General features: G+C 41.3%; 1 long non-coding RNA gene across 1 annotated transcript; it reads right to left on the bottom strand.

Annotated features, from left to right (window-relative positions):
• Positions 1–33,414: 33,414 nt before the first annotated feature.
• LOC148846207 (uncharacterized) lies at positions 33,415–46,151 on the bottom strand. The gene is made up of 3 exons (XR_016102183.1): positions 45,534–46,151; positions 41,938–42,087; positions 33,415–34,027 (listed from the first exon to the last, which is right to left on the bottom strand). It is a non-coding gene; the product is annotated as an uncharacterized LOC148846207 (long non-coding RNA).
• Between the last annotated feature and the right edge of the window lie 25,938 nt (positions 46,152–72,089).

Genomic DNA, 72,089 nt, shown 5'->3' with positions numbered 1-72,089 from the left:
CTCATGCATAGGATGAACATGCACTTGAGAGAGGCTGTTCATGACCTTGGGGTTTCACCAAACCAAGGCTCAATCATGATTCATTTGAATGATCCAAATTGATAGATTGCTGAATTCTGAGATTGACATTTACTGCTTACTCTTCTAACCTGAATTGAAGGCAATTGGACCAATGATTTAGATAGATTTTAATTTAGAATTTCTTAGCTTTCATTAGAGTTTTGATTTATTTGTTGATCAGATAAGAAGTGCTCAATTTAGTATTGGTAATTGTTTCCTAAATCCTCGTGGGAACGATACTTCACTCTCTACTTTATTACTTGAACGGCTAGTGCACTTGCTAGTGTCACAATGAGCAACACATCAGATGTAATCGGATTCTAAGAACTGGGCGTTTCGACTGCAGAACACTTTCTGCTCACTCGGGTCATAGAATAGATAACCCACCGAATCCTTTGCGTAGCCTATAAACAGGCAACGACTGGTTTTAGATTCTAACTTGTCCGCACATGTTCTTTTAACGTGTGCAGGACAACCCCAAATCTTCAAGTGTCTTACAATAGGCTTCCTTCCGGTCCAAAGTTCATATGGAGTTTTCGGAACTGATTTGGTTGGAACCCGATTCAGCACGTAGATAGCAGTCTCTAATGCGTATCCCCAAAAGGATGTGGGTAATTGTGAGCGTACAAAAAGTGACCGGACCATGTCCAACAAGGTCCTATTCCTCCTCTCTGAAACACCGTTGAGTTGAGGTGTAGCAGGAGAAGCTAATTGTGACACTATCCCATTGGCCTTTAAGTAGTCCCTGAATTCGTCAGAGAGATACTCGCCACCTCGATCTGATCAAAGGGCCTTAATTTCTCTCCCTAACTATTTCTCGACTTCCTGTCTGAACTCTTTGAACTTTTCAAATGATTCAGACTTATGTCCCATTAGGTACACGTAACCATATCGTGAAAAATCATCTGTAAAGGTGTTGAATTTCACGTGTTGATTCCGTGTCCTAACACTCAGGGGACCACATACATCAGTATGTATTAGGTCAAGTGTGCCTTCAGATCTTTCAGGCTTACCGTCAAATGGTCACTTAGACATCTTACCTGGAAGGCAAGGTTCACAAGTGGGAAGATTTTCTACAGTTAGAAAATCCAAAGGACCATCCTTTACCAGCCTTGTGATTCGGTCAATACCGATATGGCCAAGTCGGTAATGCCAGAGGCACGTGGGACTTACTGTATCACGATTCCTTTTCTTGGGATTTTTGACTGACGTAGTTTCGGTTAAGTTAGTTTCCAGAGAAGGATGTAGAACATAGAGACCGTTCTCTAGTTCCCCGCATGCGATGAATTTATTATTCCGTTTAACAGTAATCATATTACTAAAATAAACAGTATATCCATCAGCACACAGTTTTGGAACAGAAATTAAATTTCTTCTCAAGTTCTGTACATAAAGACAATCTTTAAGTACAAGCATTCCTTCTTTAAAAACTAATTCTACGGTTCCTATTGCCGCTGCTGCAACACTTGCAGTTGTTCCCAAGAATAATGTCACTTCACCTTCACTCAACCTTCTGCTAACTTTGAACCCCTGCAGTGAGTTACACGCATGAGTTGAAGCCCCGGAGTCAACACACCAGGACACAGAAGTAACTAACATGTTAGTTTCTATGACACAAGTTTCGATGTTACCTCTCTTAGATTCCAGGTAGGCAGGACAACTCCTCTTCCAGTGGCCGGTCTGCTTGCAGAAGTGACAGACATCAGATGCCTTGTTCTTCTTCTGCTTCTAAGGTTTGGTAGTTTTCTTCTAGGGCTTCTTTGCCTTTCTCTTTTTCTTGCCCGATTTGTTAGTTTCAGCAAGCATAACCACAGGCTCATCCTTCTTAAGTAGATCCCCGGCTCTCTGCAACATATTGCTGAGTTCCTGAACGCTGACATTCAGCTTATTCATATTGTAGTTCATTGTGAACGCATTGAAGGAAGAGGGCAAAGAATTGAGGATGGCATCCATTAACGAACGCATTCAAGTTCGTTAATGTAACCCATCATCCGAAGACAATGGTCATGAACTTTCTGCCCTTTGGTCATCTGCGCGATCATGAACAATTTCAGGACCTTCTATCTAGTAGAACGGTTCTACTCTTCATACATTGTTCTTAGACTGTCCAATATGTCCTTGGCTAGTTCGATCTGATCGAACTGCCTCTGTATTGAGTTGTCTAATGAGGCAACGACAAAGCAGCGGGCTAGGGAGTTCCTATCCTCCCACTCTTGGTAGTCCCTTCTACGGGCCTCAGAAGCCCTATCACCCGGACGTTCCGGGGCAGGATTTTTCACTACCTTTTCTAACTTTTCGGAAGTTAGGACCAGCATAAGATTTCTGTACTAGTCGGCATAGTTTGGGCCCTTAAGCTTGTTATCGTCTAGAAGTTTTGCAAATTGACCATTTGCCATTTTCTGATAAAATAGCAAAATCATTAGTCCACAACCTTAGTTTGATTCATGTTACCTACATAGATATGGCTTTTAATCTATGTTCCATTCCCATTTGTTCATCTCTGAGATTTCCCACCTTTCTCAGTGACGGAGACGACGAAATGTCTCTGGAAATGTGGGAAATCACATGGAGTGCGTGAATCCAACTGTTTCAGCTGCATAACCTCACCACCTTTCTGTGACGGATCATATCCACTCATCAAATGAGTTTCCCTTTGGCCTCTGTCAGACAAGGTTCAGAGCTGTTTTCAGGTAAACCTTTCTGTCCAGTGAGTGCTTACCCATCATATTCAGGTTACGCCAAGGTACCGTGAGAGAGTTCCCATTTTCTGGTGAAGCCCCTCCCACATCGGTCTATGACGCCCCTATCATCTTATGAAACACTCTAATAGATCCAACAGCAAATGGATAGCCCAATTTTATGGTGCGTTTCCTCATTACTGAAGGACCCATCATTGTGCTAATGACGGAAGGCCTTTAGAGAGTCCATCATATGGGTCTCCCTATCACATGCATTCATATTTGCTGGAGGGAACAAAATTACGCCCTAGTTTTAATTTAGTTCAAACCAGAGTGGCTCTCACTAACTTTCATAAAGTCAGATTTCTGGTGGGCCTTAATCGGCTAGGGGTTCCGTACGCATCCCTTTTCAGGGTTATGGGGCCCACCAAGCAAAGAGGGGTCATCCAATGACATTGAAGGACACTATGGCAATGATGTGCATTCAGCCATGGTGTGCGCAAGAGCCACTAACGAGTCTTTATGGGCCAAGTACTTATGGCCCATGGTCGCAGCACATCAAACATCCAAACATCACATGTAAAGGAGGAATTCGTCCAATCAATTAACTGCTGTAAAGCCCATTGAATAGCCCATTGAAAATCTAAGTCAGTAACAATTGATGACTACTAGGTGTATGGGCTGAATCGCAGATAGCAGTTCGGCCCATACAGCTTATCTCATAGTAATGGGCCTTTTGCAGTTTTAACCCTTTAAAATTGGGCTTTACAGGTGGGCCGAATTAATCCCTGTAATTGAACATCAGATTTGGAACAGCAAGTGTGAGAAATACAGACTGAAAAGCTGTCCCTATCGAACCCCAGATTCGGTCCAAACAGTTTTGGTCCAATCTAGTCCGAGAGGATCCAAAACTGATTTTCAATTCAAGAATTAATTCATGAAATATTTGAAATTAATAATCTTGATTTCAAACAATCACAAATCAAACTATGGACTATTCGCACCACCTGCAAAACAGAGGTTAATCACAAGGGTTGCAGTTTCACAAACTGCAAATCGCAGAAAGCGATTTCTCCAACTGCAAATCTCCAGCACCGCCTTCTTCTTCCTTCTTCTTTAAACAAGAAAAAAAACAGAAATCCTATTTCTATTAATTACATTCTTGATCAAATCCTATACATTCAGTCTAAAAATAAAAAAAAATATTTACAAACCGAATATAATTAAATAGAATGAAAAAAGGGTGCGCAGACTATCTGCGCCAAATCTGCACTGTGATCTCCAGGTTCGAACAGTCCATTAAATCAAAATAAATAAAGAACAATTCTAAATAAATTTTAGACTTAATAAAATTAATTTCAGATCACTCGCCCTTAACAAGAAACAGTTTCTTGAAAAAGAAAACAATCTGCGCAAAACTTGAAAGAACACCTTCTATCCATCTGCGCAGGGTCAGATCTGATTTTCTTTTGGTTCAAGGTTCGAACCTGTGGCTCTGATACCACTGAAAGAATGGCAGGATCCATCTAATGGACGCCATAAAGGTTGCGGAATGGGTGGGCGAATTTCAAAAATTTCCTACCTTCTCGCAACTCGGAATCATATTCCCTAAATTTAGAATACAATATTCAAGGATCCTGTTTAAACCATAATCAAACCAGATCTGTACCAAAAGATAAATGGGAGGAATATACCTGATCCGGACAAGCAGTATCTCCCAATGTTGGTGTTCACGCCCAAAGAATGCTCCAAGATCCGTTCCTGCTGAAGATGACATAGTTGTGGATGGAACAGAACCAGCAGGGTGCGTCCTACACACTGGATCCTTCACAAGAATCCTCTGCAAGTACTAAACACTGAATCTTTTTCAGTCTTTCTTGCAAGACTGATGTCAAGAACAGATTTCTTGACTTTCTTTTCTGCAAAGATCTAATCTTGCAATGGCAGATGGCGGCGGCAGGAGGAGATCTCCAAAAATGAAAAAGGCTGAACTGCTTTTTCTCTTTTTCTGGATAGTATGAGATCTGATCTCAATTCGCATGAGATATCCTATCTTGTGATTTTTTCTTGGTTTGAAATCTCCTCCTTTCTTCTTGATTAAGAAACCTCCTTATTAGGAGTTATCCCAATCCAAATCAGTATTTGGATAGGGGATAATCTTAATCCTTTCTGCAGATAGAGTTAGCTTACTCCTGATCTTATCAGGAGGTTACCAGATTCAAATCTAATTAGAATTTGGTCTCTGAGAGTGGATAAGGCTAAAGGCCCAATCCTTTTACTAACTTTAATCTCAAATTCGCCCTTGGATGGGTGATCATATCAGCCCACCTTGAAATGGGCTTTTGGCCCATTAAGTGTTCAGTGTCTAATTACTTTCCAATCTGCTGCCCAGTTGGGCTTCTTTGTATGGCGTGGGACCCAAGCATTGATCTACCCAGGTTTTGATCCCCGCTAAGGATCTTACTGAATGGCATATCAAAGGCAGCCTGATCCAACACCTAGTGAAATGTCATAATCGAATCTAGGGGTCAGGTGTAACTTTCCAGTTTTTCCCATCTATCTCCAAGGTCCCGGGCAATACTGGAAATCTAGTCTGGTTCAAGGATTCATGTAATCCCATACTGCATGTGCCTCGGGTCTTACCCTGGTGGCTGAGACAGGCCATCCCAACACTTGGTGGCACATCAGCATCAGCCTTGGCAGGATAAATCTCCCCAGACTTATCCAACGGCTGTGAACATTTAAAACTAACATGAGTCTCTATAAATGTCCAGTTTTAGGGTTTTACACAGAATTAAACCAAACAATATGAATCAAACATGCACTTTATTTATTTCCACTAAATAACAAAAGTACATAAAATCAGATTGAAGCTAAGGGCATACAAAACTGTCTAACAGTTTGGAAGGCTAAATGAATAAATAACCTTAAATGTGCCTTAAGCCCATTTCGAATTGGGCTAATTTGATTAGTCACTTAAGGGGCGAATTCTGAGATGGATCAGCTAATAGGATTGGGCCTAGACCCTATCCACTTCGAGAGTCCAAGATCTAAATGAGATTTAGATTTGGAAACCTCCTAATTCAATTAGGAGATGGCTGATCTAATCTACTGATAAGATATGGGTTATCCCTTATCATTTGAAGGGATTTCTAATCCAAATATGACTTGGGTTAGCAACTCCTAATGGGATTAGGAGTTGATCCCTTTAAGTCTTTAAAAGGAAGAGGGGGCGGCAGCCTTTAGACATGCAATGCAATCCAGAGATCCTTGTCTTCAGAGCTGAGATTACTAGAAGAGAGAATTCTGCACCTTGCAAATACTCTCATGTCGCTGCCTTCCTGCAGCCGCCGTCTACAGCAGTTCGATCTCCAGTTCTTGGGAAAAATCAAGATTTGATCTTGATACCAATCTTTTGGAGAAAAGATTGGTGGGAGTTCTATTAACAAGCCGTCCAATTGATTCTTGCGAAGGGTCAAGTTGTTTTGGAAGAACATTGTTGATTCTGCTCCACCCTACACTGTGCCATCTTCAGTGGGAGCAAATTTTGGATCCTTCCTTGGGCATGAACACCTCCATTGGGAGATACTATTTCTCTGTATCAGGTATTATCCCTCCCTACTCCTTTTGGTTCAGATCTGATTCAGTTTATGGTTCAAGAATGATACTTGATAATATGATTTTCTAAATGGGGAATTTGATTCCCAGTTGAAGGGAGAGAAAAATTTTTAAAATTTGCCCCCTTATTCCGCAATCTTTGGGCATCCATGTGATGGATATCCTATCCCTTCAAGACAGTCTTTGTATGCCCTTAGCTTCAATCAGAATGATGTACTTTTGACATTTATTATAAATGAATAAAGTGCATATTTGATTCATGTTCTTGTGGTTTGTTTCTGTGTTATACCCTTAAAATGGACACATAATGAGACTCATGTTAGTTTAGAATGTTCACAGCCGGTGGGTTGGTCTGGGGAGACCAATCCTGATAAGGCTGACACTGATGTGCCACCAAGTCGGTTGGAGTGGCCTGTTTCAGCTGCTAGGGTGAGACCAAAGGCACATGCAGTGTAGGATTAATTGAATCTTTGAACCGGACCAGATTTCTAGTATTGCCCTGGACCTTGGAGATTGATGGGAAAAACTGGAAAGTTACACCTGACCCCAAGACTCGATTATGTTACTGCGCTAGGTGTCGGATTGGGCTATCTTTGATATGCCAATCAGTGAGATCCTTAGCGGGGGTCAAAACCTGGGTATGTTGGGATAGTCTGAGAATTCATCTGAGTGGGTGATCATAGTGATAGGATCAGCCCCTTTGTCGGACAAAGGTAATGATTGGGGATGCACTCTCTCTAATGGAAACCAAGATTGCCGGCAGCCGATTTCAATCATTGAGATTTGTACTGCAAAATATATTTTATATGAGATATAAAAGTATATATATTATGGTTTCTAAAATGTTTGCAAAAGGTTTCAATTCCCGGGATCCACATAAGCAGAGGGTGCAACATTGTTCCTTGCAGCCGAGGGAGAGGTCCTCTCTTGTCGGGTAGTGTTTGATTATTATGGGTTGAGAGGTTAAGTGTAAGGCCTCTGAGGGTAATACCTGATGGGCTAATCTTGCATCTGCCCACAGTCCCTGGGTTTTTATAAGGTGGCTTGGTCCAAGGACCACTTAATGTAAGTGTTGGGCCCAATAGAAGCCCATGTGATGGGTTTCAGGGTGTGCACTGTCCACAACGGTGTATTCAGCCAGGCCTTGTAATAAAGGCTGGGCCGAACCCATGTGGCCGATGTGTAAATCAATGCTTGGGTCCCATGCCATATAAAGAAGCCCTACTGGGCAGTAGTTTGAGCACATAGAGGGGGCGGATCTGGGATTAAATCAGCTTATAGGATAGAGTCCTACCCTATCCACTAAGAGAGACCGGATCTGAATTCAGATCTGGAAACCTCTTGATAAGATCAGGAGAAGGCTGATCTAATCTACAGATAAGATAATTGTCTTATCCTTATCACTTAAGAGATTCCAAATTCAGATAATGATCTGAATTAGGAAACTCCTGATAGGATCAGGAGCTGATCTCTTTAAGCCTGTAACAGGAGGGGGCGAACCATCCAGATCATCCAAGCATCCAGAGATCAAATCTCAGATAACCAAGAGAGAAGACATCTACGCCATCTTCTGCTGTTGCATTCTCCTCCAGTTGCCGCCTCACTGATCATTCGATCTCCTTGGTGGGAGAAGATCAAGAAGTGTTCTTGATATCAGTCTTTGGAGAAAGGCTAATAGGAAGTTATGCTCACTGCCTCCTTTGGATTCTTCCTGAAGAGTTTGGTTCGTGGAACGGACCCTACTGATTCTGCTTCTCCATCCACTATGTCATCTTTAGTGGGAGCAGTCTTTGGTGATCTTCTTTGGGTGTGAACACCTCCATTGAGAGATACTATTTCTTTGTATCAGGTATATCCCTCTTCTACTGTTTTGTTTCAAATCTGGTTCGATTTATGGTTCAAGATTGATCATTGAAAAATATGATTTTTCTAAAATAGGGAATACGATTCCCAGTTGAAGGGAGAGAAATTTTTGAAATTCGCCCACCCTATTCCGCAAGTTTTGGGCATCCATCTGATGGATCTCTCACTTCCTTCAATCTACATGCAGCAACCAGAAGGTTTTATAGCTGCAGGTTAGGAACACATGGTATGCAAACTAAACAGATCCATATATGGGCTTAAGCAAGCTTCTAGGAGTTGGAACATCCGATTAGACTCTACTATAAAAAAGTTTGACTTCGAGTAAAAGCCGGATGAGCCCTGTGTTTACAGGAAGTCCAGTGGGGATAAGGTTACGTTTCTGGTTTTGTATGTAGACGACATTCTGCTCATTGGGAATGATGTAGGAATATTGACTACGGTAAAAGTATGGCTGCACAACAATTCTCCATGAAAGATCTTGGAGAAGCCTCCTGTATATTGGGTCTTCGACTCTATAGAGATAGATCGAAGCGGATAATAGGATTATCCCAATCTGCATACATTGACAAAATTGTCAAGCGATACAGCATGGAGAACTCCAAGAAAGGAAATGTTCCTTTTAGGCATGGAGTCACTCTCTCCAAGAAGATGTCTCCCAAGACCTCTGAAGAGATTGAGGGCATGAAGGACATTCCCTATGCCTCAGCCATACGGAGCATCATGTGTGCCATGCTGTGTACTCGTCCTAACATTGCTCAAGTAGTGAGTGTGGTAAGCAGATTTTAGGCCAACCCAGGGCAGGAGCACTAGACTGCTGTGAAATGCATACTCATGTACCTTCAAAGGACAAAAGAGTTTTATTTGGTATTCGATGGTAGATCGCTATAGATCCTATTAGACAGTTTTGTATGCCCTTTGCTTCAATCAAAATTGATGTACTTTATGAGTTTATTGTAAATGAATAAAAGTGCATATATGATTCATGTTCCCTTGGTATGTTTCTGTGTAATACCCTTAAACTGGACACTTATTGAGACTCATGTTAGTTTAGAATGTTCACAGCCAGTGGGTCGGTCTAGGAGACCTATCCTGACAAGGCTGACATTGTGGTGCCACCAAGTCGGTTGGGGTGGCTTGTCTCAGCTACCGGGGTGAGACCCTATGCACATACAGTGTGGGATTAATTGAATCTTTGAACTGGACCAGATTTCCAGTATTGCCCTGGACTTTGGAGATTGATGGGCAAAACTGGAAAGTTACACCCGACCCGTAGACTCGATTATGATACTGCACTAGGTGTCAGATCGGGCTGTCTTTGATGTACCAATCAATGAGATCCTTAGCGGGGGTCAAAACCTGGGTATGTTGGGACAATCCGAGAATTCATCTAAGTGGGTGATCATAGTGGCAGGATCAGCCCCTTTGTCGGACAAAGGTAATGATCGGGGATGCATTCTCACTGTTGGAAACCAAGACTGCCGGCAGCCAATTTCAACCGTTGAGATTTGTTTTGCAAAGTATATTTTATATGAGATATAAAAGTATATATATTATGGTTTCTAAAATGTTTGCAAAAAGGTTTTAATTCCCAGGATCCATATAAGTAGAGAGTGCAACACTGTTCCTTGCAGCCGAAGGAGAGGTCCTCTCTTGTTGGGCTGTGTATGATCATTAAGGGCTGAGAGGTTAAGTGTAAGACCATTGAGGATAATACCTGATGGAATAATCTTGCATCTGCCCACAGTCCCTGGGTGTTACAAGGTGGCTTGGCCCAGGGACCACTTAGGGTAAGTGTTGGGCCCATAGAGCCCATTCGATGGGTTTCAGGGGGTGCACTGTCTTTAACAGTGTATTCGACCAGGCCTTGTAACAAAGGTTGGGCCGAACCCATGTGGCTGATGTGTAGATCAATGCTTGGGTCCCACGACATACAAGGAAGCCCAACTGGGCAGTAGTTAGGAAGGTTAAGTGAGCACATAAGCTTAATGGGCATAAAGCCCATTTCGAACTGGGCTATTTATTTAGTTAATTAAAGGGGTGAATTCTGAGATGGATTAGCAGATAGGATAGGGTCTTAATCCTATCCACTTAGAGAGTCCAGATCTTAATGTGATTCAGATCTAGAAACCTCCTAATGGGATTAGGAGAAAGCTAATCTAATCTGCAGATAAGATAAGGGTTTATCCTTATCACTAGAAGAGAAGGCTGATCCAAATATGATTTGGATAAGCAGCTCCTAATGGGATTGGGAGCTGATCTTTTAAGTTAACAAAAAGAAGGAGGAGGCGGCAGCCTTTAGGAGATATAAATCAGATCCTCTTTAGTGTTGAAATCAAGAAGAGAGAATTCTGCACCCTGCGAATACTCTCTTGCCGCCCTGTTTGCCAATTCGATCTCCAGTTGTGGGAGAAGTCAAGATTGGATCTTGACATCAGTTCTTTGAGAAAGGATTGAAAAGGAAGCTGTGCTCACGTACCATTCTACTGATTCTTGCGAATGACAGAGTTCTTGGGGAAGAACACTGTTGATTCTGCTCCATCCTGCACTGCACCATCTTCAGTGGGAGCAGTCTTTGGATCCTTCATTGGGCGTGAACACCTTCGTTGGGAGATATTACTTCTCCGTATCAGGTATAATTCTCTCCTATTCCTTTTGGTTCAGATCTGGTTCAGTTTAAGGTTCAAGAATGATCCTTGAAAATATGATTTTCTAAATAGGGAATGTGATTCCCAATTGAAGGGAGAGAAAAATTTTTGAAATTCACCCCCTTATTCCGCAATCTTTGGGCATCCATGGGATGGATCTCTCATCCTTTCAGATCCAGGGGTATACTGATGTTGATTTCCAGTCAGATCTAGATGATAGAAAGTCTACATCTGGGTATGTTTTCACGATAGGATCGTGTGCTGTTTGCTGGGAAAGCAACAAATAGGGGTCCATGGTAGACTCCACAACCAAAGCCGAATACATTGCTACAAGTGAAGCTACCAAGGAAGCCGTGTGGATGAAGAAATTCTTTCACGAATTGAGAGTAGTTCCATCCAGCACAACTCCCATCCCATTGTTGTATGACAACAATGGAGCGATTGCTCAGGCTAAGGAGCCACGAGCCCACTCGAAGTCGAAGCACATCGAGAGGAAGTACCATGTACTATGGGAGACTGTTGGTAGAGGGGACGTCCTGATTCAGAAGGTAACGTTAGTAGAGAATGTAGAAGACCTATTGACTAAGTCATTGACAAAGAAAGTGTTTGAGAAATACGTGAAAAGTATGGGACTCCGGCTTACACCAGATTGGACCTGAGTGTAAGTAGGAGTTATTAAACATTTGTATGCCCTTAGCTCCAATCAGTTTGATGTACTTATGACATTTATTGTAAATGAATAAAGTGCATATTTGATTCATGTTCTTATGGTGTATTTCTGTGTAATACCCTTAAACTGGACACTTAATGAGACTCGTGTTAGTTTAGAATGTTCACAGTCGTTGGGTAAGTCTTGGGAGATTTATCCTGCCAAGGCTGACATTGGTGTGTTGCCAAATGTTGGGGTGGCCTGTCTCTGCTGCCTTGTGAGACCCAAGGCATATGCAGTGTAGGATTAATTGAATCTTTGAACTAGACCAAATTTCTAGTATTGCCCTGGACTGTAGAGATAGATTGGCAAAACTGGAAAGTTACACTTGACCCCTAGACTCGATTATGATTTTGCACTAGGTGTCGGATTAGGCTGTTTTTGATATACCAATCAGTGAGATCCTTAGCGGGGGTCAAAACCTAGGTATGTTGGGACAATCTGATAATTCATTTGAGTGGGAAATCATAGTGACAATATCAGCCCCTCAGTCGGACAAAGGTAATGATCGGGGATGCACTCTCTTTGATGGAAACCAAGACTGTCGGCAATCGATTTCAATCGCTGAGATTTGTTTTGCATAATATATTTTATATGAGATATAAAAGTATATATATATATATATATATATATATATATATGTGTACGGTTTTAAATTGTTTGCAAAGGTTTTAATTCTCGGGATCCATGTGAGCAGAGAGTGCAACACTGTTCCTTGCAGCCAAGGGAGAGGTTTTGTCTTGTCGGGTAGTGTATGATCATTATGGGTTGAGAGGTTAAGTATAAGACCATTGAGGGTAATGTCTGATGGGATAATCTTGCATCTGCACACAGTCCTGAAAGAATGGTAGGATCCATCTAATGGATGCCAAAAAGGTTGCGGAATGGGTGGGCGAATTTCAAAAATTTCCTACTTTCTCCCAACTGGGAATCATATTCCCTAAGTTTAGAATACAATATTCAAGGATCCTACTTGAACCATAATCAAACCAGATCTGTACCAAAAGATAAATGGGAGGAATATACCTGATCCGGAGAAGCAGTATCTCCCAAAGTTTGTGTTCACGCCCAAAGAATGCTCCAAGATCCGTTCCTGCTGAAGATGACACAGCTGTGGATGGAAAAGAACCAGCAGGGTGCGTCCTACACACTGGATCCTTCACAAGAATCCTCTGGAAACACTAAACACTGAATCCTTTTAGTCTTTGTTGCAAGACTAATGTCAAGAATAGATTTCTTGACGTTCTTTTCTGCAAAGATCTAATCTTGCAAAAAACAGATGGCGGCGGCAGGAGGAGAACTCTAAAGGCGAAAAGGCTGAACTGCTTTTTTCTTTTCTGGAGTATGAATGAGATCCTATCTCTATTCGCAGGAGATATCCTATATCTCTTCAAGGTGGTTCGAAATCTGATATTTCTCTTTCTTGGTTAGGGTTTCTCCTCCTTTCTTCTTGATTAAGAATCCTCCTAATTAGGAGTTATCCCAATCCAAATCAGTATTTGGATAGGGGATAATCTTAACCCTATCTGCAGATAAAGTTAGCTTACTCCTGATCTTATCAGGAGGTTACCAGATTCAAATCTAATTTGAATTTGGTCTCCAAGAGTGGATAAGGCTAAAGGCCCAATCCTTTTACTAACATTAATCTCAGATTCGCCCCAAGGATGGGTGATCATATCAGCCCACCTCGAAATGGGTTTCTGGCCCATTAAGTGTTCAGTGTCTAATTACTTTCCAATCTGCTGCCCAGTTTGGCTTCTTTGTATGGCGTGGGACCCAAGCATTGATCTACACACCAGTCACATGGGTTCAGCCCAGCCTTTAATACAAGGCGCGGACGAATTCACTGAAAAACTCAATGAACCCCTTGAGTCCATCATATGGACCCTATGGGCCCAACACTTACATTAAGTGGTCCCTGGGCCAAGCCATCTTATAAAAACCCAGGGACTGTGGGCAGGTGCAAGATTAGCCCATCAGGTATTATCCTCAATGGTCTTACACTTAACCTCTCTGCCCTTAATGATCAAGCACTGCCCGACAAGAGAGGACCTCTCCCTCGGCTGCAAGGAACAGTGCCGCACTCTCCTCCCACATGGATCCCGGGAATTAAAACCATTTGCAAACAATTCAAAACCGTACATATATATATATAAATATATTAATTTTGCAAAACAAAATTCCAACGATTGAAATCAACTGCCGGCAGTTTGGTTTCCATCAGAGAGAGTGCATTCCTGATCATTACCCTTTGTCCGACAAAGTGGCTGATTCTGTCACTATGATCACCCACTCAGATGAATTCTCAAACTGGCCCAACATACCCAGGTTTTGATCCCCGCTAAGGATCTCACTGATTGGCATATCAAAGGTAGCCTGATCCAACACCTAGTGAAATGTCATAATTGAGTCAACGGGTCAGGTGTAACTTTTCAGTTTTGCCCATCTATCTCCAAGGTCCAGGGCAATACTGGAATTCTGGTCTGGTTCAAGGATTCAAGTAATCCCATACTGCATGTGCCTCGGGTCTTACCCTGGTGGCTGAGACAGGCCATCCCAACACTTGGTGGCACACCAGTATCAGCCTTGGCAGGATAAATCTCCCCAGACTTATCCAACGGCTGTGAACATTTAAAACTAACACGAGTCTCTATAAATGTCCAGTTTTAGGGTTTTACACAGAATTAAACCAAACAACATGAATCAAACATGCACTTTATTTATTTCCACTAAATAACAAAAGCACATCAAATCAGATTGAAGCTAAGGGCATACAAAAACTGTCTAACAGCTCCCACTTGCACTTAGGTCCAATCTGGTACAAGCCGGAGTCCCATACTTTCCACGTATTTCTCAAACACCTTCTGTGTCAGTGGCTTAGTCAATGGGTTTACCATATTCTCCGCTGATGCGACCTCTTGCTATCATCCTCCCGTAGGTCCAGTGTTATCATACAACAATGGAATGGGTGATGTGCTGAATTCCAAATTCATGAATGAACACCTTCATTCATAAGGCAGCATCACTTACGGCAATGCGCTCGGCTTGGGTTGTTGACTATTAATTTGCAACTTAAGACCCCTATTCGCTGACACTCAGGAAACAACACACGATACTATCGTGAAAATATACCCAGATGTAGATTTTCTATCATCTGGATCCGACTGGAAATCGGCATCGATATACCCTAGAACTTGCAGTGAACTACCATCGAATACCAGACAAAACTCTTTTGTCCTTCGAAGGTATTTGAGTATATTCTTCACAACAGTCCAATGCTCCTGCACTGGGTTTGCCTGGAATCTGCTTACCACACTCACCGCCTAAGCAATGTCAGGGCGAGTGCACAGCATGGCATACATGATGCTCCCTACGGCTGAGGCATAGGGAACGTCTCTCATGCTCTCAATCTCCTCAGAAGTCTTGGGAGACATCTTCTTGGAGAGAGTGACTCCGTGCCTGAAAGGAACGTTTCCTTTCTTGGAGTTCTCCATGCTGTACCTCTTGACAATTTTGTCAATATAAGTAGCCTGGGATAATCCAATTATCCGCTTCGATCTATCTCTATAGAGTCGAAGACCCAGTATGTATGAAGCTTCTCCAAGATCTTTCATGGAGAACTGCTGTGATAGCCATACCTTGACCGAAGTCAACATTCCTACATCATTCCCAATGAGTAGGATATCGTGCACGTACAACACCAAAAAGGTGATCTTATCCCTACTGGACTTCCTGTAAACACAGGGCTCATCCGGATTCTGCTCAAAGTCAAACGTTTTGACTGCAGAATCAAAACGGATGTTCCAACTCCTAGAAGCCTGCTTAAGTCCATAAATGGATTTATTAAGTTTACACACCATGTGTTCCTGACCAGCAGCAATGAAGCCTTGCGGCTGCTGCATGTAGATATCTTCACTAAGATCTCCATTCAGGAACGCGGTTTTGACATCCATTTGCCAAATCTCAGAGTCATGGTACGTTGCTACATCTAGCAGGATCCTAATGGATTTAAGCATGGCCATGGGAGAAAAGGTTTCCTCATAGTCAATGCCTTCTTTCTGAGTATACCCTTTCGCCACCAAGCGAGCTTTAAAGGTCTCAATCCTGCCATCGGGGCCCTTCTTCCTCTTGTAGATCCATTTGCAACCAATTGCTTTTACCCCGGGGGCGGATCCACTAGAGTCCAGACTCCAATGGTCTCCATTGAGTCCATTTCAGCTCTCATGGCCTCCACCCACTTCTGGGAGTCTATGTCTAACATAACTTCCGCGTAAGTCACGGGATCCTCTTCACTAGTCAAGGTTTCCACCAGGTAACTATTCTGGTCATAACCATATCGGACTAGTGGTCTGGATACCCGGGTGGTTCTTCTAGGTTGGTCATTACCTGGAATTTGTGGGACATCTCCCACTGCTCCTGAGCTCTCCTCATCAAGAACTATTTCCTGACGATGGGTGTCCAGGATGTAATCGGATTCTAAGAATTGGGCGTTTTGACTGCAGAACACTTTCTGCTCACTCGGGTCATAGAATAGATAACCAACCGAATCCTTTCGGTAGCCTATAAACAGGCAACAGCTGGTTTTAGATTCCAACTTGTCCGCACTTGTTCTTTTAACGTGTGCAAGACAACCCCAAATCTTCAAGTGTCTTACACTTGGCTTCCTTCCAGTCCAAAGTTCATATGGAGTTTTCAGAACTGATTTGGTTGGAACCCGATTCAGCATGTAGATAGCAGTCTCTAATGCGTATCCCCAAAAGGATGTGGGTAATTGTGAGCATACGAGAAGCGACCGGACCATGTCTAACAAGGTCCTATTCCTCCTCTCTGAAACACCGTTGAGTTGAGGTGTAGCAGGAGGAGCTAATTGTGACACTATCCCATTGACCTTTAAGTAGTCCCTGAATTCGTCAGAGAGATACTCGCCACCTCGATCTGATCGAAGGGCCCTAATTTCTCTCCCTAACTGTTTCTCGACTTCCTGTCTGAACTCTTTGAACTTTTCAAATGATTCAGACTTATGTCTCATTAGGTATACGTAACCATATCATGAAAAATCATCTGTAAAGGTGATGAAGTACACGTGTTGATTCCGTGTCCTAACACTCAGGGGACCACATACATCAGTATGTATTAGGTCAAGTGTGCCTTCAGATCTTTCAGGCTTACCGTCAAATGGCCGCTTAGACATCTTACCTTGAAGGCAAGGTTCACAAGTGGGAAGATTTTCTACAGTTAGAAAATCCAAAGGACCATCCTTTACCAGCCTTGTGATTCGGTCAATACCGATATGGCCAAGTCAGTAATGCCAGAGGCACGTGGGACTTACTGTATCACGATTCCTTTTCTTGGGATTTTCGACCGACGTAGTTTCGGTTAAGTTAGTTTCCAGAGAGGGATGTAGAACATAGAGACCATTCTCTTGTTCCCCGCATGCGATATATTTATTACTCCGTTTAACAGTAATCATATTACTAAAATAAACAGTATATCAATCAGCACACAGTTTTGAAACAGAAATTAAATTTCTTCTCATGTTCTGTACATAAAGACAATCTTTAAGTACAAGCATTCCTTCTTTAAAAACTAATTCTACGGTTCCTATTGCCGCTGCTACAACACTTGTAGTTGTTCCCAAGAATAATGTCACTTCACCTTCACTCAACCTTCTGCTAACTTTGAACCCCTGCAGTGAGTTACACGCATGAGTTGAATCCCCGGAGTCAACACACCAGGACACAGAAGTAACTAACATGTTAGTTTCTATGACACAAGTTTCGATGTTTCCTTTCTTAGATTCCAGGTAGGCAGGACAATTCCTCTTCCAGTGGCCGGTCTGCTTGCAGAAGTGACAAACATCAGATGCCTTGTTCTTCTTCTGCTTCTAAGGTTTGGTAGTTTTCTTCTGGGGCTTCTTTGCCTTTCACTTTTTCTTGCCCGATTTGTTAGCTTCAGCAAGCATAACCACAGGCTCATCATTCTTAAGTAGATCCTCGGCTCTCTGACATTCAGCTTATTCATATTGTAGTTCATTGTGAACGCATTGAAGGAAGAGGGCAAAGAATTGAGGATGGCATCCACTTGCGTGCCAAGATCTAGCCCGGATTCAAGAGCTTCAAGTTCGTTAATGTAACCCATCATCCGAAGACAATGGTCATGAACTTTCTGCCCTTTGGTCATCTGCACGGTCATGAAAAATTTCAGGACCTTCTGTCTAGTAGAACGGTTCTGCTCTTCATACATTGTTCTTATACTGTCCAATATGTCCTTGGCTAGTTCGATCTGATCGAACTGCCTCTGTATTGAGTTGTCTAATGAGGCAATGACAAAGCAGCGGGCTAGGGAGTTCTTATCCTCCCACTCTTGGTAGTCCCTCCTACGAGCCTCAGAAGCGCTATCACCCGGACGTTCCGGGGCAGAATTTTTCACCACCTTGTCTAACCTTTCGGAAGTTAGGACCAGCATAAGATTTCTGTACCAGTTAGCATATTTTGGGCCCTTAAGCTTGTTATCGTCTAGAAGCTTTGCAAATTGACCGTTTGCCATTTTCTGATAAAATAGCAAAATCATTAGTCCACAACCTTAGTTTGATTCATGTTACCTACATAGATATGGCTTTTAATCTATGTTCCATTCCCATTTGTTCATCTCTGAGATTTCCCTCCTTTCTCAGTGACGGAGACAACGAAATGTCTCTGGAAATGTGGGAAATCACATGGGGTGCGTGAAGCCAACAGTTTCAGCTGCATAACCCCACCACCTTTCTGTGACGGATCATATCCACTCATCAAATGAGTTTCCTTTTGGCCTCTGTCAGACAAGGTTCAGAGCCGTTTTCAGGTAAACCTTTCTGTCCAGAGAGTGCACACCCATCATATTCAGATTACGCCAAGGTACTGTGAGAGAGTTCCCATTTTCTGGTGAAGCCCATCCCACATCGGTCTATGACGCCCCTATCATCTTATGAAACACTCTAATAGATCCAACAGCTAATGGATAGCCCAATTTTATGGTGCGTTTCCTCATTACTGAAGGACCCATCATTGTGCTAATGACGGAAGGCCTTTAGAGAGTCCATCATATGGGTCTCCCTATCACATGCATTCATATTTGCTGGAGGGAACAAAAAAAACTGCCCTAGTTTTAATTTAGGTCAAACCAGAGTGGCTCCCACTGACTTTCATAAAGTCAGATTTCTGGTGGGCCTTAATCGGCTAGGGGTTCCGTACGCATCCATTTTCAGGGTTGTGGGGCCCACCAGCAAAGAGGGGTCATCCAATGACCTTGGAGGACACCATGGCAATGATGTGCATTTAGCCATGGTGTGCGCAAGAGCCACTAACGAGTCTTCATGGGCCAAGTACTTATGGCCCATGGTCGCAGCACATCAAACATCCAAACATCACATGTAAAGGAGGAATTGATCCAATCAATTAACTGCTGTAAAGCCCATTGAATAGCCCATTTAAAATCTAAGTCATTAACAATTAATGACTACTAGGTGTATGGGCTGAATCGCAGATAGCTGTTCGGCCCATACAGCTTATCTCACAGTAATGGGCCTTTTGCAGTTTTAACCCTTTAAAACTGGGCTTTACAGGTGGGCCGAATTAATCCCTGTAATTGAAAATCAGATTTGGAACAGCAAGTGTGAGAAATACAGACTGAAAAACAATCCCTATCGAACCCTAAATTCGGTCCAAACAGTTTTGGTCCAATCTAGTCCAAGAGGATTCAAAACTGATTTTCAGTTCAAGAATTAATTCATGAAAGATCTGAAATTAATAATTTTGATTTCAAACAATCACAAATCAAACTATGGACTGTTCGCACCACCTGCAAAATAGAGGTTAATCACAAGGGTTGCAGTTTCACAAACTGCAAATCGCAGAAAGCGATTTCTCCAACTGCAAATCTCCAGCGCCGCCTTCTTCTTCCTTCTTCTTTAATCAAGAAAAAAAAACATAAATCCTATTTCTATTAATTACATTCTTGATCAAATCCTATACATTAAGTCTAAAAAAAAATTATTTATAAACCGAATATAAATAAATAGAAAGAAAGAGGGTGCGCAGACTATCTGCGCCAAATCTGCACTGTGATCTCCAGGTTCGAACAGTCCATTAAATCAAAATAAATAATGAACAATTCTAAATAAATTTTCGATTTAATAAAATTAATTTCAGATCAATCGCCCTTAATAAGAAACAGTTTCTTGAAACAAAGAAAACAATCTGCGCAAATCTTGAAAGAACACCTTCTATCCATCTGCGCAGGGTCAGATCTGATTTTCTTTTTGTTCAAGATTCGAACCTGTGGCTCTGATACCACGGAAAGAATGGTAGGATCCATCTAATGGACGCCATAAAAGTTGCGGAATGGGAGGGCGAATTTCAAAAATTTCCTACCTTCTCCCAACTGGGAATCATATTCCCTATGTTTAGAATACAATATTCAAGGATCCTACTTGAACCATAATCAAACCAGATCTGTACCAAAAGATAAATGGGAGGAATATACCTGATCCAGAGAATCAGTTTCTCCCAAAATTGGTGTTCACGCCCAAAGAATGCTCCAAGATCCGTTCCTGCTGAAGATGACACAGCTGTGGATGGAACACAACCAGCAGGGTGCGTCCTACACACTGGATCCTTCACAAGAATCCTCTGGAAACACTAAACACTGAATCCTTTTAGTCTTTGTTGCAAGACTGATGTCAAGAACAGATTTCTTGACGTTATTTTCTACAAAGATCTAATCTTGCAAAAAACAGATGGCGGCGGCAGGAGGAGAACTCTAAAGGCGAAAAGGCTGAACTGCTTTTTTCTTTTCTGGAGTATGAATGAGATCCTATCTCAATTCGCAGGAGATATCCTATATCTCTTCAAGGTGGTTCAAAATCTGATATTTCTCTTTCTTGGTTAGGGTTTCTCCTCCTTTCTTCTTGATTAAGAATCCTCCTAATTAGGAGTTATCCCAATCCAAATCAGGATTTGGATAGGGGATAATCTTAATTCTATCTGCAGATAAAGTTAGCTTACTCCTGATCTTATCAGGAGGTTACCAGATTCAAATCTAATTTGAATTTGGTCTCCAAGAGTGGATAAGGCTAAAGGCCCAATCCTTTTACTAACATTAATCTCAGATTCGCCCCAAGGATGGGTGATCAGATCAGCCCACCTCGAAATGGGCTTCTGTCCCATTAAGTGTTCAGTGTCTAATTACTTTCCAATCTGCTGCCCAGTTTGGCTTCTTTGTATGGCGTGGGACCCAAGCATTGATCTACACACCAGCCACATGGGTTCGGCCCAGCCTTTAATACAAGGCCCGGCCGAATTCACTGAAAAACTCAATGAACCCCTTGAGTCCATCATATGGACCCTATGGGCCCAACACTTACATTAAGTGGTCCCTGGGCCAAGCCATCTTATAAAAACCCAGGGACTGTGGGCAAGTGCAAGATTAGCCCATCAGGTATTATCCTCAATGGTCTTACACTTAACCTCTCTGCCCTTAATGATCAAGCACTGCCTGACAAGAGAGGACCTCTCCCTTGGCTGCAAGGAACAGTGCCGCACTCTCCTCCCACATGGATCCCGGGAATTAAAACCATTTGCAAATAATTCGAAACCGTACATATATATATATATATAAATATATTAATTTTGCAAAACAAAATTCCAACGATTGAAATCAACTGCCGACAGTTTGGTTTCCATCAGAGAGAGTGCATTCCCAATCATTACTCTTTGTCCGACAAAGTGGCTGATTCTGTCACTATGATCACCCACTCAGATGAATTCTCAAACTGCCCCAACATACCCAGGTTTTGATCCCCGCTAAGGATCTCACTGGTTGGCATATCAAAGGCAGCTTGATTCAACACCTAGTGAAATGTCATAATCGAGTCTAGGGGTCAGGTGTAACTTTCCAGTTTTGCCCATCTATCTCCAAGGTCCAGGGCAATACTGGAAATCTGGTCCGGTTCAAGGATTCAAGTAATCCCATACTGCATGTGCCTCGGGTCTTACCCTAGTGTCTGAGACAGGCCATCCCAATACTTGGCGGCACACCAGTATCAGCCTTGGCAGGATAAATCTCCCCAGACTTATCCAACGGCTGTGAACATTTAAAACTAACACGAGTCTCTATAAATGTCCAGTTTTAGGGTTTTACACAGAATTAAACCAAACAACATGAATCAAACATGCACTTTATTTATTTCCACTAAATAGCAAAAGCACATCAAATCAGATTGAAGCTAAGGGCATACAAAAACTGTCTAACAAGTCCCTAGGTGTTACAAGGTGGCTTGGCCCTGGGACCACTTAGTGTAAGTGTTGGGCCCATAGAGTCCATGTGATGGGATCAAGGGGTTCACTGGGCTTTCTAGTGAATTTAGTTAGGCCTTGTAACAAAGGTTGGGCCAAACCCTTGTGGTTGATCTGTAGATCAATGCTTGGGTCCCACACCATACAAGGAAGTCCAATTGGGCTGCAATTTGGATGGCTAAGTGAGCACATACTTTTAATGGGCCTAAAGCCTATTTTGAACTAAGTTGATTTGATCAATTAAAGAAGGGGAAAATCTGAGATTAGATTAGTAGATAGGATAGGGTCTTACCCTATCCACTCAGAGAGTCCAAATCTAAATACAAATTTAGATTTAGAAACCTCCTAATAAGATTAGGAGAGGGCTGATCTAATCTACAGATAAGATAAGGGTTTACCCTTATCACTTAAAGAGAATTCTGTTCCAAATATATTTTGGATCAACAACTCCTAATGGGATTAGGAGCTGATCCCTTTAAGGTTATAAAAGGAGGAAGGGGCGGTAGTCTTTAGAGATTCTATTCATATTCTCTTTCAGATAGAAGAAAGAATACAATAACACTGCATTAATTCTTTCTTGCCGCCCCTTTCCTATTGTCGCCACAACTGCCAGTTCGAACTCCTCTTCCCAAGAGGAGCGATCAAGATTGGATCTTGATATCAATACTTTGTGAAAGGTCTGATTGGAAGTCGTGCTCACGTGTCGTCCAACTGATTCTTGCGAAGGATCTGGTTCTTTTGAAGAATGTTGTTGATTCTGCTCCATCCTACATTGCGCCATTTTCAGTGGGAGCAGTCTTTGTTTCCTTCCTTGGGCGTGAACACCTCCATTGGGAGATATTGTTTCTCCATATCAGGTATATCCCTCTCCTACTATTTTTGTTCAGATCTGGTTCGGTTCTTGGTTCAAGATTGATCTTTGAAAAATATGATTTTTCTAAAAGAGGGAATGCGATTCTCAGTAGGAAGGAGAGAAATTTTTGAAATTTGCCAATTCTATTCTGCAAGATTCGGGCGTCCATACGATGGATATCTCATCATTTCAGATGGGCCCCACATCAACTTCCTCCCCAAGAGGAACCGTGTAGAACCCTAGCCGTTTAGAGCCCATTTAAATCTAGTTTTGAGAAAGTTAGTGGGAGCCACTTTGGTTTGACCTAAATAAAACTAGGGCGTAATATTTCGTTCCTTTCCACTGAAATATAAGTGCATGTGATAAGGAGATTCAAATGATGAGCTCTTTAAAGGCTTTCTATCATTAGCATGAAGATGGGTCTTTCAGTAATGAGGAGATGCACCATAAAATTGGATTATCCATTCGTTGTTGGATTTATTGGATTATTTCATAAGATGATAGGGGTGTTATAGACCGATGTGGGAGGGGCCTATCCTAAAATGGAACTCTCTTACAGTACCTTGGCATTCACGAATATGATGGGTAAACACTTACTGGACAAAAAGGTTTAACCTAAAATGGCAATGAACCTTGTCTGACAGAGACCAAAGGGAAAGCTCATAAGATGAGTAGATATGATCATTCATAGAAGGTGGTGGGTTATGTAGCTGAAACAGTTGGCTCCATGCACTATTTGTGGTTTCCCACATTTCCAGAGACATAGTTCGTAGTCTCCGTCACTGATATAGGAGAGAAATCTCAGAAATGAATAAATGGAAATGGAACATAGATTAAAAGCCATATCAATGTAATTAACATGAATTAAATCAGGTTGTGGACTAATATTTCCTTTGCCTATTATCAAAAATGGCAAACGGACAATTCGCCAAACTGTTGGATGATAACAAGCTTAAGGGCCCAAATTACGTTGACTGGTTTCATAACCTTATGCTGGTTCTGACGTCTGAGAAATTGGACAAAGTTGCTAAGAGCCCTGCTCCGGATCGTTTGGGTGAAAGGGCTTCTGAGGCCCGTAGGAGGGAATATCAAGAATGGGAAGAGAAAAACTCTCTTGCCCGGTGCTACATCATAGCCTCCTTAGACAATCAAATACAACAATAGTTCGATCAAATCAAAGTGTCCAAGGATATCTTGGATAGTCCAAGGACCATGTATGAAGAACAGAATCATTCTACTCGTCAGAAGGTCCTAAAGCAGTTTATAACCGCACACATGACCAAGAACCAAGCTAGTTCATGACCATTGTCTTAAGATGATGGGATATATTAATGAACTGGAGGCTCTTGGATCTGGGCTAGATCATGTCACCAATATTGATGCCATTCTGAACTCTTTGCCTCATTCCTTCAATCAATTCATAATGAGCTATAATATGAACAAGCTAAATGTTAGCCTTCAGGAACTCAGTAATATGTTGTAGAGGGCCAAAAAACTAATAAAGAAGGATGACCCCATAACCATGCTTGTTGAAGGTGGCACATCGGGCAAGAAGAAGAGGAAGGCAAAGAATAAACCTCAAAAGAAAACTAGCAAGCCTAAAAAGTAGAAGAAGGATAAGGCATTAGATGCCTGTCACTTCTACAAGCAGACCGACCATTGGAAGAGGAATTGTCCTTAGTATCTGGAGACCAAGAAACAATGTAATTTCAAATCATTTGTCATAGAGACCAATATGTTTGTCACTTCTGCTTCCTGGTGTATTGACTCCTGGGCTTCTACTCATGCATATAATACATTGTAGGGGTTCAGGACAAGCAGAAGACTGAATGACGGAAAAGTGAATCTTTACTTGGAGACTTCTGTAAGTGTTGCAGCTATAGCCATAGGAACTATAAAATTGTATTTCAGAGAAGGAATTATTACATTAAAAGATTGTCTTTATGTACCCAATTTGAGAAGAAATTTGATTTCTATTTCAAAACTGTGTATGGATGGTTATTCTGTTCTTTTTAGTAATGTGATTACTATCAAAAAGAATAATAAATTCCTCGCATATGAAGAACTTGAGAATGGTCTCTATGTTATTCATCCTTCTTTGGAAACAAATATAACCGAAACTATGTCGGATAATGACCCCAAGGAAATAACCCCGTGATACAGTTAATCCTACGTGCCTGTGGCATTACTAACTTGGCCACATTAACGTAAATCGTATCACAATGTTGGTAAATGATGGTCCTTTGGATTTTCTAACTGTAGAAGATCTTCCAACCTGTGAACATTGCCTTCAAGGTAAAATGACAAAATGGCCATTTAATAGTAAGCCTGAAAGAACAACAGGCACGCTTGACATTATACATATTGATGTATGTGGTCTCATTAATGTTAGGACACATAACCAGCACGTTTACTTCATAACATTTACTGATGATTACTCACGGTATGGTTACGTGTACTTAATGAGAAACAAGTCTGAATACTTTGAAAGGTTCAAAGAATTCAGGAAAGAGGTCAAGAAACAGTTGGGGAGACACATTAAGGCCCTTCGATCAGATCGAGGATGCAAATACCTCTCTAACGAATTCAATGACTACTTAAAGGAAAATGGGATAATATTACAACTAGCACCTCCAACTACACCACAATTAAATGGTGTGTCAGAAAGGAGGAACCAGACTTTATTGGATATAGTCCAATCACTTCTCGTCCACTCGGAATTACCTACATCCTTTTGGGGATACGCATTAGAGAATACGATGTATGTGTTGAACTGGGTTCCAACCAAATCCGTTCCGAAGACTCCCTATGAGCTTTAGACCAATAAGAAACCAAGTGTGAGACACTTGAAGATTTGGGGTTGTCCAACACATGTTAAAAGAATAAGTGCTAACAACTTAGAATCTAAGACCATTCGTTGCCTATTTGTAGGTTACCCCAAATGCTCTATAGAATATTTATTCTATAACCCAAGAAGGCAAAAAGTGTTCTATAGTCAAAATGCCTATTTCTTGGAGGAAAATTACATCCTGAACAATCATCGTCAAGAAATTGTTCTTAATGAGGAGAGCTTAGGGGTAGTGGGAGATGTCCCACAAAGTCCAGATAATAGCCAACCTAAGAGATCTACCCGGGTATCCAAGCCTCCAATTCATTATGGCTATGACCAAGAAAGTTACTTGGTGGAAGCCACGACAAGTGAGGAGGATCCCGTGACTTATATGGAAGGTATATTCGACATAGATTCCTTAAAGTGGGTAGATGCCATGAGAGATGAGATGGACTCAATGGAGACCAATAGAGTCTGGACTCTAGTAGATCCGCCCCCTGGGGTAAAAGCAATAGGATGCAAATGGATCTATAAGAGGAAGAAGGGCCCTGATGGTAAGGTTGAGACCTATAATGCCCGTCTTGTGGCAAAAGGGTACACTTAGAAAGAGGGAATCGACTATGAGGAAACCTTTTCGCCCGTGGCCATGCTTAAATCCATTAGAATCCTGCTAGCTGTAGCATTATACCATGATTATGAGATTTGGCAAATGGATGTCGAAACCGCATTCCTGAATGGAGATCTTACTAAAGATATCTATATATAGCAACCGCAAGGTTTCATAGTTGCAGGTCAGGAACACATGGTATGTAAACTTTATCGATCCATATATGGACTTAAGCAAGCTTCTAGGAGCTAGAATATCCGGTTTGACTCTACTGTCAAAATAGTTTGACTTTGAGCAGAATCCGGATGAGCCCTGTGTTTACAGGAAGACCAGTGGTGATAAGGTTACATTCTTGGTTTTGTATTTAGATGACATTCTACTCATTGAGAATGATATAGGAATGTTGACTACGGTGAAAGTGTGGCTTTCACAATAATTCTCCATGAAAGATCTTGGAGAAGCATCTTATATCTTGGGATTTCGAGTCTATAGAGATAGACCGAAGAGGATAATAGGATTATCTTAGTCTACTTACATTGACAAAATAGTCAAGAGATATAGTATGGAGAACTCCAACAAAGAAAACATTCCTTTCAAGCATGGAGTCACTCTCTCCAAGGGAATGCCTCCCAAGACACCTGAGGAGATTGAGGGCATGAAGGAATTTCCCTATGCCTCTACCATAGGGAGCATCATGTATGCCATGTTGTGCACTCGGCCAAACCTTACTCAGGCTATAAGTGTGGTAAATAGATACCAATCTAACCCAGTGCTATGAAAAACATACTGAAATACCTTCGAATGACAAAAGTGTTTTGTCTGGTATTCGATGGTAGTTCACTATAGATCCTAAGGTATACCGATGCCGATTTCCAGTTAGACCCAGATGATAGAAAGTCTACATCTGGATACATCTTTATGATGGGGTCCTGTGTAGTTAGTTGGAAAAGCAGCAAACAGGGGTCCACAGTAGATTCCACAACTGAGGCCAAGTACATTGCTGCAAGTGAAGCTACCAAGGAAGCCATATGGATGAAAGTGTTCATTTAGGAATTAGGAGTAGTTCCATCCAACACATCACCCATTCCACTGTTGTGTGACAACACTAGAGTTATTGCTTAGGCTAAGGAGCCATGAACCCACTCGAAGTCAAAGCACATTGAGAGAAAGTACCATGTACTACAGGAGATAGTTAGAATAGGGGACGTCCTAATTTAGAATGTAGCATCAGCGGAAAATGTAGTAGACCAATTAACTAAGCCACTAACACAAAAAGTGTTTGAGAAATATGTGGAAAGTATGGGACTTTGGCTTGTACTCGATTAGACCTAAGTGCAAGTGCGAGCTGTTAGACAGTGTATGCCCTTAGCTTTAATCAGCATGATGTACATTATGACATTTATTGTAAATGAATAAAGTACATATTTGATTCATGTTATTGTGATGTGTTTTTGTGTAATAGCCTTAAACTGGACACATATGAGACTCGTGTTAGTTTAGAATCTTCATAGTCGTTAGATAGATCTGGAGAGATTTATCCTACCAAGGCTAACATTGGTGTACCACCAAGTTGTTGGGGTAAGATGTGAGGTACTAGGGCAAGATGTGAGGTACATGCAGTGTGGGTTTTCTTAAATACCTGAACCAGACCAAATTCCAGTATTACCCTGGACCTTGTAGATAGATGGGCAAAACTAGAATGTTACATCTGACCCCTAGACTCAATTATGATACTACACTAGGTGCCGGATTGGGCTGTCTTTGATATGTCAATCAGTGAGATCCTTAGCGGGGGTCAAAACCTGGGTATGTTGGGAAAGTTCAAGAATTCATCTGAGTGGGTGATCATAGTGACAAGATCAGCCCCTTTGTTGGACAAAGTGAATGATCGGGGAAATGCACTCTCTCTGATGGAAACCTTAACTACCGACAATGGATTTCAAATGTGTTTAAAATTTGGTTTTGCAAAATATATTTATATAGAGATATAATTATATTTTATGGTTTCACAAATTGTTTGCAAAATGTTTTAATTCCCGGGATCCATGGGAGTAAAGAGTGCAGCACTGTGCCTTGCAACCAAGGGAGAGGTCCTCTCTTGTTGGGCAATGTTTAATCATTAAGGGCTGAGTGGTTAAGTGTAAGACCATTGAGTGTTATACCTAATGGGCTAATCTTGCATCTGTCCATAGTCCTTAGGCCTTCATAAGATGACTGGACCCAAGAACCATTTTGTGTAAATGTTGGGCCTATTAAGAGCCCATAGTGATGGACTCAGGGGTTTATTGTATTTAGCAGTGAATTTGGCCAGGCCTTGTAGTAGAGGCTAGGCTGAACTTATGTGTTTTATGTGTAGATCAATGATAGGGTCCCACGCCATACAAAGAGAGCCAAGCTAGCCATCATTAAAAGGAAGTGAGCCTAAAAGCTTAATGGGCCTAAAGCCCATTTCGAACTGGGTTAATTGGATTAATTAAAAAGGGACGAATCTAGGTTTGGATCAGCAGAAAAGGATAAGAGGATAAATCTTATCCAATTGAAGAGTCTAGATCCAAATAAAGATTTGGATCAGGGAACTCCTAATTTGATTAGGAATGGCTAATCTTGATTTGCATATAAGATAAGGGATTATCCTTATCACTTAAAGAGTCCAGATCCAATAAAGATTTGGATCAAGAGACTCCTAACCAGATTAGGAGGTTGTTTCTTTAAGGTTATAAATAAAGAGCAGGGTGGACCTAAAAATAACGCACACAAACAACACAAAAGACAACTCACTTTGACTATTTCTGCCTTTAGTTCTTTTTCCCCCTACTCTTGCTGCCCTACCCTATTCGATCTCCAATTCTTGGAACTTATCAAGATTTGATCTTGATATTGTTTCTTTCTAGAAGAAACAATTCTAAAGCAATGCTCACTACCCCATTTGATTCTTGCTAAAGAATTAGAGGTTCTTCGTGAATAACTACTTGTTGATTCTGCCTCATTCTAAGTTGTGTCACCTTCAGTGAAGGGAGGATTTTGTACACTCTTTGGGCATGACCACCTACATTGGGAGGAGCTTTTTGCGTAGATTCTGTATTAGATATATCCCTCCCTAATCTTGATTTCAGATTTGGTCAAGTTTGGTTACAAGAACAAACCTTGAAAATGTAGTTTTCTAAATTGGGAATAGGATTCCCGGATGGGGGTAAAGAAATTTTTGAAATTTTGCCCAACCTTCCTACATAGTTCAACCATCCATATGATGGATCTCCCATCCATTCATTTCCATGACCAGTTCTAGAATATAATTGAATTTTACTCAAAAATACTACAAAATGGTTGTTGTCTAGCCATCCGAATTTGACTATCAACCAACTATTTCCAAAATACCCAGATTTGTCATGATCAAGTACACGACTTCTCAAGCTCATTACTTTCACTTTGGTTTATTAGTTTTGAGAGTACAAACTACTGTTACAAAGATCTTGTGATGTACTATCAACTAAATGCAAATTCTGATAATTTCTATCACAGTATGGACCCTTTCCAGTGGTCTAAAATCAGGTAATTGTCGTTCCTTCTAAATTTCCCAAGTTCAGTATGTTTAGGGAATTCACATCTGCACCCCACAAACTCCTACAACATATCCCAACTATGTATTGGGAACATCTCCCACTGACAATTTCAGGAGATGTTCCCAATCCACACTGAGATGTGCATGTGGGGCACCCTCTATAGGGAACAAATGTGACCTCATGTTTAAGATGCCAACTTCCCAAGATCATAACTTTTCATCCATAATCCCAAATAAGGAGTTCTACCTACTGAACTAACCAAGAATTATAGTTTGGAACCAAAATCCAACCAAAAACATTCTTGGAGGGCTGGTTTCCGATAGTCCAAAGTCGGTTGACATCCACTCTATTACAATCTAAAATTTAACATAATTCACAATCCACAAATCCAAATGCTACAAGATTAGATTTGTTGGTATCCTAATGGCATGAGGTTCTATTTAGAATCGTTTTCTTTGTCAAAAAGTAGCTAGAAAATTGACGGTCGATGAAAAACCCTAATTCTTGATTTAAAATTAATCCTAAAATGTAAGGGAAAGCAAAACTCAATCATTTAAAGAAGAAATAACTTACCTAGATTGATCACAATAGAGATCTCAATCTGGAGCAATCCTTCTTTGAGTCTCCAAGACATGATGCCCTCCTCCTTCAACATTCAAGACTAAACCTATTTATGTTTTTTTTTTTTTTTTTTTTTTTTTTTTGTTGAAAAGGCCCTCCAAGTAGGAATGGCAACGGAGCAGTGTGGGGCGGGTGGGGATGGAGAGCCACTCCCCATCCCCATCCCTCCAAATGGGGATAAGGTTATCCCCAATATTCCCATCCCCACAGTCCCCACTCCCCATGATTTTTTATAATGTTCAATCATTTTTTTTTGTTTTTTATTTTATTTAAAAATGAAATAAAATAGTTAAAATTTATAATCCTATTAAAAAAGATACAAATATACTCAAATGCATTCAACCATATTTTAAAAATATCAATATACATATATACATACATATATAGATGCATGCAAGCATACGTACATATATATTAGTGTGGATCCCCATGGGGTGGGGAGTGCTTTCCATGTCCCCACCAACAGCGATAAAAATTTCCCCATCCCTGTCCCTGCAAGGGGAAAATCATCCCCATCCCCTCCCTATTCAAGGCAAGTCTCCACAGGGATTAGGGAAATGGGGAAAATTGCCATCCCTAGCTCCAAGGTGAAAAATTATAGGAAAGCCCCATAAACCCCAATTAAATAAATAGTATTATTTTTGTGTTTTGTATTTTACACCTCTCACCTCGATGCTAACATGCATTTCCTTCTCCCTGTGTTTCTTATACATGTGCTCACTAGAAAATGTGGAAGTGCTTTGCATGTTGCAATTTCATATGATGATAATTATGATAATTTGTTTCCAAATTTTCTACAAATTTTCTATATTTCTTTATTTATAAAAAATAATTCTTACTTATCACATTTATTTTTTGTTTAATATGATGAATATATAATATTTGAGATGTATCCATATGTCTTTTACAAAATTTATGTATATTTTATATATTTTTTTAATTTTTATTATTAATTGTGAAATCAAGGGTTTACTAATTTGACCTAAAATGTTGAACTATTGACCTACCCCCAAACTAGAAAACAATTTCAACTTTGGGTTAATTGTAAATTTTATACTTCATTTCCATATCAATAAAAACAATTCATATTTATCATACTTATTTTTCTTTAATATGATTTTTTTTAACCCCAAACTATACTCCCGGTGGAGGGGGCCACTATAAATCAAATCCCACTACCACCATGGTTGGGAGGGTCAAGGGTTTAAAAGATGAGCTACCACTGTTGTGTAGCTCTATAAAGCCAAAATATGTGCTTAGCATGAGATCAGTAACCTAATTAATAAACAATTTCAAAATACTTAAAACCATGGATGGTCTAAATCTACATTGTCAGGTTCGGAGCGGATTAAACAGAATCCTCACTTGGTCATGGTTTTACTGGTTAACTTAGCTGGTTGGCTCATTCTGACCATGAAACCATTAATTAACTAGGACCCATATATCACTAAATCTTAAGGATGAAGTAAACTGGAGGAATATGGAGATATTTTAGGGGCTCAAAACAAGTTGCCCCATGATGATTCTTACCCCTTTGTATATATGGGAAAAGGTTCCCTTCCTAATTGGAAAAAGTCCCAAGCCTGCCCCAGCCTCTCTGTAAGAACTTTCAAATTTTTTATTTAGGAAAAAGCCTATAATGAAGGGCTTAGTCTCATAATTGGGCATAATTATGGTTTAAAACATAGCCATAAAATTAAGGTTGAAGTAACTATGGGATAAGGAACATTATGGGCCAGGCCAGGCCGCGCTTAGCACCTATGATAAGGGTTAAAGCCTGGGCCCATCCTTGCTCAGGCTCTGGGCCTGAAATATAGGCACATGCCCAGGTTAATATGGGCCCAGGCCGGGCTTTGGGAGGTTGCCCTATACCATTAAATGCATTATATTTAGTATTTATAGTTTATATATATACAATGGGTTTGAGTACTATATCAGAAACACTTACAACCAATCAATATATCACATGCACCCTTCTCTATCCTCAGCCCTTACTCCAATAATATAATTCATAATACCTAGAAAACCACCAGTATCATAAAAATGGTCACCAATCAGGTGGTATTTATCGAACCTCAGAGGGATTTCAATTGGTCAAAGCTCTTTCAATATCATGTCTTTACGGCATCATAGACTTCCACTTGCTTGTGCTATGCTCACTGCGCTCGGGAGCACCCAGTCATTTTGTTTTTGAAGCACAAGGGAGATCATAGTGATCTGTTGCAAGTTGAAAGGACTAGAACCAGAAAGGCAAAGGGTAGACCAAAGACATGGTGTCAATGTAGTATGATTTTTTATGGTTATGGCATCAAACAAGACAATGGCAACATGTAGCCAACCTCACATAATCGGGATAAGGCTTGGATGATGACGATGAAGATGATGATATATACAATATACATAAAATAAAATATATTATTTATCTATAAATATATTGCAGGCCGGAAAGACTTGTCCAAAAGGAACCCTGGAGTCGGGGATGAAAATTTGAAAGTACCCATTTTCAAAATTTATTTATACCTGTGTTTAGCCAATTTTCAGGATATTGGCTAGCTTCTAACTCGATTCAAGAAGGCTGTCCTACGCATTTTCAAGCCACAAGTTCATATAAAGGACTGTGATGTGCTCTAGTTAGAACTCTAGCACCTTATATTTCTCTAATGCTACCTGTGTATAGTTTGATAGAAAATAACAGAAACAGTGAGAAAGTTGAGACCTGAGGGAGATATTTTCTATCAAACCAAACACAGCCTAAAGGAGTAAATCACTTCAATTTTTTATTTTTTTTAAGTTTCCAACTCGGGGGGTTTCGTTTTACATCATTTAATGCATCTAGTTCAATCCCTAGTATTCACGCTACGAACCTGGACTTATTTTTGGAACTTGATCCAAAGCCCCCTAGACCCTATGTAACCATACCTCTTCCCTTGATCCTTAATTCTAACCCTTAGATTCGAACTTATCCTAATTTTGACCACCATAACCAGCTAGGGAGATCGTAGAGAAACCTAGAGAAGTTATACAACTGAAGTGAAGATCTAAACAAAAGCTAAGGAGAGAAGCTCCAGTATACTATTATAATGAATGTGGGACTGCTTATCCATCATAAAACTTTGCAATAAAACATCATACTAGCCAAAATAACAAGATAAAAATTAAAATGAAAGGAAAAGATAATATCAGTTGTTCAAACCCAAACATAGCAAAAGCAAAAAGCAGTCCAAGCAGGGCAAACCTAAAAACTACCATTGCCATCCATCTTGGCATGGAAGTCTACCAACCACTGTTTCCGCAGCTTAGGACTCTTCGCAAGGAAGGACGTTGCAGTTCTATCATTGTCAATCAAGAAATCAAAGGCCGATCCAAGGAATGACTCATCAAAGCCTTCAGACTTCATTACTTCTTCATAAAGTACAGTAGTGTAGTCTTGGTAACGGGTGTTCTTCAGTGCCTCAGCCACCTCTCCCACCTGCTTTGCTAGCTTGTCAATTTTCTTCCCAAGTTCATCTGTGAGGCATCTCCTCTTTTTGTAGTGTTTTGATGTGAAAACGTTAACTGCAGCTATAACTGCAACACCAGCTGCCATAACTGTTACAGCAGCAGCCACCATTTGATGGTATACTTCTTCATCGAGTTTGTCATTCCCATCCATCTATAGTTTAGGATAACTTCAAATGAATTCTTACCAAAACAAATGTAAGCAATGAATTGAAAAATAAAGCACCATACAAATTAATCTTCATGAAGATCTGTGTAACACAAACAAACCCAATGAATGCAAATTAACTCCTGGCAGCTCAAGAGCTGGACAATTTTGGAGAAGCAATCAATCAAAAGAATTTTGGACACTTTTGGTCAGATCCAGCCACCTTTTCAAAGCAAGGCACCAAAATACAAAAAAAAAATGCCAAAACAATCAATAAATACAAAGAAAAATAACAAAAAGTTAAAAAATAAAAATATTGAACATAACATTAATTAAAAATATAAACTTAAAATTTAAGATAAATGCTTTAAAAAAGCAATTCTCTAAAATTAAAATACATAAACATAACATCTAAAACGTATTCAAATGAAAATTTAAAATATTTTTTTTTTGAAAAGGTAAAGTAAATTTATTCAGACAGAAGAGGAGAACATTACAACAAAACCCAGGCCAAAAAGACTGCCTAAGCGCAAATCAGATTACGGACTCATCCAAGACTAAGAACAAAAAAATTGAGCCAAATTCTGATGCTTAAACTCCTTGGTAACCGACACCCAAGAGATCAACTTGCTCACAGCTCTCTGCACTAACTCTTCAAGACTTTTAACTCTACTACAGAAAATTCTATTATTTCTCTCAACCCAAATGGACCACAAAACAGCAGCAGGAGTGGTCTTCCACGCTAATTTTTCTTTCTTGTTGAGGCCTTCAACTCTTCAACAGCACAGAAGATCCTTGACTGATCTCTGCATTACCCAGCTAATACCCAGAGCTTTCAAGAAATGTCCCCATACCATGGAGGAAGTCGGGCAGTGAATGCACAAGTTATCTGTAGTTTTTGAAAGAGAACCACACAAACCACAGGAGGGGTCCAGAATCTGAATGCCATGACTCTCCAGGTTTGCTCTAGTCAAACATTTATCAAGAGCTATCGTCCAGACAAGAAAGTTAGCCTTGGATGGGCTAATTGGATTCCAAGTTTGATCTGCAGGAAAATCCGACTAACCTGAATTGTTCAGCTTTAGGGCCGAGGACTTAACAGAGAAACAGCCATCTTAATTCCATTTCCAGCTCCATTCATCCTCCAGATTCATATCTATCTTCTGATTTTGAAGTAGCCCCAACATCTCCACAGAAGAGGGAAAGAAGAGGGAACAAAGCATTAGAAAAGAAGAGGGAAAGTGTTATGGGCCCTGGCGTAGGATCTTGTCACGGGGAGAACCTCTAGTTTCCCCTTGCCCCTCCCTTTGCGTGCTGACCCTATCGTGGCGACCTAAGGGGTGATTTGTCCAAGAGATCACCCTAACTCTCCTTTACTCTTCTCTTTGACTGAAATTTTGGATGCCTTTATTCAATAACAGTGGCTCCTTAAATAGGAGATTACAAGAGTCCTGCTCTTAGGGAGACTCCTTGCTGAATAGGGAGACCTCCAACTCTATCTTGATAAGATAAGACTGATAAGATAAGATAAGTCTCTCTTAATCCTAATCTAATAAGATAAGATAATCTAATCTACTAACTTAATAAGATGAGAACACCGGATCATTGTTGCTGCTGCTCCCAATACGCGTCCACATCATTACTCCCCTCTTGGACTACGAGCTTGTCCTCAAGCTCGAATTCAGGATGGGTGTCGGGAAACACCGTCAAAGGAATCCCGGATAGGTGGAATGACTTTGCCCTCCTGGATCGGGTTCCAATGAAGAGGGTTCATCCTCATCTTCCTCTGTTTCACCAGGAGGTAGAAAAGTCTCTTGCACTTGTGCCCTGCTGAGTAGAGTTCATCGCAATTAAAACATTGTCCCCTCGCCCTGTGTTCTGCCATCTCAGCCCTAGACAAGTGCTTAATAGGGGGTGCAACGACGCTGCTCCCCAAACTGGATGCTGATCTGGAATTGTTGCTCGTCAGTGGCTTCCATTCTTGGCTGGCTGCTGAATATGGAGCCATTCCAAGTGGCTCCGGGGATGCCCATGCTGATGGAGGCCGCCCCATACTGAAGGTTCCGCGGCTGAGTTGTAGTTTGCGTTCGAAGGCGCGAGCTATATTCATGGTTGTAAGCAGGTTGGGGGGATTTTGCATTTCCACGTCCACCTGCAGGGATTCTGCTAACCTAGCGGTGAACATGTCTACCTACTGGTCCGGTCGCACTGAAGATGCCCTCGCGAGGAGGGTCTGAAACTGACGCTGGTATTCTGCCACTGTGCCGGTTTGTTTAAGGTTAATCAACTCGCCTAAGGGGTTGCTTGTCAGTGGAGGCCCAAATCTAAGAAGGCAGTAGGACTTGAACTGGGTCCAACTGAGCCCAGGTTCTTCCTATTCTAATCGATAGAACCAGAGTTGTGCTTCCTCTGTTAAGTGAAAGGCGGCTAGGCTTACCTTATCCCGGTCGTATGTCCGTTGATTTCAAAAAAACTGCTCGCACCAGTACAGCCAGCCCAAGGGATCTCCATTGCCGTTGTACGATGGGATTTTAACCTGTTGTACTTAGGGATGATTGCGGCCCCCTGGTTGCCGAACTGCTGTTCGCCGGAAGACTCCGGCAGATCTGGTCGGCGGCCGCTAGTGGCTGTCACCCCTTTTGTGTTCCTCTCTTTGATAGAAAGGAATAACTCCATCAGACACCATAGCTCCCTGACTTCGTCCTTGATTTCCCGTACTTCCGAGTTGGTCTCCATGAGCCGATGCTCGAGTTCGTGGACCCTGGACGGCAGCTGCTCCAAATCACCCATGACGCCTTGCTTTGATACCAAAATGTTATGGGCCCTAGCGTAGGATCTCGTCACGGGTCAGTCCACAGGGAGAACCTCTAGTTTCCCCTTGCCCCTCCCTTTGCGTGTTGATCCTATCGTGGCGACCTAAGGGGTGATTTGTCCAAGAGATCACCCTAACTCTCCTTTACTCTTTTCTTTGACTGAAAGTTTGGATGCCTTTATTCAATAATAGTGGCTCCTTAAATAGGAGATTACAAGAGTCTTGCTCTTAGGGAGACTCTTTGCTGAATAGGAAGACCTCCAACTCTATCTTGATAAGATAAGACTGATAAGATAAGATAGGTCTCTCTTAATCCTAATCTAATAAGATAAGATAATCTAATCTACTAACTTAATAAGATAAGAATAACAAGATAGTCTAATCTAATCTGCTGAATGGATAAGACTGTTGCTGCCGAATTGGATAGGATGAGAACACCAGATCATTGCTGTTGCTGCTCCCAATACGCGTTCACATCAGAAAGCATCTGCCAAAGGGCCCTCCAAACACCAAGGGTCCTTCCAAAATATTATTCTATCTCCTTTACCCACCTTAAGACTGATCCCTTCTAAGAGGGTAGGAAGATTCTTCATTATGCCTGTCCAAAGAGAGCTGCCCCAGCTTAGGGGGTCCCTCAATCTCCAATTACCCCATTCCACCCCATATTTAGTAGCTACTAGGTTTCTCCACCATGCATTCTTTTCAAAAGCAAATCTCCATAACCATTTACTAAAAAGAGCTAAGTTAAATTTCTTCAGATTTCTTACTCCCAGCCCCCCTTCTTCCTTACACACTTGATCCCACTTGACAAGGTGAATTTTTTTTCCATCTTCCCAACCCCTCCATAAAAAATTCCTCTGTAATTGCTCCAATCTTTTTTCTATTTTGTTTGGGATAGGGAAGAGGGAGAGAAAGTAGGTAGGTTAAAGAGGGTGCTCTTGATCAAAGTCACTCTTCCCCCAAATGACAGATATTTTGCCTTCCAAGATGCCAATTTTTTCTCCATTCTCTCAATAACTAGGACCCAAACCGAAAAGGAAAACCATTTTTCTCCAAGAGGCAGCCCCAAATACTTCACCGAGAGGAACTCAACCTGGAAAGCCATCACCTCTGCACATTCCTCTAAGTTTGAGACATGGCCCACTGGGATAATCAGACTTTTCTTCAGGTTAACCTTCAGCCCAGACACCACTTCAAACCAGCTAAGAATTCCAAGTATATTCCAACTGATTCGGAGAGGTATCAACAAAACATAAGGTATCATCTACAAATTGGAGGATGTTGACCTTTTCCCTTTCAGGAGAGATTGCAAAGCCTTCCCAACAACCAGATGTTGCGGTCTTCTTGCTAAAGAGGGTGAGGATTTCCATGACACAAATGAACAGCAAGGGAGAGAGGGGATCACCCTATCTCAAGCCTCTAGAACTGCCAAAAAACCTTGCAGATGACCTATTATTAGGACTGAAAATTTAGGGGACTTAATGCAAACTTTGATCCAGTTTCTCTATTGCTGCCCAAAATTCATTCTTTCCAACACAAAATCCTAGCATCTCCAATTAACACGGTCATAGGCTTCTCAATATCAAGTTTACAGATCAAACCCGAAGTTCCCTCTCTTCTAGAGTCAATAAGATCATTAGCGATGAGAACTGAATCTAACATCTGCCTCCCCAGGACAAAGGCACTTTTATTATTAGAAATTACATTGTCTTTCAACCAACACTTTAGCCAAGATTTTATAGTTGTGTAAAAGGCTAATTGGCCTAAAACCCTTGAAATTCACGGCCCCGTCAACTTTTGGAATAAGGGTAATAAATGTGGCATTTAAGCTTCTTTGCATAGAAGCATTTGAGTGAAACACCTAGAAAACATTCATCAAATCTTGTTTCACAAAGTCCCTGCATTTTAAACAGAAAAGGTTTGTTGAACCATCCAGTCCTAGAAATTTATCACCAATTCACCATCCATCTTGTTGATTGTTGCCCTAACTTCCTCCTCCGTGAAGGGTCTCTCAAGCAAGAGTTTTTGTTCTTCATTTAACTGCTTGAAAGGCAGATCCATAGGGAGGGGTCTATGAGTCCAACTCTCCTTGTAGAGATTTTTATAAAAAGAGGTTGCTATTGACTTAATTTCTGCAGTTGACTCCCCAATTCTACCTTCTCACTCTAGCTTATTTATTAAGGAGGCTCTAGATTGGGCATTTGCCATTTTGTGAAAGAAGTGTGTGTTTTTGTCACCCTCCTTTAACCAAGTGACCTTAGTTCTTTGTCTCCATTTAATTTCTTCCTTTACAACCAATTTGTCAAAGTTGATTTTTGCTTGGGATCTTTTCAGCATCACTTCTTCTGATAAGGGACCCACCTCCTCTGCTTTATCAATTTCTTCAACGAAGCTCAATAATGCTTTCCTTTCAAAATCCGAGTTCAAGCTACTCTCTAATTTCCGAATTTTTAGCTTTTCTTTGAGCACCTAGTTTTTTTGCCAAAATAAAGGAATTTGAACCCTCCACCTGAAGCTCACTCCACATAGACTTCATTAAAGGAATAAGGTTGTCTACACAAAGATTGCCTGTACCATAGCCTTACTTTCTATCCTTGAAGGGGTCTTTATTGATCCACCTAAAGCAGATAGCAGAATTTGGACACTCACTCCCTCGGGCTCTTATACTTATGCCTCCTTTTTCAAAGCACTAGTACCCTCTCATCCCACTGGCCTTTCTTTTCCTGTTAAAGAAGTGTGGTGTTGACCTATACCTCCTAAGGTTGGGACTTTTTTGTTGGGAAGCCTTCCTAGGAAGAGTTAACATAGGGGATCTACTCCAAAGGAAAAGACCAAACAGCTGTTTGTCTCCTCATTGGTGTGTTCTCTGTAAGTCTGACGGTGAGTACGGATATCACTTGCTAATTTCTTGTCGGTTTGTTAAAGCTATTTGGGTATGGTTTACTTCTTTGTTTGGATGCAGGTGGACCCCCCCTCTGAATGTTTGAAACTTGTTTTCTTCCATGCCTAATTGGCCAACTAAAAGGGCTAAAATTATGTGGAGGTGTGGTAGAGCTGCAGTATGTTGGACAGTGTGGGAGGAGAGGAACTCAAGGACCTTCTCAAGTAAAGAGAGAGGTATGGAAGAAATTAGAGAGAGCATTCATATTAGAATGACACAATGGTTGAGAACACTGGAGCTGTTCAAAGTGTTTTCAGTTGATGAGTTGTTAAGGAATTGGAAGGAGATTGCAGATTCAGGCCTATGTAGAAAATTATCAAAAACTTGCTGGAGTCCTCCACCTATTGGATTCACCAAACTGAATTTTGATGGTAGCAGCATAGGCAACCCAGGGCCTTCTGTAATTGGAGGTGTGATAAGGGATGGAACAGGGAATGTGTTAGCCATGTACTCTGGGCTGATTGGGGTGGGAGATTCATTGAGGGCTGAGATTCTTGGAGCTATTAAAGGAATTCAAAGGGTCAAGGAAATGAAGATCAAAAAGGTGGTTATAGAAGGTGATTCTGCAATGGTGGTGAAATGGCTAACAGAGGACAGTGCTATGATGTGGAAATACAGCAAATGAAAAGAGGAAATATAAATGGTTAACCAGGGACATGGAAATTCAAGGTAATTGGATAAAGAGAAGTGCAAATACATTGGCTGATGGTCTAGCTAGGCAAGGGATAAATAGAGACACATAATTCTGGGCTGTTTTGTAACTACTACAAGATCAGAAAGTTCTTGGGTAACTGGAGTTAAGACCTTTTAGCTCCATCCCGTTGTAATCTTGTTTTTATCATTAATAAAATTTCATTGTTACTGATCAAAAAAGAAATGAATAAGGTTGTCTTCCTCAAACCATGCATTTTCAAATTTAAATGGAGCTCTGATTTTCTCTCAATAACCATAGATAAGCTGAATAGGGCTGTGATCAGAAACTGGTCTAGGGAGGGGAATCTACCTAAAATCAAGGAGATTTCATCCCAATTTGAAGATATCAGATCTGTCCAGTCTCATAAGGGTAGGGTTTTCTTGATTATTCGTCTAGGTAAAATTGTTACCCTGTAGAGGAATATCCATCAATTCCATATTATTAATGAATCAACAAATAACCTCATCGAACTAGTTCTTCCACCCCTTGTACTTTTTTCTTCGACAGACAAGAGTCACATTGAAATCACTACCTATGACCCAAGGATAGGTCAGGGAGCCCATCATATCTGCCAAATCCTCCCAGAAATCAGCCCGGAGACTTGAAGTCGTTGGTCCATAAACATTTGTCACTTGACAAATATTCCCATCAGGAAGTTTCAGAATATAAAAAACATATTCAAGCATGTAGAACCCCCCCAATCTCTTTTTTATTCCTCAATTGCATTACTTCAAATAGCTAATGTGATTTGAAGTGTGCACAGCAAAGCATGCCTTCTGAAAGTGTTGCGCCTGGGGCCTAGGTGAGGCGTGCCTTTTATATCAATGGATGCAACATTACTTAACTGACCAAATCATGCCCAAGTAAACAGTTTCAGCCCATATATTGCCACCACCAAGTAAATATTTAACTATGGGCATATCTGGTATCATTGTGTTGCATGACCATTTCTCTGCCATGTTGGTGCCACATTGGCAATTAGACTTTACCAAACCATAATCTTGATTGGTTGGGCTGATCAAGTACAAACGTAATTTAGACATTTCCTGCTCGGTAGGATGTTGTGTTGGTGTTTTCTCCTATGTAGCATCTAATGGTGCTTATGTGTAACAAAAAGCAATAAACAAATATTACATTGCACCTTGTGCCAACCCTTTTTTTTTATTTCCAATGAACAAATCAAGTAAAAACACAACACCACAATGCCAAACATCCACTATATAAATACACCTACAACTTCTAGCAAACTTTCAAGGTGGAAACAAGGTGAGATCCCAAGTGTGGTTACTACCAAGTGCATAAATTTCCCCATCAATATTTGTTCCCAACCAAGATATGCAAGTGTCTCTTGAATGGAATTAGTGATAGGTATAACAATGAAAGAAACTAGTGATAATAAGATGGGGAAAGATAATCTAAAGAAAGCAAATGAGGTATGGAATGTGCAATACAAGAACACTTGCCCTTACATAAAGCAACTAGAAGGTCTATATTTGATGAAGGTACAGGATCCCTTGATGGAGATGAACTTGGTGGATCCAAAGTAGATGTAAAAGCCTTCCCACATGTATACACTCTTTCAATGGATGGTTGCACAGTAGGGAGCAAAGTGGATGCACCTGGAACAATAAAATCATATGGAAATGCTAAGGAATTTTAAGAAAATCCGAATACCCAGAAGTATCGAAAAAAATGGGGTTGACTCAAAAGAATATAACATGACAAATAAATGATTTATTCAATGTGAGATTATAAATTTGTGCCCTTTTGGGGTCCTAGAATATCCAAGAAAAACACTTATGGCACAAGGGTCCAACTTATCACAACAAGGATCAAGACTTGAACAAAACATATGCAGCAAAAATAGAAAAAGGAGACAATGAGGGAAATAACTAGGAAAAATAGAGACTAACCACCAAGAACACTGAAAGATATGCAGTTAATGAGATAACAAGGTGAAAAAATTGCATCACACCAATAACTTGGGAACTAACATCTGGGTTAACAGAGAGCAAGCAACATCAAGCAAGTGGCAATACTGCCTCTCTACAATACCATTCTGTTATGGTGCACAAGTACATGAGGTATGATGAATAATACCATGCTTGATAAAACAAGCCACAAACAAACCAAGAAAGTAATCACAGTCATTGCCAAAAGGAGATAATTTAATGGACACACCATATTGATTATGAATTTTAGCAGAAATGAATGTAAAATAGAGAATAATTCAGAAAGCTCTTTCACTAAACAAATTGAAATCAGTCTCGAATAATCAAGGTTAAATAGTATCTAAACCTATCATATGAAATAATAGGTCTTGGGTCCCAAACATCTAAAAGGACTTGACACCCTACTCTCTATTCGGGGAGCAAAGTACACCCTATGGTGTCTGCTCAACCGACATGACACACTCTAAAACAAAAGTGATTGCAAAGAAGGAACCAAATGCTTCAAGGTTTGAAGTGATGAATAACCAGGCTAACAATGCTATTAATGAAGAGTAAGGCAAGAACTGAAGGCCATTTGTGTGCCATCCCCATCCATGTAGTACAACCCTCCAGGTTTAGGTCCTCTACCAATGCTGTCAATGAATTGGGCAGGCCCAACAAATCCAAACCCATGGTTTGCAATTCGATATTAATGGGCACTTTGCCATGCAAAGATGGTGAAATTTCAGGGATATTTCACTAAGATATTTTGAAAGCCTAAAATGTCAAGGAATTTTCTAAAATCATGAAGTTGGTTGGTAAATCCTCAAGGAACCACTAGAAGAACTATAATTGCACATTTTAAGTATAAAATAACCATACAAAACAAATTTATGAATCAAATAGAGAAGATTAAAAGGCTTAAATGTGTAGCTATACTTCTATAACTGAAAATAATTATGCATTTTTAACTAAGTTACCATATGCTAATACCTTAAAAAATACTTATATCTCTCATGAAAGTTGTTGTAAATATTGTCACAATATGATGTCCAAATATGTCAATTTAACAAACAAGTAGGTTTGTGGTCAAAGTTAAAAGTATATCTATCAATTAGAATCAAATATTGTCAAGTTAGATCCAATTGTCCCAATTATATAACCTATAAGGTCTAGTTTGGAATTGGTTCTTCACATTTACTCAAGTCAAGACCGAGTCTACAGTGACCTAAATCAAACCTGACCCATTGACAACGTTAATCATCTTCCTCCATCTTAAGATTCTGAAAAGCATAACAAAAGAAGGTAATTAAGCAATGAAGGAATTTGGTTAATTTTAATAGACATTAAGGGGGTGTTCTGTAGTGTGATTGAGAAATTGGGTGGCACCATGCCACAGAAGGACAGGAGTTCTGCACCATGGATAAAAATGAGTAGCCTGAACCACACCACACCAACATAGGCATTCTACAAGGTATGGTGTCGTTCAGGTCACACCGTGTGTTTTGACTCCATGCATCTCATATACACCATTTAAGATGATCTAAGTTGTTGATCAAGACTAATATACTTTTTGATATTTTAAACAAAATTAATAATTCAAACAAAAAATGCAATTTAACCATGACTAATTTTAATTAATATTAATTATCTATAAGAAAAATGATAAAAATTATAGGGTGAATTCAAAAAATTAAAAGTGACAAAAATATAAAAACACATATATAAGAGAACTAATATTAATTACAAATAATTAATAAAAATTAATATGGAATTATTAAAATTAGTAAAAACATAAACTAAAGTCTCACTTTTAATAGCAAGTAATAACAATTATAATGGTAAGATAAATATTAGTATTTAGATAATAGGACAAATAATTAATAAAAAATATTGTATGAATTAATAATAATAATAATAAAATGAAATTAATTAACTATGATTTAGAACACATCTAATTACATGCGAAGCATGGGATAGCTAATTGTGTATAGTCCCCTGTGGCTTGGTTACAACCACGAGAAAATGCTGTGGTCAAAACCCACGAGATAGTGGGTTTCGGTAAGCACCAAACCATAACTGAATAACTGAATGTAGTGTGGCGGTTTGAAACCCACTATCTCATGGTTCTACCACACTACCAAATGCCACCTAAGTTGAGGAGAAATTTAGGAGCGTATAATACAAATAATAAAGACAAGGATAAGGTATGAGACATACTACCAATACCAGACACTGATGTTTTAATGCCATCAGAAAGGGTAACAAACTGAGATGTTGATGAATGAGCAAGACAAAATGGGTCCAATGAGCAAGACAATTGGCTCTATTCTCTTGACGACTGAACAAGAAGAGAAGACATAAGCTCAAGCTATGAAGGACAAAATGGGTCCAATGAGCAAGACAATTGGAAATGAAAATGGTATGCTGGAACGTTAAAGGGGCTGGCCGTCCTCATGCCAGGTCCAGGAAATTACAAGAAGCTATAGCCTGGGGTCTGTTTCCTGAGAGAGACAGAGTCAACCTTAGTAGTTCTAGTAGTACTATGATAGTTCTCGTATTGTTAATCCTATTAGATTTTTGGGGGATTTGTGGATTTTGAGGGATGACTAGCCAATGTAATGTCAATATAATTTTATCTAATGAAAGGCTAGTTCATGCTTTTATCATTGGCCTCTCTACTAATCAGTCTTGGTTTAATACTTTTGTTTGCACCCCTCCTAATAAACAAGATCAAATTATTGTGTATAATTGTATCAAAGAGATTTCTGATAACACTAATGGGAAGTGGTGCCTCGTGGTTAACATTAACACATTCAGAAATAGTGCAAACAAATGTGGTGAGAAGGTGGTGCTCCTGAATGCATAACTAAAGCTCCAAACCTAATGCGAATGAGAACAATAATAACTAAAGCCCCATTAAAATAGAACACGAGTAACACTTGACTAAACATTAAACAAAAAAGGACATGGAATAGAGATAGGGAGAGGAACATATAAAAAACGCTAATGCTGAACATGAGAAATCATTCCAAGAACAGGTAAAACCGACTAACATGATAGCATTCAAATATCGTTTAGTCAATAAACGCTATGTAAGAAAATGAAACTAGGAGAAGACACCCGAAACTGACCAGGTGCACTATGATGGCCTTTTTAATCAAGGATGCCGTTTACACAAGAAGCCTGGATAAGTCGCGATTGGAGCTGAATCTCACTCCAGAATGTAGCATTCAGCGGTGCGTCGAAGCAAATGCTTCACCTAGAATCCCTGATTGGGTTTAGGAGCTTAACATTAAGTTGAAATGGCGAAATTCTATATTGAATGCAGTATTATACGACAACGACTTTTGATGTTCAACCGAGAGACGAACGGAGGGTGCGGCAATGCTCTGCTCAGTTTCAACGACGGGTCGGAAGAGAGCTGAAGGAGAGAGGAAAAAGAAAGGGGAAAAAAGGAGAAAAAGAACGAGGAAAGGGGAAGAAAGATCGAAAAGGATAGACTCGAAGGAGATCCCAAATTCTCCGGTTCGGTGTCCGAAACAAGAAAACGATGAAGAGTCACCTCGCTCTTCCCAAAATCAAAACCAGGGATGATAAATTGATAACGAAAAATCTAAAAACCGAATTGAACCGACGAGATCGAACTGAAAATTCCGGTTAACCGAATCGATCGGTTCGGTAATCAAAGTTACCGGTTTCGGTTAACCGTGGTTAATTGAATCAACCGATACATATCTATATCTATATCTATAACTATACTGATAATAAAAGAGCAAATAACTCTATTTTCTGGACTTTTCCTTAGACCTTACTACCCTTATTTGTCTAACTGCTTAGTTAGCAAGTGAAGGGCAAATTGGTAACTTTACGATTATCACTGTAGGTGTTTCTCACTCAGATCCTCTCTCCCACTACTTCTTTTCTCCCTTAGACCCTCATCCATTTGGTTTCTCTCTCGGACCCAAGAAAAAATACACTATCTCCCACTACTTTCGAATCTTTTTGTAAGTTTTTCTCTCTGAGACCCTCACCCATTCGGTTAGAGAAAGAATACCCTATTTCCCATGCCCTCATACTATGTTTCATTTGAGAAAGAACTCTCCCACGAAGTCTCCCACCATTTCTCTCACAATTGGGGATTACAGTTATTTGGAAATGTATATAAATGGAGTTTGTGCTTCTTTTGGAGTACGCACAAATCCAATAGTGCAATTGGAGAACTCATTTGTGAAAGGGGAAAGCAATGGAGGAGTGAATATTCGACTAGGAGAGCAACTGAAAGAGAGGAACTCGACGAAAGCAACTGAGGAATTGCTAAAGGTAATGTTTAATATTGAAGTCCTTATTTTTCATTATTGTTGTTGGTTCATGTAATTACAGCATTTACAATTGATTTAAAGAATGGTAGGATCCATCTAATGGACGCCATAAAGGTTGCGGAATGGGTGGGCGAATTTCAAAAATTTTCCTACCTTCTCCCAACTGGGAATCATATTACCTAAATTTAGAATACAATATTCAAGGATCCTACTTGAACCATAATCAAACCAGATCTGTACCAAAAGACAAATGGAAGAAATATACCTGATCCGGAAAAGCACTATCTCCCAAAGTTGGTGTTCACGCCCAAAAAATGCTCCAAGATCCGTTCCTACTGAAGATGACACAGCTGTGGATGGAACAGAACCAGCAGGGTGCGTCCTACACACTGGATCCTTCGCAAGTATCCTTTGTAAACACTAAACACTGAATCTATTTTCAGTATTTCTTGCAAAACTGATGTCAAGAACAGATTTCTTGACTTTCTTTTCTACAAAGATCAAATCTTGCAAAGGAGATGGCGGTGGCAGGAGAAGTCTAAATGCGAAAAGGCTTAACTGCCCTTTTTTTTTTCTTTTTCTGGAGTATGAGATCTGATCTCAATTCGTAGGAACCTTTCTTGTGATTTTTCTTGATTCGAAATCTGTTGTATTTCTCTCCTTCTTGGTTAGGGTTTCTCCTCCTTTCTTCTTGATTAAGAAACCTCCTAATTAGGAGTTATCCCAATCCAAATTAGTATTTGGATAGGGGATAATCTTAATCCTATCTGCAGATAAAGTTAGCTTACTCCTGATCTTATCAGGAGGTTACCAGATTCAAATCTAATTTGAATTTGGTCTCCAAGAGTGGATAAGGCTAAAGGCCCAATCCTTTTACTAACGTTAATCTCAGATTCGCCCCAAGGATGGGTGATCATATCAGCCCACCTCGAAATGGGCTTCTGGCCCATTAAGTGTTCAGTGTCTAATTACTTTCCAATCTGCTGCCCAGTTGGGCTTCTTTGTATGGCGTGGGACCCAAGCATTGATCTACACACCAGCCACATGGGTTCGGCCCAGCCTTTAATACAAGGCCCAGCCGAATTCACTGAAAAACTCAATGAACCCCTTGAGTCCATCATATGGACCCTATGGGCCCAACACTTACATTAAGTGGTCCCTGGGCCAATCCATCTTATAAAAACCCAAGGACTGTGGGCAGGTGCAAGATTAGCCCATCAGGTATTATTCTCAATGGTCTTACACTTAACCTCTCAGCCCTTAATGATCAAGCACTGCCCGACAAGAGAGGACCTCTCCCTCGGCTGCAAGGAACAGTGCCACACTCTCCTCTCACATGGATCCCGAGAATTAAAACCATTTGCAAACAATTTGAAACCGTACATATATATATATATATATATATATATATATATATATATATATATATAAATATATTAATTTTGCAAAACAAAATTCCAACGATTGAAATCAACTACCGGTAGTTTGGTTTCCATCAGAGAGAGTGCATTCCCGATCATTCCCCTTTGTCCGACAAAGTGGCTGATTTTGTCACTATGATCACCCACTCAGATGAATTCTCAAACTGCCCCAACATACCCAGGTTTTGATCTCCGCTAACGATCTCACTGATTGGCATATCAAAGGTAGCCTGATCCAACACCTAGTGAAGTGTCATAATCGAGTCTAGAGGTCAGGTGTAACTTTCCAGTTTTGCCCATCTATCTCCAAGGTCTAGGGCAACACTGGAAATCTGGTCCGGTTCAAGGATTCAAGTAATCCCATACTGCATGTGCCTCGGGTCTTACCCTGGTGGCTGAGACAGGCCATCCCAACACTTGGTGGCACACCAGTATCAGCCTTGGTAGGATAAATCTCCCCAGACTTATCCAACGGTTGTGAACATTTAAAACTAACATGAGTCTCTATAAATGTCCAGTTTTAGGGTTTTACACAGAATTAAACCAAACAACATGAATCAAACATGCACTTTATTTATTTCCACTAAATAACAAAAGTACATCAAATCAGATTGAAGCTAAGGGCATACAAAAACTGTCTAACATTGATGCGGCGCGATCCGGTCACTCCTAGCTGGCTCTTGCGTGGCTCCTCGATGACACCTGAGACAGGGAAGAATAAGAAGAATCCCTTAGGGCTGTCCAGCGGGGACACTCTGATGCTTAAGTCAGTACTCAATAGAAGCAAAGGAAAGGCGAAAGGCTAAGAGTGAGCTTCTCTTCTGTCCTGAGGGATTTTATAGGGACACTCACATTAGGTCAGGCATAACCGCCACTAGGCTCCTGGCTGTTACCGACCAGGGCTGCGTAGGTGGCCATTGTGGCGTACGCTTTGCCCGGGTGAGTGACACGTTTCCAAAGTGGCAGGCATACCTTTGCCTGTTGAGAGATGTGGACGCAAACTGTCGAAAGAACTGGGATTGTGTTGTTAGTAGAGGATATGGCAAACGGTCAATTTGCAAAGCTTCTAGACGATAACAAGCTTAAGGGCCCAAACTATGCCGACTGGTACAGAAATCTTATGCTGGTCCTAACTTCCGAAAAGTTAGACAAGGTAGTGAAAAATCCTGCCCTGGAACGTCCGGGTGATAGGGCTTCTGAGGCCCGTAGGAGGGACTACCAAGAGTGGGAGGATAAGAACTCCCTAGCCCGCTACTTTGTCGTTGCCTCATTAGATAACTCAATACAGAGGCAGTTCGATCATATCGAACTAGTCAAGGACATATTGGACAGTCTAAGAACAATGTATGAAGAGCAGAACCGTTCTACTCGACAGAAGGTCCTGAAATTGTTCATGACCGCGCAAATGACCAAAGGGCAGAAAGTTCATGACCATTGTCTTCGGATGATGGGATACATTAACGAACTTGAAGCTCTTGGATCCCGGCTAGATCTTGGCACGCAAGTGGATGCCATCCTCAATTCTTTGCCTTCTTCCTTCAATGCGTTCACAATGAACTACAATATGAATAAGCTGAATGTCAGCGTCCAGGAACTCAGCAATATGTTGCAGAGAGCCGAGGATCTACTCAAGAAGGATGAGGCTGTGGTTATGCTTGCTGAAGCTAACAAATCGGGCAAGAAAAAGAGAAAGGCAAAGAAGCCCAGAAGAAAACTACCAAACTTAAGAAGCAGAAGAAGAACAAGGCATCTGATGTCTGTCACTTCTGCAAGCAGACCGGCCACTGGAAGAGGAATTGTCCTGCCTACCTGGTATCTAAGATAGGTAACATCGAAACTTGTGTCATAGAAACTAACATGTGGTACACGTAACCATATCATGAAAAATCATTTGTAAAGGCGATGAAGTACACGTATTGATTCCGTGTCCTAACACTCAGGGGACCACATACATCAGTATGTATCAGGTCAAGTGTGCCTTCAGATCTTTCAGGCTTACCGTCAAATGGCCGCTTAGACATCTTACCTTGAAGGCAAGGTTCACAAGTGGGATGATTTTCTACGGTTAGAAAATCCAAAGGACCATCCTTTACCAGCCTTGTGATTCGGTCAATACCGATATGGCCAAGTTGGTAATGCCAGAGGCACGTGGGACTTACTGTATCACGATTCCTTTTCTTGGGATTTTCGACCGACGTAGTTTCGGTTAAGTTAGTTTCCAGAGAAGGATGTAGAACATAGAGACCGTTCTCTAGTTCCCCGCATGCGATGAATTTATTATTCCGTTTAACAATAATCATATTATTAAAATAAATAGTATATCCATCAGCACACAGTTTAGAAACAGAAATTAAATTTCTTCTCAAGTTCTGTACATAAAGACAATCTTTAAGTACAAGTATTCCTTCTTTAAAAACTAATTCTATGGTTCCTATTGCCGCCGCTGCAACACTTGCAGTTGTTCCCAAGAATAGTGTCACTTCACCTTCACTCAACCTTCTGTTAACTTTGAACCCCTGCAGTGAGTTACACGCATGAGTTGAAGCCCCGGAGTCAACACACCAGGACACAGAAGTAACTATGATGTTAGTTTCTATGACACAAGTTTCGATGTTACCTTTCTTAGATTCCAGGTAGGCAGGACAATTCCTCTTCCAGTGGCCGGTCTGCTTGCAGAAGTGACAGACATCAGATGCCTTGTTCTTCTTCTGCTTCTTAGGTTTGGTAGTTTTCTTCTAGGGCTTCTTTGCCTTTCTCTTTTTCTTGCCCGATTTGTTAGCTTCAACAAGCATAACCATAGGCTCATCCTTCTTGAGTAGATCCTCGGCTCTCTGCAACATATTGCTGAGTTCCTGGACGCTGACATTCATCTTATTCATATTGTAGTTCATTGTGAACGCATTGAAGGAAGAAGGCAAAGAATTGAGGATGGCATCCACTTGCGAGCCAAGATCTAGCCCGGATCCAAGAGCTTCAAGTTCGTTAATGTATCCCATCATCCGAAGACAATGGTCATGAACTTTCTGCCCTTTGGTCATCTGCGCGGTCATGAACAATTTCAGGACCTTCTGTCGAGTAGAACGGTTCTGCTCTTCATACATTGTTCTTAGACTGTCCAATATGTCCTTGGCTAGTTCGATCTGATCGAACTGCCTCTGTATTGAGTTGTCTAATGAGGCAACGACAAAGTAGCGGGCTAGGGAGTTCTTATCCTCCCACTCTTGGTAGTCCCTCCTACGGGCCTCAGAAGCCCTATCACCCAGACGTTCTGGGGCTGGATTTTTCACCACCTTGTCTAACTTTTCGGAAGTTAGGACCGGCATAAGATTTTTGTACCAGTCGGCATAGTTTGGGCCCTTAAGCTTGTTATCTCTAGAAATGTGGGAAATCACATGGGGTGCGTGAAGCCAACTGTTTCAGCTGCATAACCCCACCACCTTTCTGTGACGGATCATATCCACTCATCAAATGAGTTTCCTTTTGGCCTCTGTCAGACAAGGTTCAGAGCCGTTTTCAGGTAAACCTTTCTGTCCAGTGAGTGCACACCCATCATATTCAGGTTACGCCAAGGTACCGTGAGAGTGTTCCCATTTTCTGGTGAAGCCCCTCCCACATCGGTCTATGACGCCCCTATCATCTTATGAAACACCCTAATAGATCCAACAGCAAATGGATAGCCCAATTTTATGGTGTGTTTCCACATTACTGAAGGACCCATCATTGTGCTAATGACGGAAGGCCTTTAGAGAGTCCATCATATGGGTCTCCCTATCACATGCATTCATATTTGCTGGAGGGAACAAAAATACGCCCTAGTTTTAATTTAGGTCAAACCAGAGTGGCTCCCACTGACTTTCATAAAGTCAAATTTCTGGTGGGCCTTAATCGGCTAGGGGTTCCATACGCATCCCTTTTCAGGGTTGTGGGGCCCACCAAGCAAAGAGGGGTCATCCAATGACCTTGAAGGACACCATGGCAATGATGTGCATTCAGCCATGGTGTGCGCAAGAGCCACTAACGAGTCTTAATGGGCCAAGTACTTATGGCCCATGGTCGCAGCACATCAAACATCCAAACATCACATTTTAAGGAGGAATTGATCCAATCAATTAACTGCTGTAAAGCCCATTGAATAGCCCATTTAAAATCTAAGTCATTAACAATTAATGTCTACTAGGTGTATGGGCTGAATCGCAGATAGCAGTTCGGCCCATACAGCTTATCTCACAGTAATGGGCCTTTTGCAGTTTTAACCCTTTGAAACTGGGCTTCACAGGTGGGCTGAATTAATCCCTGTATTTGAACATCAGATTTGGAACAGCAAGTGTGAGAAATACAGACTAAAAAACAGTCCCTATCGAACCCCAGATTCGGTCCAAACAGTTTTGGTCCAATCTAGTCCGAGAGGATCCAAAACTGATTTTCAATTCAAGAATTAATTCATGAAAGATCTGAAATTAATAATTTTGATTTCAAACAATCACAAATCAAACTATGGACTGTTCGCACCTCCTGCAAAACAGAGGTTAATCACAAGGGTTGCAGTTTCACAAACTACAAATCGCAGAAAGCGATTTATCCAACTGCAAATCTCCAGCGCCGCCTTCTTCTTCCTTCTTCTTTAATCAAGAAAATTAACAGAAATCCTATTTGTATTAATTACATTCTTGATCAAATCCTAACATTCAGTCTAAAAATATTACAAACCGAATTAAATGAAATAAATGAATAGAAAGAAAAAGGGTGCGCAGACTATCTGCGCCAAATCTGCACTGCGATCTCCAGGTTCGAACAGTCCATTAAATCAAAATAAATAAAGAACAATTCTAAATAAATATTGGATTTAATAAAAATTAATTTCAGATCAGTCGCCCTTAACAAGAAACAGTTTCTTGAAATAAAGAAAACAATCTGTGCAAATCTTGAAAAAACACCTTCTATCCATCTGTGCAGGGTCAGATCTGATTTTCTTTTGGTTCAAGATTCGAACCTGTGGCTCTGATACCACTGAAAGAATGGTAGGATCCATCTAATGGCGCCATAAAGGTTGCAGAATGGGTGGGCGAATTTCAAAAATTTCCCTACCTTCTCCCAACTGGGAATCATATTCCCTAAATTTAGAATACAATATTCAAGGATCCTACTTGAACCATAATCAAACCAGATCTGTACCAAAGGACAAATGGGAGGAATATACCTAATCTGGAGAAGCACTATCTCCCAAAGTTGGTGTTCACGCCCAAAGAATGCTCCAAGATCCGTTCCTACTGAAGATGACACAGCTGTGGATGGAACAGAACCAGCAGGGTGCGTCCTACACACTGAATCCTTTGCAAGTATCCTCTGGAAGCACTAAACACTGAATCTATTTCAGTCTTTCTTGCAAGACTGATGTCAAGAATAGATTTCTTGACTTTCTTTTCTGCAAAGATCTAATCTTGCAAAGGAGATGGCGGTGGCAGGAGGAGAACTGTAAAGGCAAAAAGACTGAATTGCCCTTTTTGTTTTCTTTTTCTGGAGTATGAGATCTGATCTCAATTCGTAGGAACCTTTCTTGCGATTTTTCTTGATTCGAAATCTGTTGTATTTCTCTCCTTCTTGGTTAGGGTTTCTCCTCCTTTCTTCTTGATTAAGAAACCTCCTAATTAGGAGTTATCCCAATCCAAATCAGAATTTGGATAGGGGATAATCTTAATCCCATCTGCAGATAAAGTTAGCTTACTCCTAATCTTATCAGGAGGTTACCAGATTCAAATCTAATTTGAATTTGGTCTCCAAGAGTGGATAAGGCTAAAGGCCCAATCCTTTTACTAACGTTAATCTCAGATTCGCCCCAAGGATGGGTGATCATATCAGCCCACCTTGAAATGGGCTTCTGGCCCATTAAGTGTTCAGTGTCTAATTACTTTCCAATCTGCTGCCCAGTTGGGTTTCTTTGTATGGCGTGGGACCCAAGCATTGATCTACACACCAGCCACATGGGTTCGGCCCAGCCTTTAATACAAGGCCCAGCCGAATTCACTGAAAAACTCAATGAACCCCTTGAGTCCATCATATGGACCCTATGGGCCCAACACTTACATTAAATGGTCCCTGGGCCAATCCATCTTATAAAAACCCAGGGACTGTGGGCAGGTGCAAGATTAGCCCATCAGGTATTATTCTCAATGGTCTTACACTTAACCTCTCAGCCCTTAATGATCAAGCACTGCCCGACAAGAGAGGACCTCTCCCTCGGCTGCAAGGAACAGTGCCACACTCTCCTCTCACATGGATCCCGAGAATTAAAACCATTTGCAAACAATTTGAAACCGTACATATATATATATATATATATATATAAATATATTAATTTTGCAAAACAAAATTCCAACGATTGAAATCAACTGCCGGTAGTTTGGTTTCCATCAGAGAGAGTGCATTCCCGATCATTACCCTTTGTCCGACAAAGTGGCTGATTCTGTCACTATGATCACCCACTCAGATGAATTCTCAAACTGCCCCAACATACCCAGGTTTTGATCCCCGCTAACGATCTCACTGATTGGCATATCAAAGGTAGCCTGATCCAACACCTAGTGAAGTGTCATAATCGAGTCTAGGGGTCAGGTGTAACTTTCCAGTTTTGCCCATCTATCTCCAAGGTCCAGGGCAAGACTGGAAATCTGGTTTGGTTCAAGGATTCAAGTAATCCCATACTGCATGTGCCTCGGGTCTTCCCCTGGTGGCTGAGACAGGCCATCCCAACACTTAGTGGCACAGCAGTATCAGCCTTGGCAGGATAAATCTCCCCAAACTTATCCAATGGCTGTGAACATTTAAAACTAACACGAGTCTCTATAAATGTCCAGTTTTAGGGTTTTACACAGAATTAAACCAAACAACATGAATCAAACATGCACTTTATTTATTTCCACTAAATAACAAAAGTACATCAAATCAGATTGAAGCTAAGGGCATACAAAAACTGTCTAACATTGATGCGGCGCGATCTAGTCACTCCTAGCTGGCTCTTGCGTGGCTCCTCGATGACACCTGAGACAGGGAAGAATAAGAAGAATCCCTTGGGGCTGTCCGGTGGGGACACTCCGATGCTTAAGTCAGTACTCGATAGAAGCGAAGGAAAGGCGAAAGGCTATGAGTGAGGATAGCGTGTTACCACTATGTTCACGAGGTCAAAGATTCGAGAGAGCTTCTCTTCTGTCCTGAGGGATTTTATAGGGACACTCAGATTAGGTCAGGCATAACCATCACTAGGCTCCTGGCTGTTACCGGCCAGGGCTGCGTAGGTGGCCATTGTGGCGTACGCTTCGCCCGGGTGAGTGACACGTTTCCAAAGTATCTCTTCAAAGATACTTTTCGTGCCACAGCACGTGGAGCCTAGAGTTCGTGCCACAGCAGACCCCTTCCCTCGTGAGCTGTAACGTAGCGGACTGTTTCGTGGGCCCATCATTTGGGTGCACTGGGCTTCAACGCTGGGCTGTCGCTCATGCTGAGTCGGTGTCTACGTGTCACCTTTTCATAGGTTGGGTCAAATCATCCTTCATCAATTTTCCCCCACTCCTCGAGCTAAGGTACTGCCTTAGTGCGGGGAGTTCATGAAGCGCGATGGACTGATTTGATCGAAATTCAAACTTGATTGATTGCCCTTATTAAATGCATTTGCGAGAATCAAGCGATTTTCTGATTTTTCCTGACTTTTTGGATTCTGAAAACGTGTTGAGGTGGCTTTTAACTCTGAACGTTTTGCGACTGTGTCCACCTTAATTGTGGAAGACGTGCTGCCAATCGGCTTCAGTTTTCAAAAGGCATGCGGTCGGGGCGTCCGCAGGCAGTTGGATCTGCTTTGATCCGGGCCGTTAATTTAGAAGGGTAGAGACTATAAATAGGGGACCGCCTCGGGCCCTATTTTCTCTCACACCATCTTGTTGTCTTTGGATTCTGAGGTCGCGCACTTCACCTAGTCTACCCGAGTTCCTCAGGCAGCAGGTGCGGGACTTGGAGTCCACTCTTCTAAATCGGACTCGAAACTTTGATCAGATGGTGGAAGCTGAGCGAGAGAAAGCGGTCTAGGATTTTAAAGACTCCCAAGAATTTTAGGGCCTCCAAGCGGAGTATGGTTCGAGTTCGTACCGCTCGGGGTTTAAGCTTTGCCAGTGGCTAGTTCGGAAGAAATTCTTGGGACTCAACCTCGACGGCATTACTATGAAGGTTCTGTCTCCTGAGACGGTGGACCAAGTGGAGGAAGAGGAGCCTGACTCCCCAGAGGATGAGGAGGCGGATCCTTGAGGTGGCATTTCTCTGGGCTTTTGGTGGCTTTCGGGTGTCGTAAACCCGGTCTTTCACAAGTCTTTGGTTGGGAGGTTGTGCCCTGCGATAGTCAAACTTTCCCGAGTCGTTTAGCTCAGTTACCACATCTATTATTTTCCTTCTTTCTTTTTTTTTTTTTTTTGAAGTGGCAATGAAAGTTCTTTCCTTCTTCTGAGTATGATGAACTCTTTGTATCTTTGCTAAGGCGATCTTGATACCTAAGCTATTAGAGCTATTTACACGAAGTAAGGCACCTCCATGGTGCACGGGTCGATTGCTACGTGCACCCAAACTATTTGTCCATTGGTCATTCTTTACTTCGATCGTTGTACTAGGACAAGCCATATTTGGTGGGGTTTAAACCCGAGCATTCTTTGCCCTTAGGCTCTGGGGGTGACTTATAGTCTATTTTTGAGGTTTGCCTATGCCTCAAAGGCAACCGGGTCTTATTGCATCGAGATTGTCTTAGCTTAGGATTTTTCCCTTTGGCTTTGGGAGCGGCCCATGGCCTACTCGGTTGTTACAGGAAGTATTGTCTCAAGTTGATGATATTCCATGCCCAAGGTACTTGTTTCCCTTCTAGGGTCTCAAGCTCGTACGTTCCTTCCCCGAGCACTCACTTCACTCGGTAGGGACCTTCCCAGTTGGACCCGAGCTTGCCAGCGTCGGGCTCAAGTAACATAACTTTATGAAGGACCAGGTCGCCAACGCAGAGGTTCTACCTCTTGACCTTGGCGTTATAGTACCGAGCTACTCTCTGCTGGTAGGCTACGATTCTAATGTACGTGAGGTCCCTTACTTTGTCAAGTAGATCGAGGTTGGTGCATAGCTCATCTTCGTTCGTCTGATCACTGTATGCTTCTAGTCGCAGAGTGGGTACTTCGATCTCTACAGGGATTATTGATAGCTATAAATATATAACCCTAACAAGTGCACTACTTATCAAGTAGTATAAAAAATATCGTTCCCTGATGTGTGGTTCCTTGTGACACTAGCAAGTGCACTAGCCGTTCAAGTAATAAAGTAGAGAGTGAAGTATCGTTCTTTGCTATCCATTCACATAATATCAACTGCATTTCAGATTTGAATTTCTCTCATTCTTTGCTATCCATTCACCTTTGAGGCAGGTTGGATGTATCATAGGGTGGATTGGGGTAGTGATGGCACCCAATTCACCTCAAACTTGCATCGGTTCAGATCTGAGTTCAGAGGAATTCAGATCTGAACTGAGCAGATCTGTAACAACAGAATTCAGATCTGAACTCAAGTCTGAGTTTGGATCTGAATTCTCAATTGCCTTACCTTCAGTTATTGCTACCAAATTGTTTTTGGGGAATAGCAGAAGTGCCCTAGGGTGAATTGGGGTGGTGATGACACCCAATTCCCCTCAAAATTGCATCAGTTCAGGTATGAGTTCAGAGGAACTCAGATCTGAACTGTTGCAGATCTGCAATAGCAGAATTCAGATCTGAACTCAGATCTGAGTTCTGATCCGAATTCTCAATTGCTCCTCTGGTTGTTCAAAAGATCTCCCTTTTTTTTCATTATATATATATATATATATTTTTTTTTTCTTTTTGTAATGAAAGAAAAGAATAATAAAATCTGAAACACAAGCAATTCTTTTCGGCTGAGTGCTGCAGATCTGAAATCTGCTGATCTGAGTGCCGAATGCAACTCAGATCTGCAACACTCATGTTTATGTGAATTTTTTCTTTTTTTTTTCTTTTTGAAGGGAACAACACCAAGATTGAATAGAAATCAAATATGCCTTTATTAAAATGAAACTGAAACCAGAAAAAGAAAGTAATCTACTTAAGAAAGAAGAAACATAACTACAGTAGTACAGCAGTTGCATTCAAAACTAAAATGTAATGTTAAGCAAATTAAACCAACTATGAATGCAATGCTGAATGATACCAGATTAAGAATGCTCAATGTTTCCTAATATTGTTTCTCTAAATCCCCGGCAACGGCGCCAAAAACTTGATGTGTGGCTCCTTGTGACACTAGCAACTGCACTAGCCGTTCAAGTAATAAAGTAGAGAGTGAAGTATCGTTCCCACGAGGATTTAGGAAACAATTACCAATACTAAATTGAGCACTTCTTATCTGATCAACAAATAAATCAAAACTCTAATGAAAGCTAAGAAATCCTAATTAAAATTTATCTAAATCATTGGCCCAATTGCCTTCAAATCAGGTTAGAAGAGTAAGCAGTAAATGTCAATCTCAGAATTCAGCAATCTATCAATTTGGATCATTCGAATGAATCATGATTGAGCCTTGGTTTGGTGAAACCCCAAGGTCATGAACAGCCTCTCTCAAGTGCATGTTCATCCTATGCATGAGTGATGGTTCTTCTATCTCTAGGAAGAATCTAATCCCCATGCATGCATTTCTTCAAACACTTCTAAGGCATCAATTCAAATCTGAATTGATCACCAACTGAATTGTGCAAGTTATCTCTAACCTTGCACTCAATTCAGTTCTTGTATAGTAGATCTGAATTCCTAGAGTCTCTCTCAAGCACTCTAGGAATTCCAAGCTGTAGAATAATTCGCCCAATCTGAAATTTGCAGATCTGAATTCTCTTTCAAGCAATTCAGATCTTGCAATCTCAGATCTGAGAATTCAGATCTGAGTTTTGAAGGTTAGTTGGCCGAATTACTCTACAATAACACCCTTATTCAAGAAACTTCAAGTATAATTCATGACCATTTGAATGAATAAAAAAGAATTAGATTGCTAAACTGAAATTTTACAAGCTGAAATACATCAAGGAAGAATGGAAACAAGGAGAAAGAAGAAAGAAAATATAACAAAGAAACTGAATTCAAATAAAAAGAGAATGAAACTACAAATGATTTATTACAAAAGATCTTTGAATCACAAACCTTCAATTCGAACTCACCTTCTTCTTCTAGCTTGCTTGTCTTGAACTTCTTTCAGCCCTTCTTCTTCTTCTTCCTTGCGCCTAGCCTTCTTCTCTTCTCTTCTCTCAAGGTGGCCGAACCTCTAAGAGTGGGAGAGCCTTCCTCTCAAGCAATTGAACAACTTTCTCCCCTCCTAGAGGCCTCCTTATATAGTTTTTCAAGGGGGCTCTTGCCCCTTCTTGAAGCCTCTAGAATGGGGTGTATTACACCCCTCATGAACCTTCTAGATTGCTCCCTCCTTCTCTTCAAGAAACTCCTAGAAGTTGCCGCCCCTAGCTCCCTTTGGGCTGCTATTTGGGCTACAACTTAGCTTGCTTTTGAACTCATGTGGGCTACACTCTAGGCTGTTATTTGGGCTAAAAATGGGTTGGTCCGAAATTTCCTTCTTGCTAGGCTTCTTCCCTTGGATTTTCCAAAGAGTTTCACTTGCTCTTCTTGGGTCGAATGAAATTCTCTTGCTCTCATGGCTGGGCCGGGCTGAACTTGATAAATTTTGGGTTTTCTTTTCTTGCTTTTGCCTTCTTTTTGTTGATTTGGCTCCCCCTGAAATCTTTCTTGCAATCAAGCTAAAATAGGGCAAAATTTAATTAAACCATAATAAAATTTCATGCAAAAACCTCATAAAATATAGATAAATTGTAGGTTCATCATTCCCACGGGGATTTAACAAAATAAGTATTAAAATCACAGTCTTCCCTAATTATTTGGATAGTCAAAATTTAGATTTGAGGAAACAAGAACTACTGAAAATAAAGACTGGAACAAAGAAAATAAAAACAAGGGTGATCACTAATCGAATATGCAAATGATGGAATCGCTAGGACTTTAGGTCCACCTAACCAATGTAATGAATATTGATGGGTCCAATTATCCAAGACTAATTATTATTCCCATAAGCTGAGATTTTCACAAATTTATTTAATATTCTCTCTCGAGATATACTAAACCTATTCCCATCAGGTAACCCTTCGATCTCTCGAGTAGAGCTTTCAAGATGAAAGTGCATTAAGTCCAAGAAAACCATTAAATTCAAATGAATCATGTATATATATCCTATATACCATTCAATTCACACTATGAATTATTCTGTCAATTATGTGAATTCCTCTCTCAATTCATTCACATAACCCAAATCAATTAAGAGGTGGCCAAGCTCTTAATTGCATTAAGCACAATAATTCATAGACTATATGGAAATCACAATCTTGGATAAATCAAGAAAATAAAAATATATTCATTAACAAGGTTAGGCTTTCCATAGCCCTAGCAAGAAACAAATCAGTTCATGATGGAAGAAATAAAACAAACAAAGGGGAAGAAAGAACTCTTGAATTCGCCCATGGTGTTGAGATCTCCTCTTCTTGAAGTTTCTTGAATTCTTGAACCTTTCTTGAACCCTTCTTGACTGATTGCTCCTTGCTTCTTGATTCAGATCAGAAGTTGAATGATTGAATAATTCAGTGATCCAGTGATACCTAAAGCTGGTCCACCCCCTCCTTTATATAGATTAAAGGGGAGGGGGTGGTTTCCTACTTCCTCTTGAAGTTTATCTTACAAGAATAGAAAGTCATATCCTAATTCTAACCTTATCTCTTTATCTCTTGAACTCAATCCCTTTTTCACTCTATGATTATATCAAGAATTTAGATCTAGAAGGATTCTTCTTAGTTTCTTGTTCTTGGATTCGTAATAGACATTCTTTACGAATTGGGCTTCAGCTAGGCTTTTCTGCGAGTTGGTCTTCAATTGCGGATTGGGCCTTCCTACGAAATTTCTCCGACTTTGGGCCCGGATTAGATTTTGATGCAGGCCGAATCTGCAAAATCCCAAAACATGAAAATTGTGACTTTTTCTCTTATCTTTCTATTGGATCTTGAATCAGCCCATTCGGAGTTCGGAGACGTGAATTAGGCCCAAATCACTGAACGATGTCGAAACTATGAAAAATCATCCGATTTGTCTTTCTTTGCTCTTGATGCCTTCTTTCATACCTTGGACCAAAATATAAGAGATATGAGTGCAATTAGATGCTAATTTAGTATAAAATATAGAATAATTGGGGATAAAAATATGATAAATTCTACTCTCATCAATTATTGCTTCAGTGTTGTAGGTGAGATTGAAGGATGTTTCTCCCGTGGCGGTCTTCTATGTGGTCCGGTATGCCCACAGAACACTGGGTAGTTCATCTTCCCACAATCCTTTAACTTGATCCAACCATACCTTTAATCCGCGGAGGATGGCTCTATTCGTTACTTCTGCCTGACCATTTTCTTGGGGGTGTGCGACTGAAGTAAAGTTCTGTCGGATTCCTATGTCTTCGCACCAGTCTTGGAATTTAATGTCTTCGAATTGTTTGACGTTGTCGGAAATCAATACTCGAGGTAATCCGAAGCGGCGTACAATGTGTTTTCCAAAAGAAGTTTTGAATATTTTGGGCCGTGATTGTTACGAGGGGATCAACTTCTACCCACTTGGTAAAATAGTCCACTGCTACCACTAAGAATTTCCTTCCACCCGTTGCTGGTGGGAATGGCCCAAGTAGATCAATGCTCCACTGGCAAAGGGCCCCAGATTGGTGAGATACTTGAGGTCGGCAGCGGGTTGGTGGTTAATATTGGCATGTCTCTGGCATTTGTCACATTTTCTAACGAGCTCAATGGCGTCTGCCTTCATCGTTGGCCAATAATACCCCTATCGAAGCGCTTTCTGGGCAAGGGCTCTGCCCCCCAAGTGCCCGCCGCACAACCCTTCATGAGTGTCACGTGTAGGATCTCCTGTACAGCCACTCGTCTATCATGACGTATTTGGCTGCCTGGCACTGCACCCTTCTAGCTGCGTTGCAATCTGCAGGGAGGGTCCCATGTAACAAGAAACTCGCAAGCGGGTCAATCCAGCTCGGCTCTACTTGAACGATGGGAGCGACCTCCTCTGCCCCCCTGAGAATGCTAGGTCGAGACAGGTCCTCTATGTACATGGTTCTCATGGTGGTGTTGTTAGTGCTGGCTAACTTGGACAGGGCATTGACCTCAACATTCTCTGACCTAGGGATCTGTCTGATGAAGTGTGACTGGAAGTCGAGCAGGGCCTCTCTACCTTTGGTCAAGTAGGCAATCATGGTTGGCTCGCGAGCTTCATACTCGTCGGTGACCTGGTTAACCACAACCTGGGAGTCGTTGCAGATAACAATGTGCTTTGCTTTTACTTCTCTAGCTAGGGCTAGTCCAGCAATCAATGCCTCATACTCTACTTCATTGTTAGATGCCGCGAACTCAAAGTGTAGCGCATATTCTAGTTTCGTACCGCTGGGGCCGTGTAGAACTATTCTAGCTCCGCTGCCCTGTTGGTTCGAGAAGCCATCTACGTGAAGGATCCAAGGCTCCTCATCCCAGTTCGCGGTTGGCCGAGCTAGGAGAGATGCCACACTAGTTGCTACTTCACGGGGTTCGGACTCGATCAGCCTGGGAGCTTCAGGCTCATCCAAGCTGGGAGCCTCGTGCTCAACCGGCTTGGGGACTTCAGAGTTGAATGTACATTCGACTATGAAATCTGCTAAGGCTTGGGCCTTAGTGGCAGTTCGCGGCTTGTATTTGAGGTCGTACTCGCTAAGCTCAACGGCCCACTTTGTCAAACGACCAAAGACCTTGGGTTTAAGCAACACCTTTAGGTATCTCGTCTCTGCTCCCTACAATACTTTACTAACATAATAGATGGGTCGTTGGACCCGATCTACTTCCTTTATTAGTACCAAACTGACCACTTCGTCGCTCGTCGAGAGGTACAATTCTAAGACATCGCCCTCCTTGGGCCGGGTTAAGGTCAGCACATTAGCGAGATACTTCTTGAACTCGTCGAACACAAACTGGTAGTCTTGGGTCCATTCAAACCCTTTGCTCTTAATTGCCTTAAAGAACGGTAGACAACGGTCTGCTGATTTGGACATGAAGCGGCTCAGGGCGGCTATGCGGCCATTCAACCTCTGAACCTCCTTCAACTTTCAGGGTGGTTTCATATCTAAAATGGCCTTAACCTTATCCGGGTTGGCTTCAATGCCATGCCGATTAACGATGTACCCTAGGAACTTGCCTGAGGTAACACCATACACACACTTGTTTGAGTTTAGTCTCATATTAAACTTACGTAGAATTTAAAAAACAGAATGCAAATCTTGTATTAATTCACATGAGAATTGAGTTTTGACGACCATGTCATCTACATAGCATTCTACTTTTTTGCCAATTAATGGTACAAACAATTTATTCACAAGCCTTTGAAAGGTTGCCCCTGCGTTTTTCAACCCGAAAGTCATAAGCTTGTAACAGTATAGGCCAAATTTTGTGATGAAGGCAGTCTTTTCTTCTTCTGCTGGGTCCATCTTAATCTGGTTATAACCCGGATAGGTGTCTAAGAAACCTAGCAACTCGTGCCCTGAGGTCGCGTCCACCAATCGGTCAATTCTAGGGAGCGGGAAGCAGTCTTTTGGGTAGGCCTGGTTTAGGTTGGTGTAGTCGACGCACATGCGCCACATGCCATTGGCCTTCTTTACCAGGACGGGGTTGGCTACCTAGCTCGGGTAGTGGACTTCTCTTATGAAGTCAGCTGTGAGGAACTTTTCGACCTCCTCATTGACCGCTTTCCACCACTCCGAGGCTAGGTTGCATTTCTTCTGTCTAACGGACCTAACCACAGGATCGGTCTTCAGCTTGTGAGTTATGAGTTCGGGGTCTATACCGGGCATCTCTGCTGTGGAACACGCAAAAATAACTAAGTTTTGAAGTAAGAAACATACCAGTTCGGATCTTAGAGGTTTCTGGACGGAAGCGCCGATCTGAAGCATCCGAGCTGGTTCTGCTGCTGAGGTCGGAACTACGACTATTTCTTCTATGGGCGCGGCTCGTTCTTCATTTTGCTCCATAGGCCGTTCCTAAAGGGATAGGAAATCCATCATATGGATGACCAAAGATTGCGGAATAAGGGGGCAAATTTAAAAAAATTTTCTCTCCCTTCAACTGGGAATCGAATTCCCTATTTAGAAAATCATATTTTCAAGTATCATTCTTGAACCATAAACTGAACCAGATCTGGACCAAAAAGGAGTAGGGAGAGATAATACCTGATATAGAGAAATAATATCTCTCAATGGAGGTGTTCACGCCCAATGTAGGATCCAAAATCTACTCCCACTGAAGATGGCGCAGTGCAGGGTGGAGCAAAAGCAGCAATGTTCTTCCAAAAGAACTTGATTATTCTCAAGAATCACCTAGACGGCTTGTGAATACAACTCCCACCAATCTTTTCTCCAAAAGATTGGAATCAAGATCCAATCTTGATTTCTCCCAAGAACTAGAGATCGAACTGTTGTATGCGGCGACTACAGGAAGGAGGCGGCAAGAGAGTATTTGCAGGGAGCAGAATTCTCTCTTCTGTGATTTCAGCTCTGAAGACAAGACTGTCTATTGCTTGTGATTGTGATGATGTGTGTAAAGGCTGCCGCCCCCTCTTCCTTTTATGAACTTAAAAGGATCAGCTCCTAATCCCATTAGGAATTGCTAACCCAAATCATTTCTGGATTAGAAGTCCCTTTAAGATAAGGGATAACCCTTATCTTATCCCATTGTCCTTTAAGTAGTCCCTGAATTCGTCAGAGAGATACTCACCACCTCGATCAGATCAAAGGGCTTTAATTTCTCTCCCCAACTGTTTCTCGACCTCTTGTCTAAACTCTTTGAACTTTTCAAAGGATTCAGACTTGTGTCTCATTAGGTACACGTAACCATATCGTGAGAAATCATCTGTGAAGGTGATGAAGTACACGTGTTGATTCCATGTCCTAACACTCAGTGGACCACATACATCAGTATGTATTAGGTCAAGTGTGCCTGTACATCTTTCAGGCTTACCGTTAAATGGCCGTTTCGTCATTTTGCCTTGTTGACAAGGCTCACAGGTGGGAAGATCTTCTACAGTTAGAAAATCCAAAGGACCATCCTTTACCAACCTTGTGATTCGGTCAACACTGATGTGGCCAAGTCGGTAATGCCACAGACATGTGGGATTAACTGTATCACGGGCTCTCTTTTTGGGTATTTTAGTCGACGTAGTTTTGGTTATGTTAGTTTCTAGAGAAGGATGTAGAACGTAGAGACCGTTCTCCAGTTCCCCATATGCGATGAATCCGTTATTTCTTTTAATAGTAATCGTAGTACTAAAGAAGACAGAATAACCATCTGCACACAGTTTTGAAACAGAAATCAAATTTCTTCTTAAATTTTGTACATAAAGACAATCTTTCAGTACAATTTTTCCTTCTCTAAAAATTAACTCCACGGTTCCTATTGCCGCGGCTGCATCAGTTGCAGTAGTCCCCAAGTAGAGAGTGACTTCTCCTTCACTCAACCTTCTGCTTACCTTGAACCCCTGCAGTGAGTTACACGCATGAGTTAAAGCCCCGGAGTCAATACACCAGGACGCAGAAGCTACCAATAAATTGGTTTCTATAACACAAGATTCGAAATTACCTTTCTTGGATTCCTGGTAGGCAGGACAGTTCTTTTTCCAGTGGTCGGTCTTCTTGCAGATGTGACAGGCATCCGATGCTTTGTCTTTCTTCTACTTCTTACCCTTAGTGACTTTCTTTTGAGGCTTCTTTTCCTTCCTCTTTCTCTTGTCGGTTTTGCTAGTTTCAACATGCATAGCTACAGGCTCATCCTTTCTAATCAGTTCTTCAGCTCTTTGCAACATATTGCTGAGCTCTTGAAAGCTGAAATTCAGCTTGTTCATGTTATAATTCATGATGAACGGATTAAAGGAAGGAGGCAAAGAATTAAGGATAGCATCTATTTTGGTTGCAAGGTCCAGCCCGAATCCAAGAGCCTCCAGTTCGTTGATGTAACCCATCATTCGAAGACAATGGTCATGAACTTTTGGCCCTTGTAAATTTGTGTGGTCATGAACTGTTTCAAGACCTTTTTGAAAGAATGGTAGGATCCATCTAATGGACGCCATAAAGGTTGCGGAATGGGTGGGCAAATTTCAAAAAATTTCCTACCTTCTCCCAACTGGGAATCATATTCCCTAAGTTTAGAATACAATATTCAAGGATCCTATTTGAACCATAATCAAACCAGATCTGTACCAAAAGATAAATGGGAGGAATATACCTGATCCGGAGAAGCAGTATCTCCCAAAGTTGGTGTTCACGCCCAAAGAATGCTCCAAGATCCGTTCTTGCTGAAGATGACACAGCTGTGGATGGAACAGAACCAGCAGGGTGCAACCTACACACTGGATCCTTCACAAGAATCCTCTAGAAACACTAAACACTGAATCCTTTTTGTCTTTGTTGCAAGACTAATGTCAAGAACAGATTTCTTGACTTTCTTTTCCTGCAAAGATCTAATCTTGCAAAAAAGATGGCGACAGCAGGAGGGGAACTCTAAAGGCGAAAAGGCTTAACTGCCTTTCTTTTTTTCTAGAGTATGAATGAGATCCTATCTCAATTCGCAGGAGATATCCTATATCTCTTCAAGGTGGTTCGAAATCTGATATTTCTCTTTCTTAGTTAGGGTTTCTCCTCCTTTCTTCTTGATTAAGAATCCTCCTAATTAGGAGTTATCCCAATCCAAATCAGTATTTGGATAGGGGATAATCTTAATCCTATCTGCAGATAAAGTTAGCTTACTCCTGATCTTATCAGGAGGTTACCGGATTCAAATCTAATTTGAATTTAGTCTCCAAGAGTGGATAAGGCTAAAGGCCCAATCCTTTTACTAACATTAATCTCAGATTCGCCCCAAGGATGGGTGATCATATCAGCCCACCTCGAAATGGGCTTCTGGCCCATTAAGTGTTCAGTGTCTAATTACTTTCCAATCTGCTGCCCAGTTGGGCTTCTTTGTATGGCGTGGGACCCAAGCATTGATCTACACACCAGCCACATGGGTTTGGCCCAGCCTTTAATACAAGGCCCAGCCGAATTCACTGAAAAACTCAATGAACCCCTTGAGTCCATCATATGGACCCTATGGGCCCAACACTTACATTAAGTGGTCCCTAGGCCAATCCATCTTATAAAAACCCAGGGACTGTGGGCAGGTGCAAGATTAGTCCATCAGGTATTATCCTCAATGGTCTTATACTTAACCTCTCAGCCCTTAATGATCAAGCACTGCCCGACAAGAGAGGACCTCTCCCTCGGCTGCAAGGAACAGTGCCGCACTCTCCTCTCACATGGATCATGGGAATTAAAACCATTTGCAAACAATTTGAAACCGTACATATATATATAAATATATTAATTTTGCAAAACAAAATTCCAACGATTGAAATCAACTGCGGCAGTTTGGTTTCCATCAGAGAGAGTGCATTCCCGATCATTACCCTTTGTCCGACAAAGTGGCTGATTCTGTCACTATGATCACCCACTCAGATGAATTCTCAAACTGCCCTAACATACCCAGGTTTTGATCCCCGCTAAGGATCTCACTGATTGGCATATCAAAGGCAGCCTGATCCAACACCTAGTGAAGTGTCATAATCGAGTCTAGGGGTCAGGTGTAACTTTCCAGTTTTGCCCATCTATCTCCAAGGTCCATGGCAATACTGGAAATCTGGTCCGGTTCAAGGATTCAAGTAATCCCATACTGCATGTGCCTCGGGTCTTACCCTGGTGGCTGAGACAGGCCATCCCAACACTTGGTGGCACAGCAGTATCAGCCTTGGCAGGATAAATCTCCCCAGACTTATCCAACGGCTGTGAACATTTAAAACTAACACGAGTCTCTATAAATGTCCAGTTTTAGGGTTTTACACAGAATTAAACCAAACAACATGAATCAAACATGCACTTTATTTATTTCCACTAAATAACAAAAGTACATCAAATCAGATTGAAGCTAAGGGCATACAAAAATTGTCTAACACTTTTGTCGAGTAGAATGATTATGCTCTTCATACATCATCCTTAGGCTGTCCAATATGTCTTTGGCAAGTTCGATTTGATAGAACTGCCTCTGTATTGGGTTGTCCAAGGAGGCAATGATGTAACACTGGGCTAGGGAGTTTTTCTCCTCCCATTCCTGATAGTTTCTCCTTCAGGCCTCAGAAGCCCTGTCACCCGGACGCTTTGGGGCAAGATTTTTTGCCACTTTGTCCAGTTTTTCAGAAGCAAGGACCAGCATAAGGTTCCTGTACCAGTCAGCATAATTTGGGCCCTTAAGCTTGTTGTCATAAAGAAGCTTTGCAAAAGATCCATTTTCCATTTTCTGATAAAAGAGCAAACATCAGTCCACAACCTAATTTGATTCATGTTCATTTCATAGATATTGATTTTAATCTACAATCCATTTCCATTTATTCATTTATGAGATTTCCCTCCCTTCTCAGTGACGGAGACTACGGGTTGTCTCTGGAAATGTGGAAAATCACATAGGGTGCATGGAGCCAACTGTTTCAGCTGCATAACCTCACCACCTTTCTGTGAAGGATCATATCCACTCATCATATGAGTTTTCCCTTTGGCCTTTGTCAGACAAGGTTTAGAGCCGTTTTCAGGTAAACCTTTCTATCCAGTGAGTGCTTACCCATCATATTTGTGAACGCCAAGGTACCATGAGAGAGTTCCCATTTTCTGGTGAAGCCCCTCCCACGTCGGTCTATGATGCCCCTATCATCTTATGAAACACTTAGACAAGCCCAACAGCAAATTGATAGCCCATTTTCTGGTGCGTTTCCTCATTACTGAAGGACCCATCCTCATGCTAATGATGGAAGGCCTTTAGAGAGTTCAACATATGAATCTCCCTATCACTTGCACTCATATTAGCTGGAGGGAACGGTTAATTATGCCCTAGTTTGATTTAGGTAAAACCAAAGTGGCTCCCACTGACTTTCATAAAGCCAGATTTCGGTGGGCCTTAAATCGGCTAGGGTTCCGCACGTAACCTAAGGATCTCACTGATTGGTACATCAAAGACAGCCCGATCCGATACCTAGTGCAGTATCATAATCGAGTCTAGGGGTCGGATGTAACTTTCCAGTTTTGCCCATCAATCTCCAAGGTCTAGGGCAATACTGGAAATCTGGTCCAGTTCAAAGATTCAATTAATCCTACACTATATGTGCCTAGGGTCTCACCCCGGTAGCTGAGACAAGCCACCCCAACTGACTTGGTGGCACCATAGTGTCAGCCTTGTCAGGATAGGTCTCCTTAGACCGACCCACTGGCTATGAACATTCTAAACTAACATGAGTCTCATTAAGTGTCCAGTTTAAGGGTATTACACAGAAACATATCAAGGGAACATGAATCAATTATGCACTTTTATTCATTTACAATAAACTCATAAAGTACATCATTTTGATTGAAGCTAAGGGCATACAAAACTGTCTAACAGTTCTAACTCGAGGTCATCGGCTACCTTGGTTTTCCCCTTAGGGCGGCGACGTAACACTTACGGGATTCGATCTGGTCGCCCCGTGCTACCCCCACATCAAAGTCTATGGGAAACTTCATAGCCAAGTAGTAGGTGGAGACCACTGCCTGTAGGACATGGGTGATCGATTGACCTTTTATCGCATTGTAGGGGGAGGGGATCACGATCACTAGAAAGTCGTGCTTGAATCTGACCACACAAGGCCACGTGCCGACTTCCACAGGTACTGTTACTTTCCCAAGGGGCCGGAGTTCTTCTCCACTGAAGCCCACCAAAGGAGTGTCTTTAGGCTTCAAGTCGCCTCTCTGCAACTAAATCTGGTCAAACGCAACTTTAAAGAGGATGTCGGCTAAGATGCCTGAGTCGACGAGTGCACGCCTGACCTCAAAGTCGTTGATTCTTAGCTTTATTACAAGCACGTCGTCGTGGGGGTAGTGGACCCTTCGTGCATCATCTTTTGTGAAGAAAATTGGCTCTTCTATCCTCGGCTGCTTTGGGGGGTTCTGCTCCTCCCGAGTGGCCCTGCGAACCGACGTTCGAGCTGCTGCTGAAGTGTAACCCACAATGATCGGACCTCCCACTATCATGTGGATGGTCCCCCGAACTGGCCTCTCCTCCAGAGGCTGCCTCTGTAGTTGTTCGACTGGTCTACTGCTAGACTTGGGAGCAACCTTACCGTGCTCCCCTTGCCGACCTGTTTTATTACTATTACTATTATTCTGTACAAAGTTTCTTAGATATCCGCGATGAATGAGCTCATCTATCTCGTCGTGGAGTTTTTACAACTCTTGGTACTGTGACCGTGATCTTTGTGAAAACTGCAATACAAATTCTTATTTCTTTCATTGGGATTCCCCCTCAGACGGGGTGGCCACTTCACGTAGGAGGCGTCTTTGAATGCCATTGGGATTTCAGCTCGCTTTGCGTTCAGTGGGGTGTAATAAGCTCGGTTCGCTACAGGAGGTTGGGAAAATTGACCCGGCCTTGCCCCCCGATTTGTGTCCTTTTTCTTTCGGCTATCCCCTTGACTAGAAAGCTCTTCTTCCCTCTTTCTTTTTTCGGGCGCGCCCTCGCCCTTTTGGTTGATCTCTTCTTCGGTGGCTATGAACCTGTCCGCAAGCTTCAGAAACTCGGTTATGGTCATTGGTTGGTTGACGACCATGTGTCATTTTAACTCTTTGTGTGTCACATCCTTCTTGGCTGCTGCAAGGCGTACGACGGGGTCCAGGCGCAGTATTTACATATAGGCATCATTGAACCACTTGATATAGCTTTGGATGGATTCTCCCTCTCTCTGCACTATGTTGAGGAGACTTTCTTCAGTTCACGGACACCACTGGCTAGTAACGAAGTATGATGTGAAGGTTTGTGCTAGGGAGCTTAGGCGAGCTAATAACTTTAGCACGAGCTACAGTTGCCTCGGAGTACCTCTTTAAAGATAGCACGTGGAGCCCAGAGTTCGTACCACAGCGGATGCCTTCCCTCGTGAGCTGTAACGTAACGGACTATTTCATGGGCCCGTCATCTGGGTGCACCGGGCTTCAATGTTGGGCTATCGCTCATGCTGAGTCTACATGTCACCTTTTCATAGGTTGGGTCAAATCATCCTTCATCAACATTTATCAAGCAAATTAAAATTGTCAGGTTCTTGAAGTCCTTAGTTTCCATTATTGTCGTTGGTTCTTGAAGTCCTGATTTTTTATTGTTGTCGTTGGTTCATTTTCAAGCAAATTGAAAATGGCAGGTTTCATTTTCTATTTGCCTAACCGCTGAGTAAGCAAATTGAGAAATCAGGTTTCATTTTCTATTTAATGTATTGTAATGTATTTTAAATGTTACAATATTTAGATTAATTTTTTAAGGCTTAAATCATATTTCATTCATTCAATTTCCAATGGGTTGAAAAATACTGGTTTCAACCCATTGAAAATTGAAGTTATGTGATTTGATTCATTTTGTATGCTGGTTTGAAACCAACATCTAAATTTACAACTTCAAGCAATCTGATGTACAACTTATATTGTCACCCATTTGCTTGAAATCAGTATTGCTCTTATCAATTTTTTTTTGCTTTTGATTTTGAGCTAATCATTGTACTTTTGTATGCTTTTTGTTATTTTTTTTATGTTTCAACCCATCGGAAATTGAAGTTATGTTATTTGATTCATTTTATATGTTGGTTAGAAACCAACATCTAAATTCACAAATCAAACCCATATGATGTAGAAATTATATTGTCACCCATTTGCTTGAAATCAGGTATGCTCT

This window comes from Nelumbo lutea, chromosome 7 (genome assembly GCF_056320005.1).
Source record: "Nelumbo lutea isolate HS-2025 chromosome 7, American lotus-T2T, whole genome shotgun sequence".
NCBI lineage: Eukaryota > Viridiplantae > Streptophyta > Magnoliopsida > Proteales > Nelumbonaceae > Nelumbo > Nelumbo lutea.
Note: the sequence above shows the minus strand (reverse complement) of the source record. Positions and strands in the feature narration are given on the sequence as shown.